The 63,997-nt window shown below is 37.8% G+C and overlaps 3 protein-coding genes, 1 long non-coding RNA gene and 1 pseudogene across 4 annotated transcripts in view; 2 read left to right on the top strand and 3 right to left on the bottom strand.

The window, feature by feature from the left end:
- Positions 1-11,742: 11,742 nt before the first annotated feature.
- LOC114532814 lies at positions 11,743-12,904 on the bottom strand (annotated as a pseudogene).
- A 2,422-nt stretch (positions 12,905-15,326) lies between these two features.
- Positions 15,327-15,925, bottom strand: LOC114532878. The gene is made up of 3 exons (XR_003687992.1): positions 15,882-15,925; positions 15,730-15,798; positions 15,327-15,650 (listed from the first exon to the last, which is right to left on the bottom strand). It is a non-coding gene; the product is annotated as an uncharacterized LOC114532878 (long non-coding RNA).
- A 13,969-nt stretch (positions 15,926-29,894) lies between these two features.
- On the bottom strand, positions 29,895-31,153 carry LOC114532873 (myb/SANT-like DNA-binding domain-containing protein 3). Its single transcript, XM_028554469.1, has 2 exons — positions 30,627-31,153; positions 29,895-30,541 (listed from the first exon to the last, which is right to left on the bottom strand). The coding sequence occupies exons 1-2, from the start codon at positions 31,009-31,011 to the stop codon at positions 30,204-30,206; spliced, it is 723 nt and encodes a 240-aa protein (XP_028410270.1). The 5' UTR covers positions 31,012-31,153; the 3' UTR covers positions 29,895-30,203.
- Positions 31,154-33,377: 2,224 nt separating this feature from the next.
- On the top strand, positions 33,378-35,306 carry LOC114532813 (uncharacterized protein K02A2.6-like). The gene has a single exon (XM_028554410.1). It carries the CDS (start codon positions 33,378-33,380, stop codon positions 35,304-35,306), a length of 1,929 nt encoding a protein of 642 aa, XP_028410211.1.
- A 28,252-nt stretch (positions 35,307-63,558) lies between these two features.
- The window catches only part of LOC114532812, a 546-nt gene continuing 107 nt past the window's right edge, over positions 63,559-63,997 (top strand). Inside the window, exon 1 of the mRNA XM_028554408.1 lies at positions 63,559-63,997. This exon is cut by the window's right edge and continues 107 nt beyond it. Coding sequence (XP_028410209.1) covers positions 63,559-63,997 — 439 coding nt within the window.

Here is a 63,997-nt window from a genome sequence, read left to right as displayed (position 1 = left end):
ATATTGTGAGTGATTAAATTAGTGAAAGCAACCGTGCAATGGAAAAAAACTATTTGCAGGATTGACCGTGCTGTGGAAACTAGCGCCGTGCTCTCCACCCATGCGTGTCACAAATTGAGACAAGCCTCGTTAATATAGTAACGATTTTATACGTTACGTCATCGTTTTCATATTGTTTTCAACTATTTGGAGTAGCAATGGCAACATATTATAAGCGATCTACTAATAGTTATACTTTAGCGTTTCAGTACTTTATATAATTGTACAGTTAACTATAAACTCACGAGGATAACTTTGAATGCAAATTTCAGCGGAAATAGAATATTAATGTTGTTCGGATTTTCTGAGGTCACGCGTGCAGCAGATTTGCATGTGTGGTTCACAACCATTGATATTACACAAGTTGACTAAGGATTGTCAGATTTAAGGAACTTTGCTTTAATATGCAATGTTAAAAACAATAGGACGATTCGGCTAAATATACTGTCGAATGGAATAGCACAACGTCAATTTGTTCCATTAGATTAACCAACCTCGATCTCAACATATTTGAGAAATTTGGCACTTGTGGTTGTCAACCAGTACTCTATAATCTATTATCATCTATCATTTCATTATCCTGAACGTTTCCAAGAAATATGGTAATAAAATATATTTTTGTTACATAGGTTTTTTAATACATTTGAATGGCGATGGGAACGAATCCTGATGAATTGAAACTAGCTTTGCCAGCTTCAGCTGAAGATTTTAAAGAGGAACTGAGATTATTTGAAAACCTTGATCGGGACTCCGACCCACCACCCAGAGCAAAGCTTTATCACTGCTTACTTTCAAGCGGAAAGATAAAACGTCCATTTAATTCTGCGATGATTTTGTTGGTAGGAAGTACTGGGGTTGGAAAGTCGTCTACAATAAACCATTTGCTTGATACAGGAGAAGGAATCCCTGTTGCGCTCACCAGTAGTTCTGAGTCCGAAACTAAATCAACCAACGAATATATTCTTACCACTGATGACTCAAATTACGAAGTTTGCGATTTAAAAATGGGTATTATAGATACACCAGGTTTAAACGATACTGCTGGTGTGAAGCAAGATGCTTGTAATTTTGTTTCCATTAAAAGATTTTTTGAAACACATCCAGATTTACCAGAACAGCTTACTTATCCGAATCTTGTATTTTTGGTGGTGAGCGTCAATGATACCCGGATGAAGGGTGAAAATAGCAATCTTTCCAAATGTCTTAGAGGGATCAAATTGCTCGAAGTGGTTGACGCAAGTCATCCAAATCTTGTTGTGGTTGTTACACATTGCTGCTCTGTTGGGTACCGCAAATTGGATAAATGGATAAACAAGATGAAAGAAAAGAAAGATGCCATTTCAAATATCGTGTTTGAAGTGCTTGGCATCTCAGCACCTGTCGTATTGATAGAAAATGACTTCGATGATTATGAACTTGAGAAAGCAGGTGATTTTACAACTCTTCCAAATGGCGAGAGACAGCCTAAGAATTTATACGACGCCTGTGCGAAGCTTCTTCGTCGAAATGAGGATAATTTTGGCCTCTTAGTGTTTAATTCTTGTTTCACAAGAGCTAAAAAGCACAGGCCAACAGACGGCCATAAAATTAAGGCGAAAGATGCTGGAAGTGAAGAATTGTCTGATGAGGAGAAAGAATTCTCAGATGCTTTTAGCGAGGCGGCAAAAGGAGGTAGGAAAATTAAGTCAACGCGTAATAAGTATATATTTTCACGAGATTTGGATATTTAAACATATGACCATACGTGACTACGTCATACGAGACTAAATTAAAATGATAACACGCTGAGTCCTGAGGTAAATTGGTTACGTTAAAACACGTTTGCAGCGGTTTGAACCATGAACTAGAAACGTGAAAATGGGGCAAAATTTTAGAAATCAAACCTTGTTTTGCTGTCGAAAAAAAAACGTCAATAACCTTTAAAACATATTCCATATGAACATATTGTGGACAGTCAGACGAATGAGATATCATTCTGAACATCCTTAAAAGGTTCAACTTCCAAACATTGCAAAAAAATGAATAGGTGAATGCCTATATTGATTAGCTCAAAACTGACGATCATATAGGATGTATATAAAAAATAATGATTGTCCAGTTTAGTCTGTAATGTTAAATATCACGCTTGGTCAATTTTCATGCAGTCAACAATGTACCATGATGAAATTAGTAATCCTTTCAAAAAAAAATACTAATGCTTTTAATTTAACCCGGATCAACTTCTCGTTGTTGCGACTTAAGATTATGTCAGTGCCCTATATAGAGTTTACGATCTACGGTGCGGTCATTTCGACGTCGCTAGTCAAATATTTTGTTTGATATAAGCTACGGAAAATTATTATTCTGCCAGGACATTGGAATAATCATACAAACGCCTCATTTCTGCAAAGAACTCCCCGTTGTTTAGCTGATAATGCAGTTCAACTCGCTATTACGCGTTGCTGCTGCTTTCAGCCGTGAAAATACCTCATTTGAAGGTGTCGTAAGAATGTCAACGCTGTCGTGGGACCACAAGTTATGCAGAGTACTTTTTTTTGCTTGTGGTTTTACTTTATTTTTCCAACGCGTCGTCAAGCTGGCCGAGTCGTAAATCGTGCATAACTCTCCCAATCGTAAATTTGCAAAATAAATTGTTCTAATTTTAAAAATTGATTACGATTTTGTAGCACTTCACTCGGTGTTGGTAATTTCTAAAGGTTTTTTAAAGGGTCTCAATTACGAGTGGAGTCATACTCAACTCATCTGCTTTATAAAAACCTTTTGAAATTAGGTTTTTAGAAATTACCAACTTGGAGTGAAGCGCCACAAAATCGAACTTGATTTACGGTCCCTCACCTATTCTCGGCATTACCACCTTAAAATACATACTAACCACGCTCGCTCTTGTCAGCTACCTCTGTAGCTCAGTGGCAAGAGCATTGCACCGGCATCGCAAAAGCGTAGGTTCGATACCTGCCGAAGAACGATAGTTGACTAATTTTTCTCAACTGTTTCTTGGCTTGAATTGAGTTGCGTATGATTCCACTCGAAATTAAGAACGTTTATAAACCTTGTAAAAATTTATTTTAAGGTTTGAATCCAATCGCCACTTGTGTGATGAAATATGTTAAAGAAAATAAACTCGATAAAACAGAAAAAGAGAAAGTTTTAAAACTTGGGAACTGGATGAACTCTATATATGGGTTTCTTAAAGGAAGGTATATTACAGTCTGTAACATTGGCAGCAATAAATTGTTTTTATGACGGAGAGATTTCCGACCATTGCATCGAAATGCTGAAACAGAAATTTGAAATTAAAAATGAAAGGAGTTCATATATTCCAGGTATTGATAAATTACACATTTTGTAAATTTTCATGTTTCATTACCTGAAACAGTTTGAATCTACCGTTTATTAATTTCTTGTACAATGTTTAGACTGTCACTCCGGTCAGTATAGAACATGCAAAGGATGCAAAAATGCTAGTTACATCATTGCCCGGTTAATTGTTACCCGAGATTCAGCGAAGCGTGAGACGATTTTGAGATATCGTGAAATATAAATAAGATTTTATAAAGCAAACTAACAACCTCGTTCCCGATACACGGGATATTTGCTCTGCCAACACTTGACCGAAATACCCTGGTATGGACTGATGACGTTTACACAGATTTGGGGTAGAATCGACTGATATAATATTAACTTGGGTCTTGACTAAAGTTTTAAGGTGTGCTAGTGCAATAATAGGTTCCTGCTTAAATATTTGCGATCTGATCAACGTTATGAAGATCTTTAGACCAGAAAACACAACTTGAAGATTTGCTCACCTTCAAATAGCTGAAGATTGTTAGGGCGATTGTCCGATACAAAACTAAAACCTGCCGCAACATATCTGTACTTTTTACGGACAGTTAGACGGCTTTCTAAATTATAGAAGAATTAAATGGTTGATATTGGAAAAAAAGGCCAGGGTAGACTACAAACAAGAGCGAAAAGACTCACCGATTCTTCGATTTGCAAAACACGCGCCGCATGGACGTCTCGGGTATTTTCGTAAAACGACGATACAATAAGTTGAACTCTGGATTTTAGCTTTATTAAAACTAAAGTACGCGCAGAAATATGATCGTGATTTATATATATACAGTAGTCCCTCGCTAACTCGAACTCCCAAGGGGAAAGAAAAATTGTTCGAGTTACCGGGGGTTCGAGTTAACCGGAGTTGGTGTTAGAGTACGTTTATTATAAGTAATACAGAAAGATATAAAATCCAATCGAATCATTCTTCAAGAGATAACTGCCTATCAGTATGAATGGTCACCGAGAGTGAACGACGTTTTAAAATTAAAAAGATCGAAAGAATACAAAAGGAACTAAAAAGCTAGATCAATAACGACCGCGTGGCACTACAGAAAATCTTTTGAAATTCAAAATCAATTATACACCAATACATTTATACATCGATTAACTTGGATAGTTTAGTTGTTATTTGGATAGTTTCCAGTTGTCAAAATGCTATCTTCTCACATCTTAAAGTTTGCTGATCCATGATTCGAAACCAAAATTCGAGTTAACCGGATATATTTGACCAAGGGAAAACAAAATTTGTTCGAATTAGCGAGGAGTTCGAGTTAAGCGAGTTCGAGTTAAGCGGAGTAAATTACTATAAAAAACACTGTCAAATTCAAGGGGAATTGGATTTAGTTCGAGTTAGCGAGGAGTTCGAGTTAAGCGAGTTCGAGTTAGCGGGGGACTAAAATATGCGTGGAATAAATATGCTTGGAATCTTTCCGTTTACACGAGTGCATGCTAACTAGCTACGTTTTTTGGAAATTAATTTTGTGAATTGAAATTATTTTTTTATTTTTTTAAAAGCTACAATCCTGGCCAAAACTATATACACTCTAAATGATTTGTGGTTTTTTACACGAAACATCAACATGTGTGTGTCGATTTCCTCTCTCGCCCCCGCCCTAATCAATATTAAGTCCATGCTAAATGTTTGAATGAGTTTCACATCATTTGAATTAGTTTTGACACACCTCACTCAACACTCGGTCTGACAAACATTTCTTAAGATCAGTTTATCGATTTGGTTATTAAGTTGTCCTTCTCAGCTGCAGTTCATAACATTTTCTTCGGAAGCGAACGGCCACTGCAGTGTTAGGTTATTTCTGGACAGTACTGTAAGTAATCTGAGCCACATCTATGCGGACTATGTTTTGTAACTGCTGTTTTTAAACCTGCTGTTTGTTTAAACTTCCCTTTACTCTAATGTATTGGGGGTATTATTTATAGCAGGATGAAATAATTTGTAGCGCTTAACGCTTAACTACCTGCGAACAGGCTGTACATAAATATCATTGACCCAATTGACCCTCCATAGACCTCAAAATATTCGGCGTGACGTCAACAGCCCTACCACGGCAATTCGCTCAAGTGTGCATGATCAATGTGAAACAAGGTCGACAAGCAAACAAATTATATTGCCAGTATAACTACACATTACCAACTTTTTTTACGCTTCGTTTAAAGTCGGATAAGCTTGCTCATGTACACATCCTTTTTTTTAGCTCAACTGGTTGGTCGAGGCTATAATATCTTATACAACACCGTGTCGTCTGATATTTTCGAGTTTTCAGCTGTGAATGAAACGAAGTATGGTTTTAATATCCCTAGTTGTGCTCGAATCATAAAAATTAATGAGACACTTAACTTCCGAGCGAGTGCAAATCAGAAGGAAAATGGCAGTAACAAGTCTACGAAGACCACAAATATATCGTTGACAGAACATCGAATTGTTCAGATTATTATTGGAAATTTTGAGTCGCAGGAAATCTCATTCACCAATAATTTTGTCTCCGCTGTTATGGAATTACCTGACCAATATACTGACGACGAAAAATGCAAGGAAGCGTTTATGAATTTTTTCAATCGGTTCGGTCATTTCGTAGTCACTTCAGCTTATGTTGGCGGAGCAGTTGAGGTCAAAACCTTGACTGAAGGTTTGGAAGCATCGAAAAAAAATGATAACTCGGTAGATGGAGCAGTTGATGCGGATCTAAGTGGAGTTATCGAAGCTAAAGTGGGCTCCAAGAACCAAACATCGACCGAGAGGGCAAAGAATATTGTCTTGGATAAAACCGAAACACGGTGGTATGGAGGCCGGAGTGACCTGCATAGTAAAAGCACACTACTCTCTAAAGAGAAATTCCTGGAGTGGAAGTTGTCCCTCTCCAAAGAACCAGTAATGTTGACAAGTGAAATGAATCTGGAGAATATTTCTTCTGTGGTCGCTATCATTGATAAGAAGAAAGGAGAAGTTTCCGAACAAGCACTGCGTAATCTTTTTGATGATAAAGATCCACAACCTGTTGGTGATCGAAAAGAGAGATATCAATTGGAGGAAAGAAAGAAGAAAGAGGAAGACCTCGAAGAGCAACGAAGAAAAGAGTCAAACACGAGAATAGGATCAACAATAGAGCCTGATACTAAGGGATGGTGGGAAGCAATCACAGGAACTGTTAACGCAATTGGTGGAGTTCTTGTGGCAATAGGTGCTTTTATTGCAGCTGTATTCCAAAAGCGCTAAAATTACCATATATGCATATACTTGGTTTCAGTCTTTACATGATCATGGATTTTACATGGTGTTCAGGTACCAATATTGTTGTATGGTCTGTAATTTAATGTCCGACATGTTAATTGTAAGTCATTATCATATAAGGAAAAGGACATGTACTATTGTTAGTCACTACTTTAGTTAGGCATGTGTATATATGCAAATATTATTGTATTGGTAATTTACATCAACTTAGACCACCTTTGATACAGTTTAAACGCAGTAATCAGCGCTTTTCATGTGATTAAACTTCTTCTGTTGCTGTTGGGACTACTTCACAAACCTGTCGCACAACCAACCGATGCGTTATATACAGTAGGGTGTACAAAAAAGGCAACACTTAATATTAATATTGTTATTAAGCACAAAGCACTTCTAATCGAGTAGCTTTTCAGGACGCGGACTGGCGGACGATAGATAAACAACTCAAAACGGTAAACTAATAGACTAAGTAATAGTTAAGGGTGATTTTTCGCACTTTACTCGATGCACGTAAATTCTAGAGGTTTTAAGGGTCTTAATTTCGAGTTAGTCTAGGATCTGTAAAGGAGTTTGTATGCATTTCATTTAGGACAGATTATCTCAACTGTTTTAAGATAAAATGACCATGGCGGTCAACATGGCATATGTGCCAAAATCTGCATCCGGGACGAAAGTCCTGAAAGTGACCACACCCAAAAACGGCATAGTCAACATAGCTCTAAATCCTTAATTATCAAACCTACAGTCTTTCTGAATGGTTTATATGGTTCAGAATGGTTGCTTTTGGGGTGGTAAACTATATGATGAACAACATGCTTATTTTCGTATATTTAGTATAAATCTCCTAAGAAATAACAATGTTCTGTTGCGATATGACATATTTCATTTCACTTACCCCCCGCCTGAACACGATTTCAGCCATATTTTGCAAATTTAATCGCCGTTTTTATTGTACTTTGGCACGATTCTAGTTGACTTCTTTAAGAATTATTCAACCAATTTTCGATGGGTTTTGAAGTAGTGCCATGTAAATTTTTTTCATTTTTGTGTCCCTTGACATTTCATCAATTACGTCACCATTGCAATGTTTCGCCGCTTTTCTGCACGGTAAATGCCACTTTTTGATCCTCAGCTGTATTTTTTTCACAGCATCGATAAATAATTGATAGTACAATAGCAGCTATCCAAAATATAAATGTATTTGTCCCACTTGGAAGTAAAAAGCCTCCCCTCGTTCATCGGGAGTGAAATTTTTCTCCCCCCGTTATGCTGTCCACGAGGACTTTCAAATTATTTTTAATTTTTCGCACTTGAATTCCATTCTTGATAAACGAAGGGAGGTTTTTTACTTCCAAATTAGACAAATACTTTTAAATTTTGGATAGCTGCTATTGTACTATCAAATATCTATTGATGCTGTGAAAAAAATACAGCTGGGGATCAAGAGGTAGCATTTATCGTGCAGAAAAGCGGCGAAACATTGCAATGGCGACATAATTGATGAAATGTCAAGGGACACAAAAATGAAAAAATATTATATGACACTACTACAAAACCCATGAAAAATTGGTTGAATAATTCTTTAGTCAACTAGAATCGTGTCAAATTAAAGTACAATATTTAGAAGGTGTTGCGAGAGACGGTGAAAAACGGCGATTAAATTTTGCAAAATATGGCTGAAATTATGTTCTTGGGGGGGGAGGGGGGTGGTAAGTGAAATGAAATATGTCGTATCGCAACCGCCATGGTCATTTTACCCCAAAACAATTGAGATAATTTGTCCTAAATGAAATGCATAAAAACTTCTTTACAGATCCTAGACTGACCCCTGTATTCTAAAACCTCACTCAAACTCAAACTCATTGAGTGTGAGATCTTAATCTTCTCATAACGTTTGAATGGCGGTATTTCCAGCCGAATAGGGGCTTGATTTTTAGTGATTTACCTTATATCTTTCCATCTATTCAGAGAAAACTTTCTCATTGATCAGCATTAAAAAAATTTATATGTCACACTCAGTGAGTGTGAGTGTGAGTGAGCTTTTTGAATACAGGCGTGAACCTAGAAGTGAAATTATATACAAACTTTGAACACGGAACAGTTGAAGGAAAATGAGTCAATTATGCAACTATAGTTCCTCCGGCAGGAATCGTACCTACGCTTTTGCGATGCCGGTGAAATGCTCTTTGAACGGTGCAATGCTCTCTCTCCCTCACCTATTCCAGCCATCAAATTGAGTAGATATACACAATTGTAGAAGTTGAATAGATATACACCATTGTAACGTTTAAAGTTGAATAAATATATACAACATTTGTTGAAGTTGAATGAAATAATTGCTTGAATATAATTATTCAACGTTGGAATTGCATGCAAAATACGTAATGATGAATAATTGAATTTTGCAACAAAATGCCAACCATATTCCAAGCATTAAGAATCTTCCCGTGCTTCAAGGAAGTATTAAATATTCTCGTTAGGAGTCAATATCACTGCATACGTCTTCCAAAACCTGAACGGTATAACCAGTGGCGTAACTTGGTTCTATTACAGAACTAACTCCTAAATTGCCTCCATTTCTTCCATTCATTTTATTAACTTTACTCCCCCATTTCTTAGATTTCACCACTTTTCTCATTTTTAAGAAAAGATTTTTTAGAAAATCGCGTATTTTTGCACAAAATCGCTCAAAACGTGGCAACCAGGCCTTCGCTAAAACATGCTTCGCAGCCATTTTGAATTTACAAGTTTGATAAAGTTTTCGTATCGAGTGACAGCTGTTTACTGACTTTTGGAGAATTTCAAAAGACGAAAATCTCCTTGAAAAAAAGAAGAACATCAGGTGAGTGTTCGTTCAAATTTTTTGGCATTTTTAATTCAACGATATAATTTTCCATGCGTACATTTTTATTAGTGCGAAGGAGTGACACGAGTAGTAATATCATGGGCTTAATACACCCCTTTTATGCGCATAATAATGAGATGTATAATTTTTTAATGAGGCAAATTATTCCAAAATGATCATGCTAATTATTCATAGGTGATCATCTTAATTATTCATAGATCATCTTAATAATTCATATAATTAATTCATTTTCCTATGACAAAACAACGAGAGGTTTTTGACCTATTACGTATAATCACTATATCATCTTATAACAATTTATATAATAATATAATCATATAACCATATAGCATTCTCTTCAGTCAGACTTACATGCATGAGTAAGCAAATAGTTACATGCATGAGTAAGCAAATAGCTATCCACACCTTATACCACAAACCACGATAGCATGCATGTGCTACAACGCACTGAATTGCGTACGGGAAATGACTTATAGTTTTAGGGTAGCCAAGCGTATAAAGTCTGAGCACAACCAACCACGGGCAGAGAAATGCGTACAGCATTCTTCGTAAGGCCTCAGTGCCTAAGTATTATATTGTAAAAGCAGAAGCACTAAACAAAGAGAATTGGAGTTAAAGTTGAAGACAAGGCTTTGTGGAGTTGTGCTCAGACAGAGATAAGTCAAAAGTTTAAAAATATACTATCTTCTTAAAGTCATAATCTTATAAAGACGTTAATTACCGTTATTGGAAAGTTAAGGAATAAATAACTATATAAATCTAATTGATTCACACTGTGTTTGTTGCGAGTAGAAACAGAACCAAAAGCGAGTATTATCAAAGTTTATAGGACCGCGCTCGTAACAGACCATACGCCATTTTGTTTCATGATGGCGAAACAAGCAGACCAGTTAATTTTAGATGTTTTAGATGAAAATAATATAGAATTAAGCTTGACAACTTTAAAATTTTATTTCAAAGGGCTTTTGAAAAACCATGAACAGACATATGAATATATGATTTGTCGTATTGTTAGAAATAATGTGTTTGAAAATTTGTGTTTGGTATATGAAGAGTTGCGACCATTGCATTTTGGTAGAATTATGGCCTATTTGGCTTTAGTTTATAAAGTAAAGCATCATTGTGACCGTGAAACATTCTGTCAAGCTGTTCGAATAACTGTTGATTTTGATTCGTGTTGACAAATATCGATCGATTCGTTTATTTCTTTTGTAAATTTGGTGGTTCTTAAAAGAACCGTTTTTTTGTTTATTCTTTAAAGCTGTTTTTCTAACCAGACTGCAAACGCCTCCACTTCAACCTTAGCGCAGTGATTGTACGCATCGGCCACTAAATGATGCCCACAGGTCTCCAACCAACCAAGATCGTCAAAAAGACGTTCGGCTTTAGGGCAGCCAAAGCCTTCCAAATTTACGGCCGAAATACGGAGACTCGCAAGCAAGTCTTTCTCGTAATGTCCGCCTTTGTAGGCAATTGTAGAGGATGAATCTACGCGTGTTTTACGGTAGAAATCCTCTACAATTGCCTTCAAGTCCGAAATCGGAAAGGCTTTGGTGCCCCTCGGCACTCCGAATGGCAACTTGTGAATTTGCTTTTGCACGTAATTGCACGTTCGCCTCTCTTTTGCTGTTAGCGAGGTCCATGAACGCCAATGTCAAAAAAGAAGGACTTGGCTGTCACTTTTCCCACCTCAATCACACCAAGCTCTTTACATAAAAATTTCTTCTGAGACTCCAGGTAGAATCCATCCATGTCCACAATTCCGACAATGTTTTGTAACTTCATTCTGATTCCTGACTGACTGTTTGAAACGTATTGCAATTCACTCCGCTTTATACCCCACCCTTTCTCAAAGCGACTAGGTTGTATAGGCGCGGGAATCAAAAATCGCACGTGGTTAATCGGTCGTTAATTAACCTAATGACTAAATACATTGTCATCTTTCGAATAATCCTAATGTTTTAAGCTGGACCGCTCGGAGTTTACGCCGAGTTTGAAAGCCTTATCGAAATAGACAAGAGTCGAAACATCATATTTGACGCAAACTCATATAAAGGCGACTTTGGACAGAAAGCTGTAGCAAATAAAGTACTCATAAATCATGTAATAGTTAATATATTTGAATAAATAATTTGAATACATCAATTGCCTGGTTTCATAATATAATTATATACATTGCAGCACATTTATGGTGCTGCTATGAAACTTAAATATCTAAATACGTGGTGCTTACGCCGTCTCTAAGACTTTCCGTTTACCATGTATAAGTGAAAACCGAGTTTGCCCTGACACGAAAACCTCTGTTGATCGCGGAGCCTGTTACTTTGCTGCGAAGCACACGCAAATAGGTGTCCTTTTCGATCGCATTTGTATTCCTATTTACCCCCTTACAGCTATACTTAGACTTTGATGAATTGAAACAAAAATACATTTTACTACAGAGCCCAATGATACCATCCCCTTCGAACTCGGTCTTAAATAAACCCGGGGTGCGTTTGTCGAAAGCCCTGACTTCGTCGGAATAATCTCGCGGAAACCACGCGAATTTTTCCTGTTGGTATTCAGCTCGGAGTTCTGGTTTTACCACGGCGTCAATGCTCTCACCGGAAAGAGCGACGTATGCTGAGTCCGTATCCATTTCGCAGTACTCGAAATCTGAGCGATCCGGCAATGAATTTATCCATGAAATCATAATAAAATTCAAGCATACGAAGTTTTGCGTACTGGTAAACAAAAAAACCTATTTGAATTGGCAAATTCATGCTAATCGACTTTTTAGTTTTGCTTACTTCGTAAAAACCGTCATCTAGAATATCCAATTTTCGAAAATGGGGATCGTTAACCATTAAACCAATGTTTGATTCATCACAATACGTGATATCTAAATGTCTCTCCTTGTTAGTAAGCGTGCGACCATAACCGGAATTTCCGAACAGTTTCATCGTTTCGGCTATAATGGCAGTGGAAGGGTCACGATCTCCTTCCCTGCGTGCATTACTCACATCATCCGCAAAACTGGCGAAACAACTTTTTGGCGTATACTCAATAACTTGGTAAACTTTGGTTACTTTTAAACCATGTTTGAAATACCAACGTAAAAGAGGGGTGGTAAGAAAAATTTTATTGCCAAACATACTGCCAATTAAACCACGTCGCGGCTTTGTACTTAATTTGTTTTCTTTAACAAAGTTTTGCATGTGCTCGCCAATAGCCTCAAAAGGAATTTCGACGTTCTTAAAAATGGGTGACATCTCTGAAAATTTTTGTTTTTTGTCGTCCGGAACATGTATGTCGCATTCAACGACCCCAAAAATTTTATCGCTTTCTATCATTGAAAGTATCTCAGCCTCACACATTGCCGTTCGCACGTCTAAACCCTGCGTGTAATGTTTCAGGTCGTCGTTAGATTGTCGCATTTGTTTATACTCGCACTCCCAAATATCCACTACAGTATAACCGCGGTCTAGCAAATATCGTTTGCGTTCAATAGTTCGTTCATCTCATTGGGACCCCACACCTGTCGTTAAAAACATTTTGATTCATTTCGCACTGGTGACCGTGAAAATAACAGCCGTTAAATTCATAGATGGTTTTGTTTTCCGTCTCAAATCCGTCAACAAGATAACGACCTATTCTTTTCTCGCCCACATTGTGAGCGTGCTCGATATTAACACCGTCGCGGTTTGCTACAAAATCAAGCCATTCTATGCTTGCCTCTTTAAAAAATTCTTGTCTTTTAAAATTTTTTTCTGAACTACGTCTGGCGTAATGGCCATGCACATGGCATATCTTGGGCCAATGCCCAAAGGTACAAGGCGTTTGCGTCTGCCCCCCAAATCCGTTTACACGGCTTTCCGCCACGAATGAACGTTTTGTCTCTTTCATGGTAACGCTGAAAAATTATTGACGGACCACATACGATGTTGTTTTTAAAACTGTAGTAAAGGTCTTTGTCGCGTTCTTGAAAAAGGGAGAAGAAAGTGTTCGCTTCGAGCCTACTAAAAAGTACTTCATAACTAATCCGGGGACGGAAATACCATCCTTAAACAGATCTAGACCTCTGGGCTGGTAAAACTGAAACATTTTTTCGATAGCTTCAACAAAAGGTTCAACATCCAAATTGTTATACCACACTAAATAGTCTCGAAATGTCTGCATGTTTTCATTTTGCCAAACATTGAGGCTAAAAAATGCCGCATGCGGCGGCAGTTCCTCGACATCAAGTTTTTCGCAGGTGTCGAACCACTCATAAGGAAAGTACCCTTTCTGAGCAGTGCATTCGTACGCTTTCAAAAATTGAGCGTATGCGTATCCAGGAGCCAAATAATTACAAATATCAAGAAATTTAAGCCGGGGGGATTTCAAACACATGTATGCGTTATTTCGTTTAATTACATAGTCAAAGCCGCTTGTGTCGACGTTTTCCACGTCCAATTCTGCGCATTCAATCTCTTTAAACAGAAATTTTCTTATCACATTGATGTCGTAGCGAGATGAGTTAAAGCCTATGACGGGCATTTCCCTTAAATAATTATCCAGCTTTTTCCTTAACCTTAAGAGCTGTAGTTTTCCCTTTTCGTCCTCTTTTGGCAAATTTGCTATCATTGTGTCTAAATCTGAAAATACATTGTCGAATTTCTCGTTTAATAACCTATAATTTGTATCACTTATCTCGAAAATGTATTTCACAAAGTTACTGACAAGTGCCCCGGAGTCACCATCTGTAACAAAACAACGAGCGCTCTCATAACCCGGCACATTACTGGCAACCGAAATAGACGCTGGCACATGTTCGGCTTTCCACTGAAGTCTAGCATTCGATTGTGAGCGTGTATCATACTGAAAACTTTCAATGTCCCAGGTCGCAAAATAGGGGGAAAACGTATCATCGGTTTCGAATTGAAAGCCCATGCATGTCTTCCAATTCCTGAAAAACTGTTTTCGGCAGTTGGTATATTTTGCCCGGAAACTTATGCTTTACATTCACATTGCACGTTTTTTCATGAAGAAACAGTTTGTACGGCTTCGGAAAGATTTTGTCACATTTAGAACATACGAAACAGCTACTGTAACTTTCAATGTTGGCGATGAAACTAAAATGGTTCTCATGCAAGTTTATACGTGTATTGATGGAAAGTCTTTCACCGAACGTCGAATACAGATGGCATGATGCGAATCATCAATCGAGTACACATAAATGGATACGGAAAAAAGCTCCTCAATCACACCTAATTCCGCCAGGTCAACCCCGCAAAAATCCTCGCGAGCGAGGCTGGTCTCCTGGAGATATATCTCGAAGTAGGTTCTCGCCGCACGCTCTAAGCTGCTTTCGCCCTCCCCCTCATGCAAAGCCAGACACCTGAAAAGGCAGAGGTAATCGCGATAGGGCTCGCCGGTTTTTCTACTTTTTGTTAAACCTATGATTGACTCGTTATCGCAAATATAGGAAGGCAATTCGACCGGTTCCCCAGCCGGTACATTAAGCCTAGATACTATAACCTGTGCTTGAATTAAGCGATAAAAAACCCACCTGCTATTAGGTCGCTGGTTTCTAACCCATTCTAACACATCCAGGGTTCGTATTACTTCTATGAAATCCTTGAAAGAACGGTTATCATGAACCATCATTGGGGCATCTAATAAGTTATAAGTTCGTGTTATTAGAGGCGTAAAAAAATCTCATTTCTCCTGTTTCGATATTTCGTAACACAAAACTAAAATTTAGATTTATCTCAAACGCACTACGCTGTCGATGATAAATGGCGCGTAAGTTATCAATGAGCGTTTCAATCGTAAAAAAATCGTTAGTTCTAATGTTATACGTATCTTGCCTGTCGTGAAGATGGTCTTCAGCTTCTATGATCTCCCGATGTTGACTAAGAAGGGCTTCAAGTTGCTCGTCCTCGTCGTCTCGTGGAAGGGCAGATTCATTTTGAGGAGCCTCTGGTTGCTCATGATTCGGTCGTTCGACTTGAGACCCACCTCCAGTCTGATTCATTTGTCGTGAAGGCCCAGCTTCATTCTCCTGCATATTTCGTGAGCGTTTGTTTGACGTACTTGATTCACTAAGGTTTTTTCTTTTCCCATCATGCATATGACGCTTATGCCTCGAAAGGTTCGGTCGATGCTTGTAAACCTTGTCACACTCATCGCAATGGTATCCTGTAATAGAACCATAAAATTAATGTTGAGATCTATACTCTTCCTTCTGATATTAACATCAATCTGTCAGATAACCTACCAATATTATTTCGAATTAAAGAGTCAATCCTTCGCCAATTGTCATTTGTTAGATCTTCAAATGGCTCATCTAAAAGAAACCAAACGACAGGTTGTTAAAACTTATTACAATTTGGTTAGTAAACGGGTTGTATATATACTTCACTCAATTACCTTGGATAGCACATTCTATAATCGCATCACACTCCAGGCGTTCAAGCTCACTCGCACTTAAGGAATCGAGTATACTCTCCAATTCTGTGTAAATATTCTGTTCCATCAGCAACGAGAAGGCCAGGACATCATGGCCAGAACATCCAAAGATGAGAAAACGCTGCTAATACTGCTTGTTTTATAGTGTCGCACAAACACGTTTTGTCATTAACTTCAATTGTGCCTATGCGCACGCGGGCGGTTGCCTTGTTGCGACCCTTAATTTGCTTTATTACTCCGGCGTCAGCGACGGAGTTGAAAATTCGCCTAGGTTTTGTTTTGTTTTTGTTTTTTTTTTTATTATTTTTCGTCGTCGCAAGTCTGAAATGGCGCGAACCATTCTAGTATTTGAAATGTGTATGTAACCGTATTTATCTACGTCCCAGTCTTATCTTCTAAGAGTTGTGGTGTACAGCTTTGGCTAATTTTCCGATGCGCGATTCGATTTCGCTCGCATGATACGGCAATTCCTCCAAGAGGAACAAATAAACCGTTCTTTTCATGCTGTTCGATTAAGTTTAGATTGAATTGGGGTAAGAATATATTTAATACATGTAGATTCTGTCCCTATTTTAATAATATCGCTGCTATTTCGCCGTTTAATAAGATGATGTAGTCGTGTATGGGCGCGTTGACACGTCGTAGTTTGCACAGGATTGAAGATTTAATATAACTGTATAAGCGCCTATTCCAAAAGCAAAGTGTAAGACAAAGCGAATGTATCATGCGGTTTATTTACATTTTTGAACAATTGAACTTCTACACTTTTTAAAGTACGATGTGCTTCTAAATTTCGCAATCGAACATTTATAGGTTCGCAACTCGCATGGCATCTAAATGCGAATATGAACTGTATTGTTTATGTTCAGAAGCTCTATATTAAAGACTGGCACGTGCGCCGGAGTTAACGCCAGATCAGGCGTCTTGTTGTAATTTAAGCGCTCCATAAACGATTATATAATCGCTTTTTTCTTTTTTTTTTTCCGCACCGCATGTCAGCAACGACCGCTAATTTGTTACATTGTAATTAAATTAATCGCTTTTCGCAACGCGTATCGCGTTTGACTTGACCATGCACAACTGCAAATCATTTTCGCGAGTTTCAATATATCACCCGTACGATGTCGCCCAAATGAATTAATAAATATCATCTAAAGATAACTAGGAAATCAAGCTATGGTTCAGGGGTCTGGTCATGCTCCGAGATTTTAAAACATTTAGACCACAAATTGTGTGTGTGTGTGTGAAAAAATATTTATTGACAGCATATTAATAAGTTAGCTATTACACAACATATTATCTATATCATGTCTTCTAAAAGTTTGTTTGACTCACAACAATGCACTTTTAAATTTCATTAGGAACATATATCTATATCAAGTCTTCTAAAAGTTTGTTTTCCACTGTAATTTTCTTCACGGGCGAAAATTCCGACTTCTCAGGTTCTGTGGCAGGAGTTTTTTCAAACAAGTGAGTTTTGAAAAGTTGAAGACGTTCAGGGTTGCGTATTAGATCTTCTGGAACGTTAATTTCACTCAGTGCTTTCGTAAAAACTTCGTATTCATTTGGCTTATTATTTTTTCGGTACTTGAACGAATCACTTAAAAGATTAGTAATATTTGTCTTTGGCAACGTTTCTCCGTTATATTTTAGCTCTCCCCGAGCGGTCCAGCTTAAAACATTAGGATTATTCTCAATTCATCGTGAAATCATTCTAGCTTTAGATTGTATTGTTTTTGGTAAAACTTCTACAATTTCTCCCACAGTCATTTTGCCTTTGCTTTGTCAGCAACAGCATTAATTGGATCCACGGCTTCAACCGTCGCGTCTTTTGATGTTTCGGAAAGCTTCACTGTAATTGGTTCAGCCCTTTCATCGGCCCGTTTCGACTTGTAATGTAGGAAGTTCTGCGAAGCTTGACTGTAAAGCTTTGCCCTCTCCTTTTGTGTCGTGTCATTTTTTTCTTTTTCATTTCGTCGTCTAACTGGGTCATTTTCTTAACAGTCGGTGGGGTTATTTGATTTTGCTGTTTCAAGAAATTATCAAAAGTATTCTGCGGAACCATGATCATTTTATTTGAATGCTTCATAATCTCACTCAATTAATGACGCTAGCTCTTTCAAAACGGGTTCAAGTATCGCAGTCAAAAAGCCTTCACCCTTTTGCGTTAATGTCTGTCGCTTCCTTTTCAGAGATGTTCTTTTGTCGGCCAACAACCTTAAATGATTTTTATATTTTGCCAGCTTTCTTTTTTGAGGCGGTGTTAGCTTAACCACGCTTGTTAAAATATTCAACACACAGTCACAAACCGTTGGTTCTGCGTGTTTTAAAATCACTTTGCGTAGCTTAGGCTTTCCTTTTTGTAAAACCTTTAGCAAATGAAGGTTCTTTCTCATGTGGACAGACATAGTGAAATGACTTGAGTTTTGGAAAATACCCCCTTTTTATCACTTTCGTACATAAACAATCTGCCAATCATCAGGAAATATTTTTGAACGTAGCCTATATTTATCGTCTGTTTGCGGGTGTAAGTCTATAGACAAGTACGAATAGGCATTTTCCGTGGCGTCTTTATAAGCCTCAATTAAGTACTGACCGCAGCCAGGATACATTTGTCGAGCAAGTGTCGAAATAACGGTTTGATCCCTTGGACTCTTGAACACCACCATGTAGTGACAATTGAGCGAGCATAGGTGGGAAAATTTGCCTTTATTATACAAAGCTTGCTGTAAAAATATGACGGATATTGATCTATGATGACTGCCTTTTGTAAATAAGTTTGCCAATTCTAAGTTATCAAGTAGCTCGTTTTGAAGATCGTCAATTACCATTACGGTATGAAATGACGGATCAGTCATGCTTTTGATATCTGGAAAACCTTCGAAGAATTGTATTTTCGGATTGTTTTGCCGGATTTCATTAAAAATAGGCTCAGTGGCATTCTCCGTAACAATACAGGATTTGATCAACTTTTCGGTCAATCATCTTATCTATATTTTCAAGAAACTTTTTAACCCAAACTGTTTTGCCCGACCCAGACGGTCCAGAAATCTGCAGGCAAAAACAAGCCTTAAGTCTAGGGTCCATGGTAGTCTAAAACAAAATGAATACATGTCTGCCCTGCTTAAGCATTTGACGCTTCGAGCATACACGCTTTCGGACAAAGTCGAAAGATGACAATGTATTTATTCATTAGGTTAATTAACGACCGATTAACCACGTGCGATTTTTAATTCCCGCGCCTATACAACCTAGTCGCTTTGAGAAAGGGTGGGGTATAAAGCGGAGTGAATTGCAATACGTTTCAAACAGTCAGTCAGGAATCAGAATGAAGTTACAAAACATTGTCGGAATTGTGGACATGGATGGATTCTACCTGGAGTCTCAGAAGAAATTTTTATGTAAAGAGCTTGGTGTGATTGAAGTGGGAAAAGTGACAGCCAAGTCCTTCTTTTTTGACATTGGCGTTCATGGACCTCGCTAACAGCAAAAGAGAGGCGAACGTGCAATTACGTGCAAAAGCAAATTCACAAGTTGCCATTCGGAGTGCCGAGGGGCACCAAAGCCTTTCCGATTTCGGACTTGAAGGCAATTGTAGAGGATTTCTACCATATGCGGAATAAACCAGGAACTGCTCATTCACGGCGTAATATTTACTTCTAATGAGAGATATTCCTTGGGCATGGCATTGATACGCGTTTTTAGACTTTTCCCATGAATTTTGCGATCTCCAAAGAGCCTGAATTCGCGAATTATTAGAAGCACACATCTCAATACTGTCTTTGTTAAGTCGATAATCGTTGTAATGATAAATATTGCTTTTGTAAGACAACGAAAAGCTCTTCGAAACCTTGTATTCTTCCCCGTACTTTACTCTGACCAAATTATCGTTGCAGGATAGACTGAGCTTCGCCGAACAAATTACAAAATATCCAAGAATTACTCCGTAATCGTGCCTTGTAAAATTTTGCCCAGTAAGTTTAAAGAAAACAGTTAAATTTTTATACACTTTGTAACCACTTTGTGGGAGGAAACCATCGACGGATACTCTGCAATGTTTGTAAGCCATCTTCTTCTTTTCCATGATAATCAAATTCTGCCATCTTGGTTGAATAAGAGGGTTGGAGGAATTACAAACCTGTAGTTCATCGTCCATTACTCTGTACTTGTCATAATCGTACGTTTGCCCTTGGTACATGATTGAGAAGTTATTCCACACTGTGTAATCATCTTCATAATTTATAGTAAATGTAGAGTTCGTGCATTCGCTGGAACCAGACTTGCTACTTGAGATCGCATCAATATCGCGTTTGTTCCGAGTGTGTTGCGTTGTCTGTGAAACGAATTTTTCTCTTTTTCCTTTTCCTCTGAAACCCTTTCTAAATTTCGTGTGACTTAAAAAAGAGATGTTACTTGATTCTCTTCTTGGATAATTCAAATTAGGCGGTGATGAAGTTGACAAATACACGTTTGATCTCTTCCGTTTTTCAATACCTTGTTGTGTTTTTGTCACAATATCTTAAAGATAAATTACGCAGTTAAAATTGTTGGAAACTTTTAATTGAAAATGATCTCGTATTTTAGAATTCACCTTTACCTCGAATCGTCGCAAGATCCGTTTTATCCACTGTCTCGTCGGTATCAACTCGGTCAATATTTTCTCTAAAGTCTAGGATCCATTCACCTTGTTCGCTTGAAACTGTGCTTTTTAAGGGTCTGTTTGTCAACTCTTCATTTAATCTTCTCGCTTTGATCTCTCGCGTGATGCGGCCTGAACCACAATCACCAGGATAGATACAGAAAAAAGACGAACAGAGAAAGATGAGAAAGACTCGACAAATAAATCGAAGAATAAAGCCACGATTACGATGCATGTTGCAGCTGCAAGTATTGTTAAACAACTGAATACTATTTAATGAGAAGGAATTTAAAAACGGCCTTTTCTGTTTGAGTTTATTGTTTTTTTAAAGCAACACCACTTATATCAACACTCGAAACCAACTATATTGTTTTATAAATAGTGGACTTCAATCTTTTGGATGACGGATGTACGTATTTCGTCAGTCGGGTTATAACATTGTTTGACAGGTGATATGCCTAGTTTTACGAAAATATATGGAATATTCTTTGCTGTAATGTTGTTTCATCTTCGCGCTTGATTGAGCATTTGGGCTGCTTAATAAAAAATGAGAATTTTAAATGCTTCCATGGAAGTTTTTATTATTTAACACATGGGCAACAAAAGTATTAAGTCTTTTCTATTTATTCTCATATCGTTTTCAAATATGACATATGTAAGGATTTAGACTTTTAACTACGTGCGTCGTGCGTGTACAAAAACGGGTAAGTATAGAAAGCAGCCCTATAACGATCAATTTCGTGACAGTATATACAAGTGTTCATGGCAAAACTGCCAAATATTTCGAGCCGTTTCAAAAGCCTTTCAAGTGAGTAGTTTTGTTGTAGGCTATAGGGCTAATATCGTCATGTTTGCGCACGAACGTTTTAGAATCTCATGCAAACTTAAACCCTAACCATTAAAACACATAGTTAAACAGAAAGGCTTTTTCGAGAATTTTTAATACTTTTCCGTTGGGGCGCTAGAAGTTCATAAGTTCTGGCTTCAGTTATTGCTAGGTATAGTTGCTACATCCTGTGTATATTTTCAGTGATATACAGACATATTACTGTTCCAAAGTCATAGCATTTAAAATAGTTGTTTCTTACATCATGCTGCTTATCAGCAAAAACAACGAAATTTTCTCATTTCAGCTTAGGACCGATCTGGCCAGGGTAACAACGATTACAGACGCATATTTTTGCCGGAAAAAATCAGCTTACGATTGTAAAACGTAGAAAGTTCACATTTTTGGCAAGTAGCAAATACTCAAGGTCACGAAAGCTATAATCTTTAATGAGTCAGCTGTAAGATCAAGGTGAACCAACTAAATGCGTGGGTAGGGATAAAATGCGGATACGGATTGCGAATGCGGATGGGAAAATGCGGATGGGAAAATGCCGAATGAGGCCAGGGGATAAAATGCGGATGAGGGGATAAATATGGCTGTGTCCAACAAGCCCCATATGAAGGTAAACTTGCACCAGACACAAATACTTAAATTTCATTTTTTTTGCCTTAGCGAACCTTTGGGTTACAGGGAATTCATGAACATGATGAATTTTACATTAGTTTTAAAACAATAGTTCATTGGGTCCCGTGATACTGAATTTTTACTTCATGGTCTCACGATCAGAATCGCCAGTTTTGTTTTTGCTGAGGCGATTAGTGCAACAGGTTACGCGGCCATTTGGTCAGGCTATGTTACTATACCTCCAGTATATGGAACTTGAGATCAATCTAAATATGTTACAGAGGGCCTGTTTAGAAGAGCCTTGTAGCTTTCGTCTGAACAGAATTTGAATAGCAACGATAATCCAAACGAAACTACTAAATAGACGGGTGCGTGGATAACAAAACGAACTCGACAGACGATTCTGATAACAATGTTCTGAGGATTTAATATAAATCAACGATACTACAGGTATAGACTGACAAACACGAACTCGTCGTTGGGATAACACAGTCGAGCTAGAAACGATTGTCCGTAGATAATACGACTGGAAACAGACTGTAGATCGATTGAGAATCGACTGGAAATCGATTGAGAATCGACTGGGTATCGGTTCGAACTAGAATATAACAATTAAACAAACTATAAACGAATATAACACAGAAAGCTAATTAGGATATACATAGGTGATATGACAATTAACGAGTACTTATACTGAGAATAACATGCTTTAACACTACAAATTACTATTGCCGATATATACGTGGCTATCAATGATATAACAAAACACACTGAATTAGGCATGCGAAATAATCAGCGAATTTAGCGTTTTGGAATAGCGATACTTAACTAGAACGTGTGGCATGGGAACTAACACATTATCAAAGAATTATGCGCAGATTACTTAAATAAACAAATGGCGCAAAATGTGAACATAGCGCATAGAATAACAATTATATTTAACAAATTTACTTACTTTGGTTTGCGCACGCACCAAACCTTTATAGAAAAATAGCGTAGTGTATGTAGATTTCTAGAGTACCAACGTGAATAGATATTGATACGCCAATTATTTAATAAAGGCACCAACGACAGTTGCTTACTCACAAGCAGGTCCACGTTAAACACTGACTTAAGTTTGCTTGAGTCTCCTATATTTACTGCAGAGCGATACCGGAACGTGCAATGGATCTAGAAATGTTGTTTTGCGCAACGGACATTGCTAGGTTAGGCTGGGAAACCGCATTGCGCATTTGCTGACTAAACTTACGCATTTTGGTTTAGCGGTTGTGGCTGCGGAAAATAACAAGGTTGTTTTTGCCAATACAATATTATAGAAAACATCCGTAGGTTAGTCTCTTCCGTTTCGAAACCAACAAGCCTGGTTACCCGAGCTTCAACAAAGCGTGGGTTGATTTTAAGGTACTAAAATATGCTGTTGTCGGAGTGATTACATTTCTGGCAGGATCATGAGAAGATGGTTTTTGATATATTGTTACGCAAGGCTTTATTATGTTTAGTTATATGCATACAAAAATAGTATAAAAATAGGAAATATCACCTGCCGTGCATGGATGAGTAATTGATTATTGCCACAAAATGCATGGGTAAATATAATTTTGGCCTTTCGCAAATATCAATTATTTTTCCTTCTGCAAGCTTGACAGTTTGAATGAATAATTAATGTTGTATTAATTTTAGTGTCGATCAGTTTGACCGATCTGTCGTTTTTAGGTAAACAGTGGGTTTGGGTAAACATGTAAAGTTTACATACCTTAAAAGCCCAAGCGAAGCGAAATTTTATCTTAAAAAACAGGATGCCTTAGGCAGCTGCAAAGTTCGTATGTCAATCAATTGTGTAAAAAATAATGCGCGGTCGAGCATTTTATAGATTACGTCATCAAAAGTTCAATTCGATAAAATAAGAGTGAAAATAGTTTAAGTTGAAAGATATTGTTCACAGACGTATTGTTTGTAAATTTTACTAGTTGTTGATGATAAATATTTTAAGTTGTGAACAAGTTTTAGTATTGATCGATTGAGCGAAAGACCAACTCGACCACTGCGTCAACGCCTTAAATAAACAAAATATGAGAGCTGGAGCGAGCTTCTAATGCCAACCCACTGATTACATGTACAACGCTGATTGGCTGGATAAGGATCAGCCCACTATGGTTGACGACGTATGCAAGAGTCACTGAACCCTCATTATAAAAGGGCGTGCACAGCACCTGAACCTTCAGTGGACTAGCGGAGTAAAGATTAACTTATGAAACGTTAGGAAGCTCAACGACAGAACTGACGAAGAAGACAAGAACAGAAAACAACGAGATCCGAAAGGACGAATAATCAGAAGAGAAGAGAAGAACGGAGAAAGAAGAGAACAGTAACGAACTTTAGTTGAATTATTGTAAAGATCTCCTACCTCGCGTATAGAGAAAATAAAGACTTTATAACAATATATATTATATCGAAGAATTATGTTAAAGAATATGTTCTGGTATAGGTGTCTTAAGAAGAATAAAATCTTCCTTCTCATGAGATTCTCTTCTGACACTTTATAAATCTTCAATTCAGCCGTATTTTGATTACTGCTCCTCTTTGTGGGACACTTGTTATAAGGTCTTAAAGGGTAAATTGCAGGTGCTACCTCAGTTAGGCATTGCAAGCGTTCAATCTCAAGCCTAACACTTAATCTGTAATATAGAAAAATTAATTAGTCTTTGATACATTTATCTCTATTCTTGTAAATATTGTACTACTCTCAATTTTCTTTCAATTTCAGGACGCCTCAAACGACATTTGTACTTGCATAGAAGTAGAAAATGTCGTAAGTTAAAAAACTCACCTGCTTTAACGAATGTTCTGCGAGCAAACTCAGGCAAAGCATTAGTTCTCAACTTCTCGTCTTATTACGTATTTTTATCACCATTAATTCCTTGACTGACATCTGTCCATTTCTGACGAACTCGCTCGAAAGAACCAGACATCCATGGACAGAAATGCCTTTACAAATCCGCTGATTCTCTTGCACGAAATCGAAAACACGCGGGACACAACTGCAACCATTGCGGTGATAAACAAATTTGCAAAAAGGCAATAAATTTATATTTTTAAAATTCCAGCTTTTACATATAAAAACCCTCATCCGCATTTTCCCATCCGCATTTTACCCCCTCATCCGCATTTTCTCATCCGCATTTTATCCCCTCATCCGCATTTTCCCATCCGCATTTTCCCATCCACATTTTATCCCCTCATCCGCATTTCCCATCCGCATTTTATCCCCTAATTCATATTTAACTTACGTTGATTAGAAGTATTGGCTAAAAATGACACGTGAACATAATAAATTATTTGATGAAGTACACTGCGTCCAAAAATTATATGCAAAATCGTTTTTCCGCTACATTTCATTTGGTTTTTAAAAGAGGATTATGAAATTTCGTATATATTATGAAAACGCTGTAACATGCCCACAACTGAAGCTTTTGGCTGATCTGAGCAGTGGTAAACGAACAGCGGCCATTCATGCTTTAAAAAGGGATCTTGGGCGTCCATTTTTATATGCAAGATGGGCCGCAGAGGGGAATTGACGCAAGTTGAAAAGACCAAAAATATTCAAGCACTACAGCGGAAGCAACCTTCACCCTTCAAATCGCCAAAATGCCTCAACGCGACCACCAAAAAGTATGCTTCAAATCCACAATCCTGCAATAGAAGAGCAGACATTCGGGAAAAGTCAGGTGTGTCGCGTCGCGTACTCAGTTCACTTAAACGCGAAGTCCACCGTAATCCTTTACAGACCTCCAAGCAGGTTTTCGAAGCAGTTGGTATGCGTAACGTTCCTAAAAGCACACAATGTTCCATTCTAAAGCGTAATGCAAAATGTCCGACCTCCTTTAAAGAAAGTTCATCAAGAAAAGAGACTCGAGTGGGAGAAAAAATAATTATGTGAAACAGAACTTTGAGTTGGTGTTATTTACTGACGAGTGCCGAGCAACCCTTGATGGACCCGATGGCTGGAGAAAAGGTTGGTGTGATATGAAAGGATTACCTCCGCAGTGTTTCAGGCATCAACAAGGCGAAGTTGGAGTTATGTTCTGGGCTGCGATCATCAATGATGAACTTGTCGGCCCATTTAGGGTCGAGGATGGGGTTAAAATGACCAGCCTGAAATACATAGCTTTCCTAAATGAGCATTTTTTGCCATGGTATAAGAAGAAAAATTTGTCATTTCGGAGGAATATGGTTCTTACGCAGGACAATGCTCCTTCCAATTATGCAGGACCATGCTCCTTAAAAAAGGTGAAATTATGCAATGGCCAGCATGCTCTCCGGATCTCAACCCAATTGAGAATTTGTGGAGCATTTTTTAAAAGAGAGGTATATGCGAGAGGTATATGAGAGGTGGAAAACAATACTCGTCAACAGAAGATCTGTGGAATGCAATTAAAACCACTGCTAGAGGTATTTCACCTGATGCAACAGGAAACTCACCGCATTGATGGATCAAAGGCTACTTTTAGTCATCAAATCATGGATGATACATTAAACATTAATGAATAATATTGATCTTCTTTTTTTTGTATATAATTATATAATTTGTTATTTATCAAATGTGTGTGAGAATATATTGATTAAAATTACCTAGAAATACGATATTGTCTCATTTTATAAGTTTTTCCATTGTATCAATTCGCTAAATAGCAGTATAAGTGTAATATGCATATAAAAATGGGTGCCAAATATTTTTACTTTCTGAAAAAATGGCAAATGTTTTTTTCTATTGCACAGATAAACCCAAAATTACAGCTTTGCACATGTAATAATGTTTCCATGATATACACTACACTTCATTAAACTCTTCGAAAAACCAAATGAAATGTAGCGAAAAAACGATTTTGCGTATAATTATTGGACGCAGTGTAAATAAAACCCAAGCGCGGTAAGAAAGCAATATCCTTCTTCTTAATGTGTTGGCTTTCACGCGGAATTTAAATGAAAATAGATTTATTCGCTGTTTTTCACATATCCAGTCTAAGTTGTCATTCCGATGGATTAAGAGTAAAGGCCGATTTCCACTTACAGCGAAATCGTTCACCAGCGAAATATTTGCATGTTTTCTTTTGAATTTTAACAGCATAAATAAATTAGTTCGACTTGACTGTTCTCAATTCAATAGAAAATATGCAAATATTTCGTTAGGGAACGATTTCGCTGTAAGTGAAAATCCGGCTTAAGGGTAAATAAGAGTAAGAGTAAGAGTAAGAGTAAGAGTAAGAGTAAGAGTGTAAAGAGAAGAGTAACGCCTGTATTCAAAAAGCTCACTCACACTCAAACTCATTGAGTGGGAGATCTTAATCTTCTCATGACGTTTCAATGGCGGTATTTTCAGCCGAACAGGGGCTTGATTTTCAGTGATTTACCTTATATCTTTTCATCTATTGAGAGAAAACTTTCTCATTGATCAGCATTAACAAAATTTATATGTCACACTCAATGAGTGTGAGTGTGAGTGAGCTTTTTGAATACGGGCCTAAGAGTAAGAGTAAGAGTAAGAGTAAGAGTAAGAGTAAGAGTAAGAGTAAGAGTAAGAGTAAGAGTAAGAGTAAGAGTAAGAGTAAGAGTAAGAGTAAGAGTAAGAGTAAGAGTAAGAGTAAGAGTAAGAGTAAGAGTAAGAGTAAGAGTAAGAGTAAGGCCCGTATTCAAAAAGCTCACTCACACTCACACTCATTGAGTGTGACATATAAATTTTGTTAATGCTGATCAATGAGAAAGTTTTCTCTCAATAGATGAAAAGATATAAGGTAAATCACTGAAAATCAAGCCCCTGTTCGGCTGAAAATACCGCCATTGAAACGTTATGGGCAGATTAAGATCTCCCACTCAATGAGTTTGAGTGTGAGTGAGCTTTTTGAATACGGGCCTAAGAGTAAGAGTAAGAGTAAGAGTAAGAGTAAGAGTAAGAGTAAGAGTAAGAGTAAGAGTAAGAGTAAGAGTAAGAGTAAGAGTAAGAGTAAGAGTAAGAGTAAGAGTAAGAGTAAGAGTAAGAGTAAGAGTAAGAGTAAGAGTAAGAGTAAGAGTAAGAGTAAGAGTAAGAGTAAGAGTAAGAGTAAGAGTAAGAGTAAGAGTAAGAGTAAGAGTAAGAGTAAGTAAGAGTAAGAGTAAGAGTAAGAGTAAGAGTAAGTAAGAGTAAGAGTAAGAGTAAGAGTAAGAGTAAGAGTAAGAGTAAGAGTAAGAGTAAGAGTAAGAGTAAGAAGTAAGAGTAAGAGTAAGAGTAAGAGTAAGAGTAAGAGTAAGAGTAAGAGTAAGAGTAAGAGTAAGGATAAGAGTAAGAGTAAGAGTAAGAGTAAGAGTAAGAGTAAGAGTAAGAGTAAGAGTAAGAGTAAGAGTAAGAGTAAGAGTAAGAGTAAGAGTAAGAGTAAGAGTAAGAGTAAGAGTAAGAGTAAGAGTAGGGCCTGTATTCAAAAAGCTCACTCACACTCACACTCAATGAGTTGCTACTCAACCTTAGTAAGGACGAGTGAGCACTTATCAGGTGTCAACTCACACTTGTCCGGTAGAAGACTACACTCACACTCCAAGCATTCAAAGACAATGCTCACCCTTAAGGGCAGTACTATTTTTGAGTGGAGTGTTAGTGAAGGGTATACCTCCCTTCAGACACACTCCAGGAACAAACGTATAACAATATGGCGGATCGATGGCTACGAAGGTTAGAATTAGTGAACAATATCCCACGAAACGACTTAAATAGGAGGAAAATATATCATTTTGAGTATGGCAACTATGATAATGATCAATTTCGGTCCCGATTCAGGTTAACAAAGGATGGATTTCGTGCACTCCTTGACCTAATCAGAGACAAGTTATATGCACCTAATGAGAGAGGAAGACCTATTCCAGCCGATATACAACTTTTGTTGACTCTTCGATTTTATGCTACGGGAACGTTCCAAGTAGCTTGCGGCGACCTGTGTGGCATTTCGCAGCCATCAGCAAGTAGAATCATCAAACGTGTATCGGTTGCAATTGCCGGTTTAAAGAATCAATACATTTGTTTTCCTCCTGTCGATATGCTGAATGTTGTCAAATTAGATTTTTGGAGAATTTCTGAATTTCCAGGCGTTGTGGGAGCTATTGATTGTACGCACGTTAAAATACCAAGTCCTGGGGGAGTGAACGCGGAACTTTTTAGGAATCGAAAGGGATACTTTTCGATAAATGTGCAAGCTGTCTGTGGACCTAATTTAGAAATTCAGAACATTGTTGCCCCGATGGCCAGGTAGTGTGCATGATGCAAGAATTTTTGACAACTGTCGTCTTTGTGCTCAGTTTGAACGAGGTGACATAGATGGCATGTTGCTGGGTGACAGCGGTTATCCGTGCCGCCAATATCTCCTGACACCTCTTGCTGACCCGCAAACTCAACCAGAACGCCGATACAATGTTGCACATATACGAACACGAAATACAGTAGAAAGAATGTTCGGCATATGGAAGAGAATGTTCCCATGTTTATCAACGTGCCTAAGAACGAAACTAGAAACGACCTTAACTATTATTGTCGCAACCGCCGTTTTGTACAATTTTGTACGCAGCCGAAATGATCCATTTGATGAAGCGGATGATATGCTGCTTGCGGAAGATGAGTTACCTGATGCGCATGCTGGTGAACGACGTTTGGGACATGCTGTGCGCGAAAATTTAATACGTCAACATTTCACATAGACAATAAAAACCTACAAAAGTGGATAGCGCAAAATTTGCATACAACGTTGTACGTGCGGAACATACAAGACACACACGTCTATTACTTTCATGAGCTACATAGTTCATGTTACACACTACAGATGTAGCAACAAACCATTCCTCTTTTCAAATAGCCACATTAGCCATAAACAATCTATTGTAGTCATTCGTGATTCTCCAATGAACATAACTTTCCAATTACTACAAGAGATTATGGCTAATTTGAATTTGAAAAGGTCTCGTTTGTTATGATTTGCCCTGTGTATTTATTATAAATATAAAATGATGTAAATGGGCAATGGTTAAGGTAGAAAATCGTCTGAAACCGATCTATAGTTCAAAATATCTCCGCACAGTCAGTAAACAAACGTCTGCATTTCAATCTTATCTGCCAAGCGTTTCGTGCATATGCATGCCTATGTCACAACAATCCTTAATCATAAATATCTTTCTTGTTTCATTTTTTTGATCTTGTATTTGGTCTCCGTTGTTGTTCGTCTGTTGTCTTCATTGCCTTTGTCACAGACGTCCAATATTCAAGTTCGGCGTCTAACACCTCCATTTTTCTTTTGTGTTGCATCAACAGATTGGCTTTTTGGAGTTCTAAGAGGTCCATCTCAGCTTCATGCTGTGATGTCTGCATTTTCAAACATTTTTCTTGCGCTGCTGATATTCTTGGCTTTGTTGTGCCTGAGTCCTTCAGAGCCGCCTCAACGACGAGAGATGATTTTTGCTGTTGGTTCTGCGCATTTGTACTCGACGCCTGTGAATTATCACTTTCGTTATCTGTGTTGTCTGTAACGTATAAATACATTTCGACGGCTTATTTTAAAACACCGATCACATATTACAAGCATAATTTATTGTGCACTTCAATTACCTGCGACGTAATTATCGTCGTCAAACGGGTTGCTAAGGCTGTCTATTTGATTGGGAATAATAGCGGCTACGGCCGCATCCTCGTCTTCTTGTTGCACACACGATGGACCACCACCCGTCAATTTTGCACGTCTCTTCTCCTTCGCAAGATTCTTCTTGGCACGGGCCTTCACATTTTCCCAGCATTTCTTTAACTGCTTCGAATCTCTTTTCGTAACACCAGATTGGGAATTAAATTCTTGTGCTAACTCTTCCCACGCGAGGGTTTTTTGTCTAATTGTCTTATAATCGTTCTTCTTATTTTCGATAACATCTTTGTGTTTTCCAACTAGTTCTATTAACAGAGTCTTTTCTAATTCTGAGTAAAACTGCCTAGGTTGCGACATCTTGTACTGCCTGGTTCTCACTAAATTGTGTGTGCCTATACACCAATAGTCAGCTATTTAAATTACGGAGGTCACAGACATTCGTCACATGTACAACACGAGCTATAGTTAGATTGAATGGGTTTAATTAACAAATCAGAGGCCTCGTGGGATTATATAAACATTATATTTTATTTCCTCGTTGCTGTACCGATGTATAAACCTTACTTAGAACTGCGAAATTGATGTTCCGATACGTCCTTTACCCTCAATTGTACAATTGTCAACCTTAATTGAAATAGCTGTATTATCCTAATTGTCATTGTACAGTTCTACTTGGATAAGTCATACTCGAGTGCGCTTTATGAATACAAATCGACACGATTTTCCAATGGATGAGCGCACACTCACGCAGTGTAACGTTGCACTCATACTCCACCCTCACTCACATTTCAACCATACTTGAGTCAACCTCACTACAGTCTGACTCAGGTGTGAGTGTGAGTGAGCTTTTTGAATACAGGCCTAAGAGTAAGAGTAAGAGTAAGAGTAAGAGTAAGAGTAAGAGTAAGAGTAAGAGTAAGAGTAAGAGTAAGAGTAAGGGTAAGAGTAAGAGTAAGAGTAAGAGTAAGAGTAAGAGTAAGAGTAACGCCTGTATTCAAAAAGCTCACTCACACTCACACTCATCGAGTGTGGCATATGAATTTTGTTAATTCTGGCAAATGAGAAAGTTTTCTTTCAATAGATGGAAAGATATAAGGTATATCACTGAAAATTAAGCCCCTTTTCGGCTGGAAATACCGCCATTGAAACGTGATGAGAAGATTAGGATCTCCCACTCAATGAGTTTGAGTGTGAGTGAGTTTTTAGAATACAGGCGTAATTATTCACTGTTTGTAGCGATAGGACACAGGACATAAAATCCAATATTGAGGATTCTATTGACTAATAAAAGTAAGCTATAGCCTGCAAGGTTCGGTTAACTGAAGATACAGAACCTTAAATAAGGCGTTTTTAACGCGAAGTATGCATGTGCTTTCCTCTTCTTATTTTCATAAGAGCAATTTAAAAGCAATCCTAAGACATGATATGATTCTGACTATTAATTCTTTTTCAATAGATGTTCGTTTTCGAAATTTCGTCTAAAACCTATTGTATTCTGCTGCGCTTATAGCTGTCAGCAGATTTAAATAGCTGCTGGTGTTGGTAACGTTTTTGTCACTGCATTAGTGACACATACTCGATCGATTAGCGTTCAGGGCCATTTGTTCAATGCTGCATGCATGGGTTAGCGCCACTGAGCTATATAATAACTCCTGGAGGACCGGCTCGTCATTTTTCGGTAACTTCGCCGCCATCTTTTTGTCCGCAAAAACATGGCGGACTTCGCCCTTCTGCGCAACCGCAGAAGCTCTGCTGACGCCACATGGTTCCTTTTGGCCATGGTAGTTACCACTGACCGGGCTCAATTATGAGCCCGCTACAAGGATGTTCTCTCCCCTGGATTTAGTAAACAACAGGTTCTCCCCCCTGGCCTTTATAAAAAAAATTTCCCGTGAAAACTTGTTTTGTTTTTTTGAAATATAAAGTCATGAAAACATCATTAATTGCATTTTTTTTAAATATAAAGCGTTTTTTTAAGATGAATAAAAGTCGTAGACGCTGTTATTGCCAACGTAAGAACAAATATATATTAAAACGTCAAAAAATTGTGGACAAAATTGAAGATTTTAATTCTGACACGAACTGACAGGTGTTTTTTTTATATTTTCATTATTTCTACATTCCTATAACAAATGCTTGAACTTTTTGGCACTATTGTCGGACATTTTGGGGACAATTGGATTTTTATGGACATCAATTAGACTTTTTTGAACCCTGCATGAACAGCAGAATTACTGAAAGTATGCTATTAATAATGTTTTCTTGAATGGTCTTGAATGTCTTCAGAACAATATATCTACAATGCCCCCTTGGCTGCAAAAGGCGATCTACATTCAATAATTTTTTTCTATAAAGCTATCAATAGCTACCACATATCATTATTCATCGGTAGAGTTTGAGCTAAAAAGATTTAATTAGCGGAAATATAATTTCTAAAGTCTGTTTACATCAAGGTTAATTATTAACTTTCAGCGGGAAATTTGAATTTTTCATATCGCAACTTAACGGTTATGCAAAATGGCGGTACCAATAGACTGTGACGTTATTGCTGTAGCTCAGCCAATCCGGGACAGCCTGGGTCGAGCATGCGGGAGAGGGAGCTTGTTGGGCGAGCATACTAAAATGGTTGCCGAGCTTTTGTTTGTAAAACCTTTTCTTTTGTTTATATACTCAGTTTAAACAATAAAACGTTACATGGTGTCAGGAGTAAACCGAATTTTAGAATGTCGGGTCCGGAGGAGGCCAATCATGATGAGATTGCTGAACAAAACGCTGCAACAACACAGCCACAAGTACAAAGTTGTCAGATGTTTATGTCCAATGTGCCACTTCCGCACAATCTGAGCGTGAAAGGAAACCTTGCAAAGAATTGGAAACAGTGGAAACAGGTATGGAAAGCTTACGAAACTGTCACTGATTTAGCCAAGAGAGACAGTTCTTATAGAGTAGCAACGTTTATAACATGTATTGGATCCGAAGCACTCCAAATACATATGGGATTGCCGTTTGCAAGCGACGAGGAGAAAAATGATATCACTACAGTGATGAAGCTTTGGGACGATTATTGTCTCGGTAAGACCAATGTCATTTATGAGAGATATAAATTCAACAACCGAGCCCAAGAGCAGAATGAAACTATTGATGAATATGTAACAAGTCTACGCTCCTTAGTAGAGACATGCGAATTTCAAAGTTTAAAAGACGATTTAATTCGCGACAGAATTGTCTGCGGAATTCGTGATAATGGCGTGCGGCGGAAGTTGCTGCAAGAATCTAAGCTAACTCTGGAGAGATGCGTTGATGTGTGTCGAGCAGCAGAAGCGACGAAAAATCAACTCAAGGATATAGCTAACGTCCAAGGGGCAGAATCACCAAATGATAGCGTCTACAAAACCGATACTCAAAATCAACATAAAGCAAACAAATGGGATTCCCGGAAAACTAGAGATGGGAAAGGCTGCAAGTATTGTGGTAAACAGCACGAGAATATCAAAGAGAAATGCCCTGCATTCGGTAAAATCTGTGCCAGGTGTGGCAAGCAGAATCATTTTGCTGCCAAATGTAGAAGCAAGCCACTTGTTGACCACAGAAACGTGAATAATCTTAGTGACAGCTCAGAAGAGGAATTGTTTACTGTTTCTGCTGGCGACAACACCAAAAGTGGAAATGCCAACTTTGACAAGAAGATTTATGCAACCATGGAGATCAGCGGGAAGCCAGTTAAAATGCAAGTTGACTCTGGTGCTACTTGCAATATCCTCCCAAAACACCTTTTACCACCAAACACAGAGATCCAAAAGAAAGCTAAAGAGCTCATCATGTACTCCAAGATCAAAATGACAACCTTGGGAACAGCAAAAGTAAGTTTTCGCAATCTTAAGAACAGTAAGAAGTATCGAGCAGAATTTGTGATCATTGAGGGAAATTATACACCAATCATAGGAGCCAAGGCTGCTCAGCAAATGAACTTGATTGTTGTTCAAAAACAGAATATTTTACATGTAAGCACAGAAGATGTTGCCAAATTGCCTACTGAACATAATCTGACTAAGCAAGAAATACTAAGCGAGTATTCTGATGTTTTCAATGGCCTGGGAAAGATGGATGGCAAATTGCATTTTTTAGTTGATGAATCGGCCAAACCTGTTGTCATGGCCCCACGGAGAGTGCCCATTGCAGTAAAAGAAAAGCTGAAAGCAGAGTTGGATCGACTCGAAATGATGGGAGTGCTTACAAAGCAAGAAGCACCAACCAAGTGGGTATCTAGTTTAGTTGTCACTGAGAAGGCTAATGGTCAAGTCAGAGTCTGTATCGACCCCCAGCACCTTAACAAGGTACTGAAACGAGCGCACTACCCCCTGCCGGTAATTGAAGAAGTTCTTCCAGAGTTAGCCAATGCTCGAGTTTTCAGTAAAGTTGACCTGAAGGACGGTTTTCTACAAATTGAACTTGATGATGAGTCAAGTGAGCTGACAACCTTTCAAACACCCTGGGGCCGTTATCGCTGGCTTCGACTGCCCTTCGGAGTTGCCCCAGCCCCTGAAAACTTTCAGCAAAAGCTTGATCAGAACTTAGAGGGACTGAAAGGTGTGTATAAGATCGCAGATGATTCTCATCATTGGCCAGGGACCCAACTCAGAGAAAGATCATGATGCAAATCTGAGAAATCTGTTGGAGAGATGCCGTGAGAGAGAAATCAAGTTAAATCCTGCAAAGTTTGAGTTCAAGTGCACCAGTGTACCCTTCATCGGACATACACTAACCCAAGAGGGATTAAAGCCTGACCCATCTAAGATTGTTGCAATCACTAAAATGGAAAAGCCACAAAATGTCGAAGCAGTGAGGCGACTCATTGGGATGGTGATGTATTTATCGAAGTTCTTGGATGGACTTTCCTCTGTTTGCGAACCACTGCGAAGATTAACACAAAAGCATGCCACTTGGGAATGGAAAGAAGAACAGGATGCTGCATTCGAAAAGATCAAAGAGCTAGTTTCTACTACACCAGTACTGAAATATTTTAACCCAAGTGAGCCAGTCCAAGGCGAGGGAGATGCCTCCTCCACTGGACTGGGTTTCGTCCTTACACAAAGCAGCCAACCAGTAACATTCGCCAGCCGAGCACTCACCCAAGCAGAGACCAGATACTCTCAAATTGAAAAGGAACTTCTGGCTTTAGTCTTTGGTCTCGAGCACAATCATCAGTATGTATATGGAAGAAAAATTACCTTATGGACCGACCACAAACCACTCGTGGCAATATCGAGGAAATCCTTAGCGACAGCCCCCAAACGCCTGCAAAGGCTTCTACTCCGCCTGCAACAATACGACACAGCTATTTACTACAAGCCAGGGAAGGAGATGTATGTGCCAGATACATTGTCCAGAGCCCATCTGAAATCCTGTGAGAGATCTAAGACAGAAGATGAAACCGAGCATGTCCATGTAGCAATTTCTTACCAATGTCAAAATCACAGTTCGAGGAATTACAGAAAGAAGCAGAAATTGATACCTCAATGAAGAAATTAATGGAAACCATCAGGAAGGGTTGGCCAGACCAGAAAAGCCAAGTACCGAGCGACCTTCATCCATATTATAGCATAAGAGATGAATTGTCGGTCCATGAGGGAGTGGTGTTCAAAGGCAAAGAGTCGTCATTCCGCTGCGCTTACGACAAAAGATCAAGGAGAAGATCCATGCGGCGCATATTGGCATCCAGGGCTGTTTAAGGCGAGCCCGAGAGGTGGTCTATTGGCCAGGCATGAACAAGGACGTAACAAGTTTCATATCCCACTGTGATATTTGTGCAACCTCGCAGAGCGCCCAACCCAAAGAACCACTGATGGCCCATCCAGTACCCAGTCGACCGTGGGAAAAGATTGGTACGGACATTTTCACATACAATAACAAAGATTATTTATGTACCGTAGACTACTATTCTGATTATTTCGAAGTAGATCAACTGAGCAGCAAGAATGGAGAAGTAATCATCAAGAAATTAAAGAAACATTTCGCAACTCATGGTATACCTGATGTACTACAGAGTGACAATGGCCCTCCCTTTTCCTCCAACGATTTTTCTTCCTTTACAGCTGAATATGAAATCAAGCACACTACCAGTTCCCCCAAGCATCCACAAAGTAACGGTAAAGTGGAAAACGCAGTTAAAGTCGCAAAGAATTTGCTAAAGAAGACCCAACAATCCGACGGCGACTACCAACTGGCATTACTCATCTGGAGAAACACCCCAACAGAAGGACTGAACAGTTCGCCGGCGCAAAGAATATTTGGCCGTCGCACTAGAACACTTCTGCCTACGGCTAGCAAACTCCTAAAGCCTAAGATTATGTCTACCGTTAAGAGTAAGCGGACAAGACAACAACGCCAAGAGAAGTATTACAATCGGAATGCAACCAAACTACCAGCTCTGAAGCGGGGTGATATTGTGCGAGTATTACTAAACCCCGAAACCAAGCCAATTCGATGGCATAAAGCGAAAGTTCTTGAACAAGTTAGCAAGCGGTCCTACAGAATCATAACTGAAGATGGTAGATTATTTCGGAGAAACAGAGTACACTTGCGCCCAAGCACAGGTAAATTTAATCAGCAAAGGGACCAACGGAGTGATGATGAGTATGAACCAAGTCCTGAGATACAAACACCAATACCACCAGTAGAAAACCCAACCGAGCACTCAACAACACCCCCACCCATCGAACCGGAGCCAGAACCACCGAACTTAAGACGGTCACAGCGAACTGTTAGATTGCCAAGCCAGTATAAAGACTTTATTATGGGTTCTTGAACAAGTTGTCTGGACGGTCTAGCACTTAGGGAAGTTAACGTTAGATCGCTTAAGTAACTAAAGTATATATATATAGATATTTAGTTGACATTAACTTTTATAGAGGAAAGAGGATGTGACGTTATTGCTGTAGCTCAGCCAATCCGGGACAGCCTGGGTCGAGCATGCGGGAGAGGGAGCTTGTTGGGCGAGCATACTAAAATGGTTGCCGAGCTTTTGTTTGTAAAACCTTTTCTTTTGTTTATATACTCAGTTTAAACAATAAAACGTTACATAGACGAAATTCATAGCAGAAAACCACGGCGTTGCTATTTAATAACATATAGCCAAGCCGATCTTCAAAAATTTTCTACTAGAGAATCGTTTGCTGATGCTGTAGTTGAAGCCTTTACATCCCCACGAAGCAAATTATCGCCACAACACTAGGCATGTTGCATTGAGAGGCAACAACAGCACGGCTTTCATTATCACATGGCTTTGAAGCTTTCGGCTCCAAAGAGGTGGTTGGGCTGCAAAAAAGCCCTTGAAACGAATCACGGAATTGTGGTGCATTTCTCAGACCACGAAGGCTACTATTCGGCGTACAAATACATACGGAAATTCGACGAAGATGTCTTTCACAGCAATAACCATCCCAACCTGGATGAAATTGGCTCCCCGATTACAAGCAGTTGTCAGCAAGCTTATCGTCGAAAGCGTTCTCAATTATAAGGCACCAGCTCCACATCTCAAACTGACAAACATTGTGAGAAATATCACAGGGTGGCGAAAATCAAGAAACTAAAAAACATTGATGTCTCCGAATTTATTACGAAGCATAAAATTAAAGATCAAACATCACTCTTGGCTTTTGCAGACGAACAGAACGAGCAAGGAAAAAAAGATCTAGCACAGTTTCTTTTATCTCATTCATCAAGGTCTCTCGATGAGCTGTTGGAGCAGACATGGAAAATGAAAGAGGCGTCCAAAATTATACGCCGCAAAAGCCAGTCACGTATGGACATAATTCGCGAGTTCTCGGAAGCAAACTGTACAGAAGGATGCGAAGGTCACTGGCTAGAATGCGCAAATGAGGTTCTGATCAACAACAAAATTCATCCTGTCGTGTATGCAATGGCAATTAAGCGGTTGTTAGAATATGGAAGAGGAAAATTTAGAAACATATTGCTGGTAGGCCCAACAAACTGTGGAAAATCGTTTTTATTAAGGCCTTTGGAGCTGCTGTTCGATACGTTTACTAACCCAGCATCCGACAAGTATGCATGGGTGGGAGCTGATAACGCTGAAGCTATTTTTCTCAACGATTTCAGATGGTCACGAGAACTGATTGAATGGAAGAGTTTTTTGCTGTTACTTGAAGGAGACCGAGTACATCTTCCGGCTCCGAAGAATCACTTCGCAAAGGACGTGTGTATTGAGAGCGATGTGCCAGTATTCGCAACTTCCAAAGCGATCATTACATACCGAGGTCCATACAACGCAGAGGATACACTTGAGAATGACATGATGGCTTCTCGGTGGAAAGTGTTTCACTTCAATCAGAGCATACCTGAGGATGAACAGAAAAATATACCTACCTGTCCTCGCTGTTTCGCCACGTTAGTTCTTTTGGGATAAACTGTTTGAACGCACTTTCAATGTGTTTGTTTCACATGACAATAATTATTTTAAAATACGTTCAAAATCTGTTTAAAAAACTGCTGGGATTTACAATATAGGCGTTTCCTTAATATTTATCATACATTTCGTACATGTTACCACATGTTACCGTCATGTTACCATCCATGTTACCAATTTCACATAAATTTCCTATAACTTTTGAACATGTTACCACATGTTACCACTATTTTATATAAATAATATAATATTTTATACAAAATCGATGGTAACATGTGGTAACATGTAAATATATATGGAAATTAGTAAGGGAAAAATGGTAACATGAATGGTAACATGATGGTAACATGTGGTAACATGCAGGATTATCTGCATCAACCACCTGAGACGTGCATATTTATTTGCAGTACTCTTTTTAACTAATATATGTGCTAAATATAGTTTGTATACAGTGTTTGTAAGAACAGAAAAATTGATATTTTGTTAGGACAAACTTCTCGAGAAAAACTGATTGTAAAATCATTCAGTACTTCAATCTTTCTCCCCGTTTCTTGACCATCATTGTAAGACGTTTGTTCATTGACTTAATGATGTTGTCTATAATGTCTGTTGGAAAATTTAGCATTGTCTTCTTTACCCTGTCTGAAAACTGGGCAAAGCTTTCACGTGTTATCTTCATGTCAAGAGCATCTTTCTCTAGTTTCTTGGAAACCAAGTGGAACAAATTTTCAATTGGGTTTAAGTCCGGACTTCGGGGTGGTATAGAAAACTTTAAAGCTCCCACTTGGTTGAAAGCTCGCCTTGCGACTGCGCTGTTTTGCGATGGGTCACCATCCTGCACAAAACGTTTGGCGGTTGGATTTGCACTATTTTCAAATATCCGAGGGAAATGAAGGCGTACATATTCAGCAAATGTCTCTCCAGTCAAACGATGAAAATATTGGTCGCAAGAAATAACACCCATCCCATAAGCAACGGAAACAAAGAAGTGAGCTGTTTTCCCCTCTACTCCGGCCTTCTTTCCTTTGCTTGTGCAATTTAGAGCAAGCCCTTCTCCACGCTTTCTCCAAGCCATTGATTTTGTAGCTCGTGCCTGCTCAAGGGGGTTTGTTTTGTGCACAAACGAGGTTCCATCAAAATAGAAGCTGATTCCATTTTCCCAGAAGTTTTCCGGTAGCAGCCTTCTAACCTTACGGGCGAAGCGATATCTTTGCGTCAAATCTTTCCTTGTCATAAGTCCTTTTTTGCGCGATTGTAAGTATAAGTAGCCGTGCTTTCGAAGTGCTCTTCGGATGGTCCACAGTGATACTTCAGGACTAATTCCAGCTGCTGTTCGAAGTGTGGATGCACCAAATGAACCCGTGACTTCTCTACATATGCGCAAATGCCTTACAAGGTTACGTTCGTCGCGAACAGATAATTTACTTGGACGTCCTTTGTTCAGCTTGCGTTTGTCGAAAGAATCGTTTTCGTCAAACGGTAATTTGGCATGACGATATATGGTCGCTTTACTGTACTTCGGAAATGCGCTAAGAAGCTCTTTTCCCCTTACACTTTTGTCCTGATATAAGAACCTCATGTAAATAGACGTTTCCTTCGGAACCTGCCTCTTTGACTTCATTTTTTTCGTTAGTGTAGTTTGCGTGTATACAAACCTGTGTTTGTTTCGCAATATCGGATTGCCCCATTAGTTACGCAATGTTTTTCAAGTGCGTGTGTTGTGAAATATGTGTTATAAATTAAACCAATAATGACGAAGTTAAACAGTGATCTTCTGGAATATGCGTACGACCCTTGAATGTTAATAAAGTTTACTTACTTCCTGAAATTGATTCACAAAAATAAATGCTAACTCGCTAGTCACCTTAATAATACTCTCTCGGACAATTTCATTAGACGATTACGTCATAGTGACGTCATTTGCGTCATAATCTAATTACGAAAGTTGTTTGATTGTAGTGAGAAACATTAACAACAACGAAAAGGATACGATTATATTTTCTGTCGGCAATAGTCAGCTGACACACAGTTAGCTTTAAATTTGCATAGAGACAATCATGTGCAAAAATTATTGAGACACGGTCATGACACCTAGTATCTACCCCCCTCTCCCCCCAAAACAATGTTGTTTCTGTGATACCAAGCTATTTGATTTGCCAAAAATATCACTCTCAACATTGTCAATGGGGGAAGGGGGGAATAGTCAATAGTTTAACGAAATACGTGACAAAATAGTTGTCAAAATGAAAAAAAGTGTTTAAAATACGTAAAGTCTCATAATTTTTGCACATGATTGTAGGTATAATCCAAAGAAACAGAGGCCAAAGCTCAGGGGCAAGATGTTTGGCAGAAGACTAAGTGCAAGAATATAGTTTCAACCACGAGTCATATTTGCATAATACACTTTTCAGTAAGGTCATCAGCTTAATTGTACCTCAATGGGCTATAAAATTTTCAATATTGTCTAATTGCACCCCTGGTCTTATTAATGAATAATATTCATCCCTCCATAGACTCAATTACTCCTGATTAGCCCATTGAATTTAGCCCTCTTGAGTTTGATACCATAAACAGAAAATTATAAAAGTGGCTGCAGATTGAAGATACACTGCTCACACAATGCATGTTTATATTTATTTCTTTTATAAATATAACAATGGTTATAAAAATACCAGCCAACAACAAAATCCGATAACATGGTAATTAAGGATAACAATGCAGATTCATAACAATGTGTAAAATGTGCTTAATACATGCATCTCAGTTCAATGTTCCAACAAATTGCATGACAATTAATAAGCCATCTCTAGCTTGCTTTATTTCATAGCATCTTCATCCTGAAAAATATAAATGGAGATCTGATCAAGATTTATTCACAAGGTGCAAGAAGTTAAAAAATCAATTAATTATAAGCCATGATAATTGATTTGAATTTGACAAGGCAAACAACAAGATAATATGTTAACTAGGTTTTAACAGTCACCATCATCAAAGGTTGAAATTTACACTGTTTGCAGCAAAAATCTTATTACTTTGTATCAGCACCCTCTCAGCACTTTTGTCAGTCAGATCATGTTAATTATTGCTTAAATCTAATAGACTCACTGGGGGGAAGGTTTACCTATTTACATTATTGTTTGCTATCATGAAAACAAAATAGACCAAACTCAAAGATTGACATTGCCAGGAATTTAATTCCTTCCCCACACAAGACAAGAAAATGATAAAGTTTGAGTATATAACATTGCACATGTACCAAAGGTCTAAAATAGTATATGTTTGTACCATAAGTTTTGATGGATTTATATGGCTCAGAACCTTTGGTAGTCAGTTTATATTCGAGTCCAAAGGCAAAAAACTGAAATTGTTATAAAATAACAGCCGAATGAGAAAAATCATTCCCCCGATAAGTGAATTAAGCCATTCAAAACGTCAGACATATAGAGCACAAAGCTACGTCTCCTTTCCATTTGTTGAACAGGAAAAAAGAGGATTTATATGAAATACAAAAAATATATACCGAAAGCCGAAAATATATTCGTAAAAACCAGGAGGGAGATGAACACAGTTTTTCACCTTGTATCGCGGTATGTCAGTGGTAACTACCATGAGCAAAAGGAACCAGGCATTATAATACGGAATTTTTACAAGGACACACATTGTCTTTAGGTTCAATAATCACTTAGTCTTAGAAATTACAACGTGAAATTCGGGGCTCAGCAACTTCCGGGAATATGTTCAGGGGCTGTCGGGCGGAAACGCGTCTCGGCCTCTAGATCATATAATTTTAAATCCCCAACTATCCACTGAAGCGTTTTTATATACTTTATAATGAAAACAATAGTTATTTTAAAAAGTCAAATGAAAATTATATTGGACATTTTTGTCCATGAGGCATGATTTTTAACTACACACTTTTCCATTTACAAGGACACATTCGCCTTTTACAAGGACACAAAGTGTGTCAAAAACACGCGTATTATAATGCCTGAAAGGAACCATGTGGCGTCAGCAAAGCTCAAAATCCGCCATGTTTTTGCGGACACGATTTGGCCGCGAACCGGTCCTCCAGGAATTATTATATAGCTCAGTGGTTAGCGCTAACCCTGGGCTAAGTTTTAATCCACTGTTTTGGTTTAAAAGCGCTTCTGAACCGCTGATCATTTTAAAAACTCTCATTGCGGCCCATAGGCGTAGAGTAAGGGGGGGGGGGTTGATGGGCTGAAGCTCCCCGGAAAGTCTAACTGCGGGGGGTAGCCCGCGAAATACGGAATTTTCGAGTTAATCATAGAATACATGGCAGTTTGTTCATTTTATCTTTCACTAGCTTTTCTTCCCACAACAGGTCATAACCAATGGTAAATAATTATTTTCTCCGCCTATCGGCCATATAAACCATGACTACCGATGCAACTATATATCAAGAGGAAAATTCCTATTTAATTGTATCTAATGTCAGAAGGTGTTGCTATCTTGATATCTTGTATCTAAAGTTTGAGCCTCCCCCCAGAAGAAAACAAAACTCTACACCTTCAAAGTTTTTAAAGGTAAAATTTGGCTCTTGTTGTCCAAGAAAATATTTATTTAAAAAATATATTCAACTTTGTAAACAAGAAGTAAATTGATGTAAAGATTGGCTTTACCCCACGGTTAAGCTAACCAGGTTTTTAACGCTCGGTGCCAGTATTGTATTCTATTGACCGTGCAGCAGTATTCTAATTTTAGGCGGCGATATTGGTGTGACAATAAGTTATTCACACAGGGATTTAAAGCGAAAGAGAAACAAATAGCGAGTAATTTGTTTTCAGGGGGTACGTCACGTTTCGTAGAATCAGAATTGCGCGACTTTTTTAAATCGTACATCAGCAGTACCTCCGTATACAATTACAAAATAAGAGTGGTCACATCAAGATGGCTGCAATTATGGCTCAATTTTTATGTATACCTGATGCGGGATCCAGCAGTTTTCAGAACAAACCTCTGAGGTGAAGGCTATTTCAGATATGTCAGAGCACCTCGTCACCAGGCCTCCAACTCATACGCGGCCACAATATCCAATATGGCGACCAGACATGAGGAGTGTATATTTTAACTAGAAATACATGCATGCAGCAACCCCTCGCTATTTCAAACCAAGTACACAATTTCCTGAGTTAACCTGACCTAAACTTATATTATGAAATGACACAAAACTCAAATCAGTCTTAAAGTTTCCATCATTCAATACAAAAATAATCACAAAGCTAGTGTAAACATTGCCCGTTCAATTTTGCTGCATTATACCATGCCAGCAATTAAGTAACGGTTTAAAATCGAAGTTTCAAACGATTAAAACAGTACAAAATCTTCACAGACAAAGAAAAAACTTCAAATGTTATTTTATTCTGTAAATGCAGTCAACGCCGGCGGCTAAAAGTTTCAGTATACTTTATAAATATAGTGTGTATTTTTGATACCAAAATTCAAATTACACTTTCAAAAACACTTTTTGAAGTTAAAGCAAAGGTGTAATAGCCCTTCACAGGTTTATGCGTTTGCAGAAAAAGCTGAAAATTTAACAAATGAACGGCATACAAAGCTGAAAAGTATACAAATACGGCTCATTCTTACCGCGAAACAAGTACGAGATAAACAAAGTAAACACGTACCCTTTGTCTTTGAAAACATTTATAAGCTTGCAGATTATGAATTATTCCTCTTACACGGCTTTGTTTTGACTGTATCCACGTTCATCTTTGCTATCTGTCATGCTTCATATATCTTGTTTCTTCTCGTTTTACTTTCTTTGCACAAAGTTTTATATATGTATAGGGCGGTGTAACGCCAGTACTTTTGTTGATCGACGTGTGATGCGGGGGGTTGGTGCCTAAAAGTAGTTTGGTTTGATCAGCGGTGTCGTTCATCTATTTAACATCGCTTGTTTCCCAATTGAATCTAACGAGCTCAAAGTTTTAAAATTTTTGACATTTTGGGAGCAAAACTTGGGTCATTCATACAAAATAATTAAGTGACGAACGCCATTTGTTATTATCCGTATGTTATTTCAGATAGCATTTGTATTCTTTCGATAAGAATAGTTTCGTAAAACTAATGCAATCAAAGTTATAATGTCGTAAACATTACAAAATACAAATCATATCAATTCGTCGAAATTCTTTCCATATTTCCCTTCGCAAAATTAAAATAATATGATTGCAACAAATTTCGACCATTTCGTATAAGAGGCCTCCCTCCATAGCTTTCCATAGTATAGCACAGATGATGACGGCTTTAAATCCTTCTCAGTGACAGTATATTTATAAACTAGGCTGCTCGTGTCAGTTGAGGCCGTGTTTTGGATGCACTTGTATAGCTTTAGTTCAACTCGTTTTGAATCATTATAAGCAGTTGTAAATAATCGGTCTGTAGCAGATCTCTTACAGTTTACACTTAGACATTTTCAAATGATATAGTTTTAAACTGGTTGTTGCTTTGTAATAATCAGTTTTTTACGATGTGTCGTTAAAATCGCATGCGAGTTCTTACGACATGTAGAACAAAAATCGTTTTAAAATAGATTCAACGAACGAATCCATCGGATTTAGCCTAATGTTTTTTAATGTTCGATAGAAAGAACGTTCGTATTCGTACTCAAGATTAAAAGGTCGACCCTGTGCGAGAATCAATTCGGAAACGTTTTATTTCAACTAATTCAAATGTTACACACCTCTCCTAACATCCGAAAAAGAAATTAGGGCGGCGACAAACTTTTTAGTCATAATGCGCTCGGTGAATTTATAAAAAGTTTCTTCAAGGCCTTTTGAGTTCAGGGTAAAAGTGCGAAAAAAACCACATCAATCCTTTCTCGAAATTCATGAAATTTAAACACGTTATTTCGACAACCAAACAGAGCATATCTTCGCCAAAATTTTTCGAATTGTTTACAAACTAAGAAATATTTTTCAGAAAAAAATGCGAAAATATGGGTTTAAAAATGGTTTAAAAATTTCACCCATGATATCTTCCAAAATTCAACTTCGATTTTGAAGAAAATTCTATTTATAATCCACCAAGTAAAAAACTTTAATATACCTTTGTTAAAAAGGTGGCGACGATTTTACAGAAATTATATAAATCCAGCTTTGAAACTTGGTATCCATGAAAGTTGTTAAAAGACCAGGACATTGTGGGATATATCTTCTCTCAAGTACGCTTTTTTAACATTCAATGTATAGAATCCCATTGCCATAGTTATATTTTAGTCATATATCCAGTAAATGCATTTTCACATCGAAAAATGCGATCATTCATCATTATGGACGGTCAAAATGTCAAATTTTCGGATTTTTCATCAAAAACACGCTCGCCTCAGGCTACTTCCGCATCACACGTCGATCAGCGCGCGGTCTTTCGTTGCACCGCCCTATATATAAGAATATATATAAGCATCCTGATCGTAAACTTTCTGTTCTCGCAATTGTTAAACGTCGGCATATTAGATGGTGCGTGTATATTCAACCGTAGACATGGTTGCATCGTTCTGGGCCATCAATGAGAAAAAATGTGAAATTTAAAAACTAGATGTTACTATCGCAAGGGAAGTGCTGGCATCGCAAGTCCATTTATCACATGTTGAAGAAAAACATCGGCTGTTTAAACTAAATTTGTCTACTCCATAGAGGCTTTCTGGGCTTTTTTTCAAATGAATAATATTGTGAACATTGTCGTGAACAATTGTGCATTAAGTGTTAGGCGTCACTACTGTTACAGTAACAATGTTGCGACAACATATGTTTTTGCGCGTGTATTTGATACAGCATTAATTTGCTTCGTTAATTTCGTCCTTTGTTGTGACTTCAAGCAAGTTAAACCGCTCAATAAAACAAGTGCTTCGTTAGAAATCGTTAAATTCAGTGTTCACTTGCGGTTTCCCTACGAAGTGGCAAAAACGAAAACTTTCTATGACCGCCATTCGTATTGAATCTTAAAACTCATTGTCATCAGATCAGATGGCATCTTAAAGTGGTTCGCTCATTTTAACTTGCGATTTCTGTGTGAAAACTTGACTGATTTTAATAAAATTAAACCATTTTAAGGAGGAAATCGTCCTCAGTAGATACATCCTTTTTTAGATCGATATGTTGCCAATTCGCCATAATATTCACGTGAGTTAAGCGCGTGCTTACTGCTCGGAATGTTGTCATGTGGTTGGAAAAGGCGACAAAACTCTGATACCCTCCCCCTAGGGTGAATTTAACCCCAAAAATCGATTCCTGATGTAAAATTGGGCCAACGGGTCAGTTCTTCGGCTTTTTTTTGCCTGATTTTTCCCGATATTTGTATTATTGTGAAATAGTATTGCCGGTGATGTGATAATTCATATCATCATGCATGTCTCTATAAAAAAATCGGCAAAAATCCTCTAAAGGCTCGATTTTGACGCTAAAGATATCAAAATAATCCTGAAAATGTACTACTGTGTACTAAATCACTGTAACCGTTTTAGTTTGTATTTTGCGCAATATTTTATAGATTAGGCCGCTTTGATGTGTAATATTGAATAATAAATAAATCGCGTGCATTAAGCCTACAGCACACGAGAGCTATCAGCTGAGCTACGAGTTACTCGTGCCTGTTAGCACAGCCGACAGCTAACCGTGTGCGGATAGATTTTTCTGAGTTTTCTGCCACATGCAACCTTTTCTCGCATATCAAGCATGTTTGATACAATTTAAATCGTCTTTTCAAGCTCTATCGTTTGGTGGTATTCCGGGGTCTTTAGCCCAAATAGTTGCCGAGATATTTAGTTTTCTTTCTTCCCGACAATACCGGCGCGGCTCGAGGCCAGTTTTTTTTGCCCTGCAGGCAATATGACGGAAATAACCTTGCAGGGGTTCGCAGACGCAGGTAACTTCCATATATAGAACGCATACCATATATGGTTTTCGCCAGAATGAATGACAAAAATCGAGATTTCGCCTCAATATACGTGCCCAGACTCCGAGGCGTACGCGGCCAATCTCCAAATTAGTGTACTGGCTCGCTGCGCTCGCCAGCAATAATTAAAAAACAGAATTCCCTGAAGACATATATAGCCAGACGTAGGTCTATAATTATTTTGAAATAACTTATGATTTCTTTCATTTAGTACAATTAAAGAATAATGGCATTAATGATAAATAATAATCATAATATTGGAGTACATATTTAGAAAACTTTCTGCCATGCAGAAGAAACATTAAAGCAGTGCAAAAGCTCGAAGTGAACGTGAAAAACTATTTTCTAAATGTTAATTAAGTCTCCTCAGACAAACGTGAAAAGTTTGTTTCGACTGATTACGCCTCAATAACATTGAATAACATTTACTTACATCATGAGAGAGCATTTTCCGAGTAATTTTTTTTCCTTTAAATTAAGATTAAAACACACAGAGATATGCCTATTTTGATATACTGCACGTCGTTTTGTATCGCAGATATTATTATGGCTATGACACGGTAACGTTTTCGGGCGTTTTCACATTCGTTTTCAAACAAATCGGTTTCAACGACAACACAATAATCAAATCGAAAACCTCTTAAGTAATGTCTGTGAGACCGAGTTAGGGCGAGGTTAAACCTCCATCTCGACCTCGGTCTGACCTCGGTTCAACCGCGATCAGACCGAGGTTTGACCAGGGATTATTTTAAGGAAATTTTATCACTGCACAAAAGCGCAAAAAGGATAAAATTTGTATCATTTTCCCCACATTACAGAAAAACTTCTGACAGACCTACTTGTTCTGATTCTTCAACCCATGCATTACACTATATACATGCTAGCAAATGAGCCAAAATCCCAGCTGAGCCTATATCACCATCCTCTATTTTTATAACATTAACAATATTAAATATCAACACTTTCTCACATAGGCCTATTTTTTGCAAAATGTCAATGCATCTACATTACTTAGCACTCATCTTTAAAGAATTTTCTAACAAGCAACTATGAAATGTATACTTCTAAAAATACAATAATTGTAAAAGTAAAACTAATTGCCATATACATAAAATATGACAAAAGTGTATTTTGATGATTTAATAATTGACTAAATAGCTACAGTTGGTTTTGCCAATATTTATACATGTATACTCTCAAGTATTAAAATAGATCGGGGCTACCTAATTAAGGGTTAAATACAATAATATAACTTCATACTGTACATCCACGGAATGATATAAAAATTAATAGTGTATTTAATATGACACGATGAGCGCCTTTACACGTGCAGACGCGCTTGTGTTATTCAGTTATTGAGAAATAAATTGCACATATATATTGGTCAATATATACCAGCAGAAAATAACTCAAACAAACCTTAACTTTAACATTCTTTGATAATTTTGAACACGTTTTACAGTCAAAATAGTGAAAATACAAGATCCTTCCCACTTCTGCTTTTGTAGTTCGTTGTGTATTTCTGACTTCTGTAAACCGCCTAATTGACAGTCAATCACAGAAGCGCTTTCACAAATATAGTAGCATTTACAAAATAAATTCACTTGACCGTTCTTACGCACCCGGTAAACCTATTCCATTAGAAATTCGAAGTAGAAACGCTCCTGACTACTTCTCAACACAATATGAATACCCTGCACACAGTGTTTATTTCATTACAATAATTAGGCAGTAGGCATTGTTATTTACATGTAATATAAAGCCGATTGGTCAACTGTACTTCCTTAGCAACGGGTTAGCAACTGAATCGGCTGTCAAAAATAGATTGGAAAGATGGCCACAAAGCAGTCAACACTTGATTTCTTTATAAGAAATGCTAATGAGGCAATCGAACCAGTTGCAGCAAAGTTTGCGAATGACAGCTTAAATTCACAAGATCAGCAAGCTGGTGCTCATGTAAACATTTCTAGTGGTCACGAATTATGCAGCGAACAGTCTGATCGATACAACGAAGCCAATAACACTGAAATTAGTTCTTCGACTTTGAGCTCAACAGTTACAGGAGACAGTGATTCTGAGACTGAACATGAACTTACTTCTCAAAGTGATTCTGATCAATCTGATGATCGTAAAACTGCAGCCAAAGACATAGAGGTGGTACCTAAATCCGGCGGGAGAAAAAGAATACGATGCAAAGCATGCAATGAAAACTCAGATATTATTAAAAGGTTTTGCTACAGAGGTCGAATTCCCCCCATATGCACACCAACAGGAACAGAAGCCCGTAAAGGAACAATAGCAAAACATCTCAGCAGTGAAGCTCATAAAGAGTCTGTTAAGTCGAATAGAATTAAGGGATTATCTTCGTCCGAAAAAATACAAGCAGTACCTTTACTCAAGATAGCAAACGCACAAACCCACCTTCTTGCTAACCGAATCGGTAAATTGATTATTCAGGTGTACAACGATGCCAAAAATTTAGCGATTTCTGCCTTTACCTGGCCATCACGAGTAGTAGCTAGTGAAATTGCTCATACTTTCGATTATAATAGTCCTTTTAAAGAGTATGACGCGTCAGTGTTTGATCTACAATACGTGACACCAACAAGCCATCAGGAACTTTTGAAAATTATCGTGCAGACCGACTTACCGAGATTTAAACAGGAAATCGATGATTGTCTCGCAGCCTCTTTCCGGTGCGATGCTTCGATGGATCGTACTCAAAAGGACAACGAGTTCATGTTGTTGAATGTTATTAACAAAAATGGAAACGAACTACTTCGGTACGTTGGCCTTGGCCACGTTAAAAATAGGGGTGCCAAGGGTCATTTAGAAGCATTGAAGGAAGGCGCGACTGATACAATTGGCTTGAATAAAGTTTTGACCATGGCAAACCATATGACAACTGACGGGGAAAACAAAAATGTCGGTGAACATAATGGACTGTGGAAATTGATTGATGATGAAAGAGCCAAAGAAGAGGCAGAATTCCCAATGTTGAAGTCAGTTTGTGCGGTTCACTCTTCTGCATTAGCATACCACGACATGTGTAAGGAGGTTTCAGACGTAGATACCCTGATACGAAAAGTTTCTGCCATCTCTTCATTTTTCCATGCGTCGGCGGCACGTACAGCAGAGCTTGAAAAGTGTGCAAAAGAGCATGGTCTCAATGTCCGGCGCTTTCCAAAGTATTACGAAGTTAGGTGGACGGAATTTACAGCAGGATTGATTGATGCCGTTCTCACCTCTTGGAGGGCACTTATGGTGTTTTGTGAAAGATCAGAAGCCGAGGAGCAAGCGAAGGGTTTCGGGAAACTGTTGTCAAACAAAGACAACTTAATGCTGATGTGCTTTCTCGGAGATTTTCTTTTCCTGTTGAAGGTGTTCCAGAAGAAGTTGCAAGGAGACGACATAACAATCGTTGATATTGTCCCAGAAACAAAGAAGCTCATTGCAAAACTCAACAAATTGCATCAACACCCAATCATAGGTGGTTGGGAAGATAAGTTTTCTCAAAGCTACAATGAAGAAGATGGAACATTTTTTGGGACACTTTTGTGGCAGAAGGAACGACGAACGGCACGAAGAAATCTCTATGTTTCTGAAACAAGGGCGTTTTCTGCAATAAAGGTTGAGGTATTACAGGCACTGTAATAATTTTATGCATAATTTTATGGAAAGAAGGCTCGACATAGATGATCATGCAAAGAAAATTTCTCTTCATTTGTAAAATTCACTGCAAATGAAGAAGATGTCAGAGAAGTTCATGCTTCAGTGGCACCGGATCTCGATCTGCGATATCTGGCACAAGAGTACGAGGATGTGCAGGAAAGCAATATGAACAAAAGCAACCCGAAAGCTTTGCTGCAAAAACTGTGCGCAAATTCCAACGAGACCAAAACGCTGACAGAGGTTCTGGCCCGGATACTTGTATGCAAACCACACTCAGCTGATTGTGAAAGATTAGTCTCGGCATACAACAACGTAAAGACAAGTTCAAGGAATCGTCTTCAACGTGAAACAATAAGCCATTATCTTTATGTCAACATCAACATGCCAGTCTTGGTAAAATTCGACCCAAGGCCAGCCGTTCGTCATTTTATCGACGAAAGAAAACGGCGCGTGAGAGATACACCAAAGGCTGACAAGCAGGCATGGTTTCAGAAAGTTTTTGAACGTGGTGATACTCATGAAAGCGAGGTTGACGATGCGGACATTGTGACAAAACAGAAATCATTGAATCGTGAATTTTAGTCTCATTTTGCTAATTAGCTTAGTTAAAGAATAAAGTAGTTGTATTCAATAAGTAAATAACGTAGTTCATACTTTACCAGATTACGTTGACATTTACCAGACATTCCGAAGATAAACTAGCGAATTAATCAGTATAGCGCTTTCAAAGTAAGATCCATGTGTTTAGCTTTTTGCTTAACAATAGGGAAAATGAACCGTTATTGTTACTGTACTTTTGAACATTATTTATGAAAAAATATTGGTAATTTGTCGAAAAATACCACATTTATCACTGCACATATTCTCATTTATCACTGCACAAATCTCATTTATCACTGCACAAATTGGTTATCACTGCACACTAAAATAATCCCTGGCCGTTTGACCTAGGTTAACCGCGACTTTTGTTAGGTTATTTCTGGACAGGACTGCATGTTTTAAGTACTGTACGCAGTTAGGAATCAATTACAAACATTTCTGAGAGCTATGTTTGCCATACTAATAACGAATGTGACTGCAATTACAGTTAATAGAACATACATGGTTTGGAGACTAAAAAAGTTCAATACAACTCGTTAACTATGTTATTGTCCATGTTTATGCAAAAAATGGTTCTTTTCTCGTCACGTGTCCATCGTATAAGCCAAATTAATTACCACTGGCATTCGTTTTGCTAAGCTCATAGACCTTGACTTGAAAAATATGTTAACCATGAGTTTGCTATTGGTTTATCTGTGGAAAATACAATAGACATTTGATGAGAAAGGTACAATATTTTGCATAAATCTGCCTTAACATAGTTAATGAGTTGTATTGTATTTTTATGTGGTCTCCAAACCATGTATATTCTATTAACGTTAACTGTGCTGCAATGCAATGATAACAACATTTTCACAAGATGAAAGGCGAAGCCGAGTTGAATGGAACATTCCATCTTTTACCGAATTGAAATATTCTAACCATTGCAGTCATAAACATTAATTATTTGTTTTATATAACACCAAAAAAGATCAACTTGATAATTTTAATTTTTTTATCAAGTAAACCGTATTTTGTCTCATTTGTGTTTATCAACGATAATCCTATCCGCCATATTATTGGGATTCTTAGTCAAATGCGTGCGAGTACAGTACGATTAATATCTTAAGTGATTAAATCTAGTGAAAGCAACCGTGCAATGGGAAAAAAACCAGCGCAGACAAAAGCCCCACCTCTTCCTATGCTAACGCCATCTTAATTTTTACGGACACTTTTGCGAACTGTTTTCGAGAGGAGCAGGCACGCCAGGTTTATCCATTTGTATGTTCAACACCATTGATATTGCACAAGTTGACTAAGGCAATTTATATTCAAAGAGCTTTTTAACTCGCATTGCGCATGCGCAAGCGAGTTCTTAAAACCAGGGCCGTTTTTTTTATTATTATGGTCGAGAATTTTGTCCCCCCTTGCAGGCACGGTACCTGCACAACCTTCGCATATGGTTTGCTATGGTTTGCTTACATTTCCACGTCGCCGGACATTTACATATTACTTATTTTAGCTCGATCTCAAAGCTGCGGTTGTCACGAGAGCTAAATATTGTGAATTATATGGTTGGCAAGTACTATTCGATCTATTTATATTTTATAACGATCATCTTATAGTTATATACAAATACTCACGATGAGCACAATCAGTAAGCCTACACCGAAGGACGAAGGACGGCGATTTATTTATATTTTATAACGATATTCTTACATACAAATACTCACGATGAGCACAATCAGTTAGCCTACACCGAAGGACGAAGTACGGCGATTTATTTATATTTTATAACGATATTCTTACATACAAATACTCACGATGAGCACAATCAGTTAGCCTACACCGAAGGACGAAGGACCGCGAGCGCGATTTTGAAACGGGCTTTAGTTTAGACGAAATATCTGGAAGTCTTCTTACAATTATTATACTGCCTTTCCCTGCTAGCAGAGGTTTCTATTATCTTTATAATTTATATGATGGGATTTCAATCTGTATGGCGAAGTATTACAAAATTATGGATATTCATTATCGACATGTCATTGTATTTGCGATGCAACAAGTATATGTGGACAATAACATAGTTAATGAGATCCATTGAATTTTAAACGACTATCCAAACCATTTACTTAACTGTGGATGGACGTATTGCAAACTATATTACCCACGTAATAAATAAATATGCGAAGTAATTTTTTCCTGTGCTTTTGTTTCAGACAAATAGCGGTATACAAGCATGACTTTATTACTAATACTCATACTGTACATATGCATACTTGTGTAACAGGCAGAGGTCAATGTTATCTAACAAAGACAAAGAGACAAAGTACCGAAGAGTGAGCACCAAAATAAATGCTGTATCTCAAACTATTTGTACTTAACCACGAGGTTTCAATATCCAATGAATATATGATTAATAACAAAGTCTATTAACATTCAGAACACAATAAAAATTGTTTATAATAAGAATATCAATGTTTTTGTCACAAAAGTTTAGTGGACAGGTATGAACAGTAAAACATGGGCAGTAAATGGCAACAGAATACAAAAATTTCACTATGCTAGTTTGCAGAATGGCCTATAAACATTAAATTACAGTAATAAATGTGAATTTTTTTCACTATCCAATGAATAATAGTTAATAACATAATTAAAATGTAAAATTGTATAAACAAAGCAAGAATATCAACTTTTTTTCACATGCAAGTTTTAACCCCTCTAAAACAGTAAATTAATAACATAATATGGATTTATGCTGATATGAACACGAACACCAGGTTATGGTGAAAAAATTTATAACTAAGTCAAAAAGTTGTTAGTGCATGACACACTGACTGACAGTAGAAGTCAATTACGGTTAAAACTTAAATACTAAATAGCGACGTGCAGTACCTTAGTAATTACGTTGCTAATCACATTGTATCGGAAAGTAATGTTTTTAATAGCAATCAGCCTTTTTTTCGATGTCATCAGAGGGAGTTGAACTCAAAATAATTTGAGGCTTCCCTATCAGCAGATCATTCATCACATCAGCGAATGCCGTAAGCCAAAGCTCTTTTTGATCTTCGCCTGGTAACTCCACAAGCAGCTCGATGGAGGCATTTGTTTTACATGTCGCCTTTCGTTGGCGTGCTCCACATGTTTTCGCACCGCACTTTACGGACTCGTTTATCCCTGTAAAAGGCTCTTCAATTTTGCGATTACATGACCTGCAAGCGGGGAAAATGTTCAGCTTTCTCACCATCTCGAATCGGTCAACTGTGACTTCAGATTCTTTGCTTTCAAGCATCTCCGGACCCACTAAATTTTCAACAACTTGTTCTACTTCTTTAACGGTGGACGTGAAAGTTGTGGAAAGGTACGTGCTGCCCTGGAAGGATCTTGCCACAAGGTTGTCAAATTGGTAGCTTCTCCAACCGATAACCATGCCAATGAAACGATCCCACAATGTATTGTTGCGCTGGTCCCATCCTCTAGCACGCAGTCATCTTTCACCAATGCGAAGTTCTCCGGCCCCTTCGTTTTCAGCGCTACTTGTCTGGGTGCTTCACAGCCCAAGGATATCGCTGCTTTGACACTGATCTTTTGATTTGGGCGCAAAGTTGAAACCTGATCCAGTGTAATGGATGAAGAAACATCTAGCAAAGATCTTGAGGACGAACCATTCGACGACTCTTGAGAATCGTTGTAGTCAAAGCCCACATCCGAATTGGGTGCAACACGCACACAGGATAGCTGGTTGAAAACAAGGTGACCGCCGTCATTCTCCTTCGCGTTGACCAGCACGACAGGGGATTTACTATTTTCTAACTCCTTTAGTTGTTTATGGCTTGACGTGTTCTATCCCAAGACTCTTCGCACTTTTGAAGGACTTGTTTGCAGATCGAAGTCGAACCAGTTGGTCTTCCCGCTTCTTGACAGCCGAATGGGACTTAAGTTGTGGATAAATCCTTGATTAGCATCTAAAAATACGAAAACGTTCAAGTTTATACCATTGCACCAGCGGTTTATATAGCAGTACAAAGCTGAAACGTTGTAGACGACTTCACAACAACCGTGGGTAGTGGTAACGCGTGACTTTTGCAGGGTTGTGAACTTTACACCAGCTGAATATTCAAGATTGTATATTAGCATACATACCTGAGTTTCTCTTTTGTGCCATGTCGTTAAAAACAGTTGTAAGGAGCTCTATAAAAACAACTCGCCGTTTGTCGTGCCTCGTGGCCACTGCAAAGAAGCCAGAATTCAGTCAACCAATAAGATTTTGATACGATATTTCGTCACCAACGCATTGGGCCAGCCACCGCAATTTATATCGGGCACGTGCCGGAAGTAAAGACGTAAAGAAACTACTGGCCTGTATAGTCAACCCAAGTTACCCAACCACGGTTCACGTAATCACGTCGCCTACCCAGTTTTACAGTAATGAGTAGCTTCGTCAACGCCATGTGGCTTGTAACAACGTCTATTATTATATTGCTCAATCTGCTTACAACTGCACACACAGAGCGCAGTAGGCCAACACTAAAAGATGAAGAGCTCTTATTTCGAACTACTAGGCCGTTCTGCTGCTCAGACAGACAACCCAATAACAAATCTATTGAGAAATCTATACCTATGAGTATGACATATTTGACAACCTCTATCACTATGTCTATGACCATGAGTATTAGTGTTCGCAAGAAGATGATGAATATGAGCAGCATCGATAACCATTTATATTCCAGGTCTATACGAGGTGAATAAGTTTCATCTAGAAGCTCTGTTACGGTGGCAATGCTGTCTCGTATACCTGGTTTGTGCGCTGCAAGAAGAAAAGCATACACCTTTATAAATAAATGGTGTGTTATGGGTTTTATGTTTGTGATGTTTATTGCAATTGCTTGTAACAAATATTGGAGAGTCCATTGTATTAACAGACAAAATCACAAAGAATTTAAATATGTAAAACAATTAGATCGACCTGCAGTGCCCATAGATTTAAATTATGACCGCATGACTACCATGACTATACGCACTTCGCAGTCCCTCAAACCGTACAGTTGCCTCGATGTTACTGTTAGGTCTCGTAAAGCCAAATTTCAGCACCACTACTGCAACTCTTTCATGACTTTAACTTTAAGTCGTCGACACTTTCATAGTAGACGCGATCGAGAACCAAGCCGAATCTCAGGTAAGAAGCTATCACGAGTTTTTGAGAAAAGTAGAGAATTGCGAAGGCGCTTACGCAAGTATATTAGGAAGAAAGTTCCCAAGTCTTCACATCTCCATCGTTTTTTGTATGCTTCAACTCATGAACGTAAACGATTCTTAAATTCTCAACAATTACACAGTTATTTAAAAAGGCCCCGAAAATGGCGAAGGAAAAAGCGTTTATGCATAAACAGTGGTGTTCGAAAACAATCGATGTTTAGGACTAGCTCTTTCAAAAGCAACAAGGAACATACATTTTGTAAAATACATAAATTTAAAAACTTAAATCACTTAAAAAACTGTTGCAAGGTTAATCTTAGTAGAGACATTGAAAAAAACCCCGGACCGGTGTTTGTTGAACCAACTAGAACTATCCATGCACCTTACAGTCAGGGTAATGTTGCAGTGTTTGGCCCCAATGCAGGTACACAATGTGTAGCTATGAGTTTATGTGCTTTGATTTATAAGTACACTGAAGCAGCAATAACATGTCCAGACGATCTTATGGTAATTATGGATATTGGTAATGAACTCTATTCTGCATTATCAAGATTATCTAGACAAACATTTTTATTGTTAACTGAATTACCTAACATGGTCATCATCAGTTCAGTGAAAGTTACACTGGTGAACTCCCTGCACAAACTATCAATGATGACAATCCTTATTTTGTGCCTTTTACTTGTGCTATGCAAAATTTGTTGCAACAAAATTATGATTCATTCCTCGTTACAATTGGATGCAATACCATATACATTACATTGACAAATTGCCGAAAAAGTTTTCGCTGCCAATTTTGGGCCGCCTATGGCAATACAGTATCAGTTTATTTGATGCCAAATGGCTCACTAAAAATATTTGATTCACATGCAAGAGATTCCTTTGGTATGCCTCAACCACATGGGACATGTGTATTGTTAGAAGTATCCTCTGTCAATCGATTGGCTGAATATTTTAAAACCTGTTACAATCGTGATATTTTGTTTGAATTGAAAGGAGTTAAAATTGTTATTGGTAATGAACAACCAACAAATAGCACAAATGACCATGTAGAATCAGGTGAATTGGTGGACACATCACACAAAGAAGCTGACATAATCACATTTTCAGAATTGTGTGCAATATATATTTACTCTATTTGTTTTTCTACAATTAAATCATCTACATACTGGGTTGATTCCACAAGAGATGCTATTGCAGAAAATGCTATCTTATTTTACAAATCCCTGAACATTAAAAATAATATTACATATCTGGAAGACTTCCCACAAAGATTGTTTATTCTTGATGCTGAGGTTGACATAGTATACACAACAAGACAACAGGGTATTTTATCTGTTCAAAGTAAAGCTGTACTTTAATTGTGAAGTTAATCTCACAAAATACTGCAAACAACACTGGGTTTTTGGTGTGGTTTTCTGATTTCTGTTTAGCTTGCATTTTCAACCATAAAAAATCTGGTACAAAATACTATTTTATTGCATACAATGATATGCTAAGGAAAATTGGGTTTGAAATTTGTGATACCCCAAATTGTTTAATTGATAAACTCTACGAGTTTTCTAGTAAAGTAAAATGTCAAAATGTGTCATACGATGTTCAATTTTTATTTTGTTCGCACAAGTTGTCAAATTCAGAGAGGCAGAAAGTAGTAAGAAAACTTAAATCCTCTGAACAGAAAAGAACAATGTCAGGAAAACGCAAAAGTGATTATACAAATTTGGGTCCTGCAGAGAAAAAACAATGTTTGGCAAAGCGGAAAGAAAATTATAAATATATGGATCCTTTAAAAAAGAAAGCCCTTCTTGATACAAATACTGAAAAATACAAATCAATGAGTGATTTAAAAAAGAAAGTTCTTCTTGAAAACTGTGCTAAGAAATATAGCTCAATGGATCCTTTAAAAAAGAATGTTCTCCTTCGAACACGTGCTAAGAAATATAATTCTATGGATCCCTGCAAAAAAGATGAACATTTGAAGAAGAAATATAAGAAGTGCAAGTCCAAGCAATCTGACTTAGATAACTGTATATCAACATTTAAGTCAAAAATAAGAGATGGGCCATTTTTTGTATGTTCAGTTTGTCAGCGGTTATTGTACAGGAAATCAGTTGTTTTATTGCAAAAATCTACATATGACAATAGCATGCTAAATGTGTTCACCAATGTCAAATCGTTCGATCAAAAACAGTACATTTGCAAAACATGCCACTCTAAAGTCTCAAAGGGTAAAACACCATGTCAAGCCGTATGTATAATGACATGTATGTTGATGACATACCAAATGAATTGCTGTGCTTAGAAAAGCTTGAGCAGATTCTTCTAGCACAAAGAATAGTTTTTGAAAAAATTATTGTGATGCCAAAAGGACAGCAGAAAAAAGTAAAAAGAGCAATATGTAATGTGCCTGTTGAATGTGACCAGTCCTGTAAAATTTTACCTCATCCACCAGAAAGATCTGGTATCATTATGTTGAAGCTAAAAAGGAAGCTTGAATTTAGGGGTCATGTTTATTTCCAGGCAGTCAGGGGCGGACTGGCCTATACATGATTTACCGGGAAAACTAAAAAAGGGGGCCCCATCTGTAGGTCTAACATGAGAAACAGTTATTGAAAATGTGTGTGTTGTCATGTCGAGTTTGATCGTTACAATGTTGAGTTTCAAAATACATGATTTAGATCAGATTATCTTTCCTGTGTTTTACTTCAATGGTTTTATCATTTCCTCCATAATTTTTTCCAAAATGGGGCGCCATGCAAAACGTCATGTAAACCAGGGGCGCACCGGGAAATTTCCCGGTATCCCTGTGGGCCAGTCCGCCCCTGCAGGCAGTACGCCCTCAGTTTGTTTTGAATGCCTTGAACTGGCTTAAGGTCAACAACCCATTGTATCATAACATAACAATTGATATTAGCAGTCTTAGAGATAATGTGACAAGTCTTCAGCAGCAACAATGCCATGATGATCTTACAACAAACAAAAATAATCTGTCAGATAACAGGCAACATCATGTCTCAGATCCAAATGATCATGATGATGTTGAAGAACAGGATGACCCATTAAATGAGTATCGCCAAGCACCTAATGAGACCTGTTTACAATCTGTATTACCAGATTACCCAATTGCAATAACACAAAACAGTAAAAATTGCTCATTAGGCAATGAAGTGTATAACATTGCACCTGGTGAAAACAAACACCCTGTTTCATTAATGATGGATAAAAATTGTGAAGAGCTTGCATTTCCTGTACTGTTTCCAAATGGTAGATTTGGCTTCACACATGAACGGACAATTAAATTGTCACCAGTAAAATACTTCAATGCTAGACTTTTACATTATAGTGGAAGGTTTGCAACCAACCCGGAATACCTTTTCTTTGCCCAGTTTATAACAGAACAAAAGAAAGTATCTGACAGTATTAACATAGCCATGAAAAAAATACAAGGACAACCTGTCACTGCATCTGAAATAAAATCAAATGTAAATAAATTAAAAGGGCTGATTTGTCAAGACCAAGCATATTTATTTTTAAGACAGATTCCAGGTACACCACCATATTGGCAAAAATTTATGTATGAAGTAGTAGCAATGGTGAAACAATTAGGCATCCCAACATGGTTTATGACATTGTCATGTGCTGATCTTAGATGGACAGAATTATTTCAAATTATTGCTAAAACACAAGGTAATGACATCACAGATGAGGAAATTCAGGCTTTATCTTACAACGATAGATGTTCAATGTTGAATCTTAATCCTGTTGTTGTTGCAAAACACTTCCAACATAGAGTTGAAACTTTCTTCACTGAAGTTTTACTTCGTGCAAGTAACCCAATTGGCAAAATAATGTACTATGCACTTCGTATTGAGTTCCAAATGAGAGGATCACCTCATTTACATGCTTTAATCTGGACCTCTGATTGCCCTAAGTTAACCTCTGATAGCAAGGAGGCTTATATACAATTCATTGATAATCATGTACATGCCAACCTTCCAGATAAAAACATAGAACCAGAGTTACATGAGTTAGTCAAAACATATCAAAAACACAATCACTCCAAAACTTGCAGAAAATACAAAAATGTTAGTTGCAGATTTAATTTTGGGCAATTCTTCACAAACAGAACAATTGTAGCAGAACCTCTGAGTGATGAATTAGATGAACAAGCGAAAACTAACCTGCTTGAAAGACGAATGCAAATCTTAAGTCCAGTCAAACAAAAAATTGATGAAGTTCTTAACCCATCCAAAACAACTTATGATGCCTCATTAAGTGACTCAGATATTTTAAAGTCTTTGGATATCACTGAAGAGCAATATTACTGGGCATTATCTATTTCCCCTGATTCAGACTTTGAGCTACATCTTAAAAGACCTGTAGATAGCTGTTTTATTAATAATTATTTTGTTGCTGGTATGAAGGGCTTTGCAGCAAATGTTGACTTGCAACCTGTATTCAATCATTATAAATGTATAACATATGTATGCTCGTACTTTACTAAAGATGAGACTGAATGTTCACAAGCTATTATGAATGCAGCAAAAGAGGCAAAAGCTGCCAATATGAGCATTAGAGAAGGCTTGAAAAAAGTTGGTGCTGCCTTTCTATCCACCAGAGAAGTGAGCTCACAAGAATGTGTTTACCGAGCAATGCCTGAACTTTGGTTGAGGAAAATATTTCCAAGAACAGTATTTGTCAACACAAATCTCCCAGAACAGAGGGTCCGGATGACTAAAACTCAGGAAGAACTTGATGATCTAGATGATGATAGTACAGATATATTTAAATCAAATATTGTTGAACGTTATGTCATTAGACCAACATCTATAGCTCTAGTTGATAGCATGTGCCTTGCAGAATTTGCAGCATACTATTACAAAGATTATAAACTAGACTGTGAAACACAAGATGGCCAGCCAGATATCTTAACAGATGACATAATTGAAAACCAAAGTACAATCACCAATAGAGTACAAGCTCTACCAAAAACAATCAAATTGCTTAACAAAAATGAGTACATGAAACGTCGAAAAGTGAAAGCTGTGTTAAGATACCATACACCAAATAAAAAGAAACAACCAGAATTATACTTCCACCACCTACTTATGCTATTACCCATGGCGACATGAAAATAATTTGTTGGCTTCTAACCAAACATATACATCCAAATTTTATGAAGCAGATGTTCAAAAAATTGTACAACTCAACAGATCAATATTTGAACCTGATGCAGATGCCATTAGCGAAGCATTTGACATACTTAAAGCTAACCAAGGCAACCTTGGTCAATCATTTGATGCACTTAATGATCAGGAAAATGCAGATGTACAAGATGAGATGCCAGATGATGTAAACCAAGATGAATTGTTCAATGAACAGTTACCATCACATCTTGATCCAGCACAATGTAATAATGAATCCACACCTGGAGCTATTGCAACTTATCACCAACCAACAGAAATCTCTGATGATCTATTACGTCAAAATATCAGATCACTAAACAAACAACAACGTCTTGCATATGATACATTCCTCACATGGTGTCGCAATAAAATGAAGAACTTGAACAGTCTAAAACCAGTTGACATAGATCCAATCTATCTGTTCTTGACTGGAGGTGGTGGTGCCGGAAAAAGTCATGTCATTAAAACAATATACCATACAGCAGTTAAGACGTTTAGACACCCTCCTGTTAACCCTGAGTTACCAACTGTATTGCTAATGGCACCCACAGGTGTAGCTGCAATAAATATTGATGGAACAACAATTAATACTGGTCTTGCTATTCCTAAAGAAGCTGGTGATATTGTACCACCATTGTCTGACCAAAGAAAGACCCAATTAAGATTAACATTGTCAGAGTTAAAGCTTATTGTTGTTGATGAAATTTCTATGGTAGGAAACACAACTTTTTTTATAATATTCATCAGAGATTAAAAGATATATTTGGTACACCAAGTTCTCTGTTATTTGCAAGAATCTCTATCATAGTCGTAGGTGATCTTTGTCAACTACCACCAATACGTAAGAAGTTTGTTTTTGATACTTACAGAAATAATATTTATAATTTATGCCATCCATGGAGAGTATTCCAAATGATAGAACTCGTAGAAATCATGAGACAAAGAAATGATAAAGCATTTATTGAACTTCTTAACAGAATAAGAACTGCTAACCAGACAGATGATATAAAGGTAATCCAATCAAGATCAGTATCCCCAGATGACCCTAATTACCCATCACATGCACTCCATATTTGGGCAGAGAACTCATCAGTTGACAAACACAATAATGAGAAATTAGAACAACTTGCTGGACCATTGTTTGTTCTAAAAGCTAAAGATCAATTCCCACCAAATGTGAAGAAACAAGATATTGATAAAGTTCTTGCAAGGAAACGTTCTGAAACAGGTGGACTTGATTTAGTAATTCATGATCACATCAAGGAAGGTGCCAGAGTAATGTTGACAAGCAATATTAGCATTGCAGACAAACTTATCAATGGACAAATGGGAACTGTGTTTAAAGTTGATGTCAATCCAACTAACCAGAAAC

The sequence above is a fragment of the Dendronephthya gigantea genome, unplaced genomic scaffold, assembly GCF_004324835.1.
Source record: "Dendronephthya gigantea isolate DGI-Jeju-01 unplaced genomic scaffold, DenGig_1.0 000081F, whole genome shotgun sequence".
NCBI classification, from domain to species: domain Eukaryota; kingdom Metazoa; phylum Cnidaria; class Anthozoa; order Malacalcyonacea; family Nephtheidae; genus Dendronephthya; species Dendronephthya gigantea.
This window is presented reverse-complemented; position numbering and strand designations above follow the sequence as displayed.

Coding starts and splice junctions, on each gene's coding strand:
- LOC114532813 (XM_028554410.1), top strand. CDS start 33,378: ATGTCGGGTCCGGAGGAGGCCAATCATGATGAGATTGCTGAACAAAAC.
- LOC114532873 (XM_028554469.1), bottom strand. CDS start 31,011: ATGTCGCAACCTAGGCAGTTTTACTCAGAATTAGAAAAGACTCTGTTA. Junction 30,542..30,626: donor CGACGATAATTACGTCGCAG/GTAATTGAAGTG, acceptor TATACGTTACAG/ACAACACAGATAACGAAAGT.